The sequence below is a fragment of the Nelumbo nucifera genome, chromosome 4, assembly GCF_055504915.1.
Source record: "Nelumbo nucifera cultivar China Antique chromosome 4, China Antique-T2T, whole genome shotgun sequence".
NCBI lineage: Eukaryota > Viridiplantae > Streptophyta > Magnoliopsida > Proteales > Nelumbonaceae > Nelumbo > Nelumbo nucifera.
In genome coordinates this window covers 35,786,029-35,839,551 of record NC_142652.1, presented here as the reverse complement: position 1 = coordinate 35,839,551, position 53,523 = coordinate 35,786,029, and the positions used below count along the sequence as shown (strand labels likewise).

The 53,523-nt window shown below is 38.3% G+C and overlaps 2 protein-coding genes across 2 annotated transcripts; one reads left to right on the top strand and one right to left on the bottom strand.

The window, feature by feature from the left end:
• Window positions 1-256: 256 nt before the first annotated feature.
• On the bottom strand, window positions 257-7,246 carry LOC104607405 (ankyrin repeat-containing protein At2g01680-like). Its single transcript, XM_010273046.2, has 3 exons — window positions 6,777-7,246; window positions 4,623-5,032; window positions 257-1,399 (listed from the first exon to the last, which is right to left on the bottom strand). The coding sequence occupies exons 1-3, from the start codon at window positions 7,087-7,089 to the stop codon at window positions 524-526; spliced, it is 1,599 nt and encodes a 532-aa protein (XP_010271348.1). The 5' UTR covers window positions 7,090-7,246; the 3' UTR covers window positions 257-523.
• Window positions 7,247-46,226: 38,980 nt separating this feature from the next.
• Window positions 46,227-49,505, top strand: LOC104607404 (glutamine synthetase cytosolic isozyme 1). The gene is made up of 12 exons (XM_010273045.2): window positions 46,227-46,410; window positions 46,863-46,902; window positions 47,007-47,110; window positions 47,239-47,287; window positions 47,418-47,524; window positions 47,648-47,735; window positions 48,051-48,179; window positions 48,296-48,370; window positions 48,469-48,522; window positions 48,619-48,656; window positions 48,778-48,937; window positions 49,049-49,505. The coding sequence occupies exons 1-12, from the start codon at window positions 46,337-46,339 to the stop codon at window positions 49,199-49,201; spliced, it is 1,071 nt and encodes a 356-aa protein (XP_010271347.1). The 5' UTR covers window positions 46,227-46,336; the 3' UTR covers window positions 49,202-49,505.
• The last annotated feature ends 4,018 nt before the right edge of the window (window positions 49,506-53,523 follow it).

Genomic DNA, 53,523 nt, shown 5'->3' with positions numbered 1-53,523 from the left:
CTTGTTTTTGGTAATAGATATTTCCAGAAAACAGAAAACAAGCACCAAACCAAACTCTAATATGCACCCAAGAGATGGGAAAGGGGGCTGAGAAGGAACAACACAGTATTCAATACCAGGTTAATTGAAACTACATCTATCGACTGTTATATCTTACATGCAGTAAAAACTTAAGCGTCGGGAACTGATTTATAAATTTATTGCAGCAAACAATCTATTAGTGGGAAACTGTGTAATATTTACAAGCTGAAGCGCATAAGATCAAGTACTAGAATATTTATTTAAAATTACTTGCATATACAATATCTATACAATGCTACTGTTTATTTGTCTTTCTAGCAAACTGATTGTAGCGCATCCGGCTGACTTACATTATACAACTTCAAACCCAAAATTCGGTATGTGGTTAAGGTAAAAAGCGCTAATTATCAGCCAATGACACTGCCGCTGAGGAACACTAGAGACTACATATTTACAACATCTGAGACCAGCCTTTGACATGCTTGAATCGGCCAAGACAAAGTTACAAAGCATAGATCTTCTCATGGTCAGAATTAAGTGCATCAGGATCTGAAAAGGGAGAGAACGGAGACCACGAGAAAGATTTACTAAAACTTGCCCTCCTAATTCGTCTATGAGAGTCGTCGCCAAATATATTGAAATGTTGTCGTAAAACGAAGTAGCACATGAAAGCAAGAGTTACCAGAAGAATTGGAGCGCCTATCAAGGTTATGGTAATAGCCATCCAAGAGCGTTTCTTCCCCACAACCACAAAAGCCAGAGAGAGAAAAGACCCACAAGTGGTAAGACAGGCTGCCCACATTAGCTTGTTTACTACTGAAACAACTTGCTTCTGAGACCGCGTATCCCAGGCAATCAAAGTAATCTGAACCACAACAACAGCTAGAGAAATGAACAGAGATGTAGCATTCAACAGGCAAAATACACGAAATCCAACAGTGTCAGCTATACGAGCTTTCCCAACATCTGATCCATCCCGAAAATATTGACCAGGCAAATTGAATATAGCCACGAAAGCAATGGAGGCAAAAAGAACAGCAACAACTGTCACAGAATTGGTGGTGTTCTGAACTGCTTCTCTGTGCAGCTTCCGCAGCTCTTTGGCAATTCCAGACATTCTTTTATTGGTCTTTGCATTCTGTATAAATTGTGACTGCACCTCATGCTTTATATCACTTACAGTTCTTTTCAGCTCCATAGTTTCATCAACTCGGCCTACGTTCCTGGCATTTTTAGCCCCTACCTCTACTAGAACCTCCCTAATTGCCAATGAAGGTTCTCCATACTGGAGTTTTTCTGCCAAATCCAGTGCAGTTTCGTTCTGCTTATTAATGGCATTGACCTCAATGGAGTCATAGCTCAAGAGAAGGCTTAATATCTGAAAGAGAACACCTAGTTAGTATAAAGGATAGATCAAAATGAGACCTACAAAATATGTAAGTTCAAATTGAATTTACAACGGCTTCCAGCCCCATTTACAGGAAACATGCACGATAGATAGAATATCATTGGAGAATAACACATGTTATGTAACAGTTAAGTTAAATCATCTAGTTGAAAAACTGCAGCCACCCCTATATTTCAGGCAAGGGTTACATGATGACAATGATCTAGTTGAAAAATTGTATACATAAATAATCAGCATTCCAGTTAATCCACATTGTAAGAGGAAAATTGTTCGGTTCAAGAAAAAGACCAATTTACATAATGCCCATCACCAGTGCTGGGGTATTCATGTCAATCAAATGACTAGTCATTCACGATTTTAGAAGAGGGGTTACCTCAGATTGCTTTTTAAATCAATATAATATAGGATTTGTCAATGAAACTAAGAATCAAAAGCCAGAGTCTCAAAGAAAGAGCCAGAATACAAAGAGAATTAAAAAAATCTCCAAAAAAGGAAGGATAAAAACAAAATTTGGGAAAGACAATATCAATGATAAAAATGAGAAAAATAAGGGAAGGACAATAATGGACCCTATGCTATTAAAGTAGCACGCCATTAAAAAGGTCTCCCCAGACCCTATTTAAGTAGTCAATCAGCAACCCAGTTGGTCAATCTTGGGGCTCAGAAAGATTAGGAGTTCACCTGAAAGATAAGTATTCCATCCTCTTAATAGGTTATGCCTCCGCTTACCCTCAAGGAATACATTAAACACTACTTTCCATAATCAGCCCCCAAAATACCAATGGAAAAAGACAGTCTTAAGGTAGGGATGCAACTTGGACTGGATTAGCCTGAACCCATCCCAAAAAGTCAATCCCAATTCTAAGCAATGAGATTTTTTTTAAGAGCAAAAAGAAGTAAAGAAATTGGGATAACCTGAACCCAACCCAACCCAGTCATCGAATTGGGTAAGGATTAGGATTAAGGGTTCAACAACTAAGGTTGGGTTAGGATTGACCTCAACCCAACCTAACCTGACCCAACTTGCACCCTTAATCTAAGGCCCTATGGTGATAGGGGATTTTCAATGCCCCTAATAACTTGATCTATACAGCATCTGACAAAGTGTATTTCAATCATGCAATTAAAGGGTGATTTATGTAGATAGAAATAAACATGAAATCCTTGAAATAATAGAAAATTTTCACAATATATAGAACCAAAGGTATCCATCTTCAGGGTTGCATTATCAAGTGATTTTAGGTTTCCGAGTAAGGTATAATAAATATAAAATCAGGCATCATTTTGCATGTTGAAAAGGTAATCAACTAACAGGCGTTAATACAAAGTGACAGGATTGCTCAAATGATTACAGAATGGTCTATCTGTTGCACCTTAACCAAAGCCACACAAGTGATTCTTAACATGATACATGAATCAAACATTCATGGAGTTTATAACTGTAATACCTGGGAATCTGATGTCAGATTCCTTCAAAAACTTGACAGGTGCTTAAAATAGGGGACTATTGTAAAAAAGAAATGAAGAAGATGAAGAGAACTAATGAAATGATAGGATTTAAAGCTAGGGTTTGGGGTTAGGAATATGGGGATAGGTCTAAGGAATGGTTTAGAATTGAAAGGTAAGGTTAAGACTTAAAAAAAAAATTTAGAGAGAGAGAGAAACTGACAAAAATCCTACATACACAGAACCAAGTGGGATAGAAAAATATTTTTATATTTTAAAAAATATGATCAGTTAAACAAAATGGCTTGAAGGGAGTGTGTGAATGAGAGAGGGATTTTGATACAAAGAGAGATTTTCATGGTGTTTTCTAAAATTTCTAAGGTGGATGAATTCTAGACTAAAGTTCTAATCTAGGGTTTTCTAGGAACTCAATAGAAGTAAATGAGTAGAAAAAACTTCTAGAGGTTGAAGACAGATCAAATTAAAGAAAATTGGCATCCCTAATAGATAGATCTAAAACTCCAATAAATATTTTTTTGATCAGTAATGGCAGAATTTATTAAGAATAAGAAATTTTAATTACAAGAAAGGGGGAGGTAAACTTTCTTAACCCCCCTATTTTAGCAAAACAAAGGATACAAAATTAGAAATGAGCCCAAAGAAAGATCCCCTATTCACCCCTTGCTTGGTTAACCCATCAGCAAGTGAGATAGCAGTTCTCTTTACCCAACTGTATTTCACCTCAATGTCCCTAGTCAGCCACTTAAATTTTTTCTTTTCATTGCTGTAGTTCCAGATACTAGAGTTATCTTCCTTTAGCCATCTCACCACTACCTCTGAGTCACCTTCAAAAACCACTTTTTAGGTTCAATTCCCTTGCTCTTTGTGCACCTTCCAGAGCCGCAAGGATCTCAGCCCTAAGAGAGTCTCCTCCAATAATAAGCCCTTCTTCATTCCTGAACATTCCCCCTATACCAGAGAGCCCTGGGTTCCTTAATCTATTGCCATCAAAATTCAGCTTCATGAATGTAACAATTTAAGGAAAGAAAACAACACAATCTGAGAAAAATTCCAATTTCTTATTCTATTGTGCCTTAAAGAGTTAAGGTAACATATACATATATAGGTAACTAGTGTGTTTGGGTTACCAGTTCATTATAATTATGAAATTGCCAATGCACACCCAAATAAGGGAAATATAGCAATTTTAACTTTTTACCCATTGACCAATGACTTGAAAATTTTGAAACAACACTACCAATTTCCTAATTAATGACTTACAATTATTCAAATCCACATCAAAATGTAAAATGATGAAATCATCCGTATGACAATTTAAAGGATAAGAAAAAAATAGAAAATTCCCACAGTCAACTTTAGAACCATTTTGATGCCCACATCAAAACCTAAGCAGGCTTATACAACATTGATATTGACACCAAGCACCCCGTGAATTTATAGGGCATTTTTATTCAAAGGACAGTTGCAAAATGATAAACAGAAAAAGAAAACATACTATAAAAAAACTTCACAAAAGCATGTAAAGTTTTACTTGGCCTTAGAAAAAGGACAAAAATCTAAAAGTGAGGTATCATCATAATAGTATGAGACATGTATCCATATCCAAATCTTGGATATCTATAAATCAAGTCATATCCTTGTTTGCAATATCTATCTAAAATATCCATGCATATGCGTCTTAGGTTTGCAATGCATATATCTTTCACAAAAAGAAGCAAAGGGATACCTCAGGACGGCATTTCCTTGTGGCTATATGCACAGCTGTATTTCCCTTCTTGTCACGTGCATTTAGTATTGAAAGATCAGCAAACAATATCTCTTCCACTATAGAAGGATCCTGACCTTTTACAGCCATATGAAGTGCAGTCTGTCCTTTCTTATCTTGAATAGACACAATTCCTGGATCTTTATCTATAAGTGTTTTTACTATTTGGGGAGGACCATAACGTGCAGCATTGTGCAGTGAGGTTTTCCCATTTTTTCTCACAATCCTTATTGAGCCTGCATCTGCATCAAGTATGGCATTCACTACATCCAGGTGGTTCTTTTTGGCAGCTGAATAAAGAGGGCTAGTGTCTGAAGAATCGCATGATCTACAAAGCTCTGGCCACATGCTCAATAGTTCTTTCACAATTGCTGGGGCAAACAATGGTAAACATATGTTTCATTGAGCAATCAAAATTAATAAGCCAATAGAACATAATTAAAAATTACAGAATATTAGCACACTCAGAAAAATGCAATAATTTCATGGAAATACAATGTTAATTTCAAAAGGGAATAACTGAAACTGGTCTAAATTTATAAATGTTGAAAATTCCAAACTTCCCAGAAATTCTAGAAAATTTCAAATTCCCAAAAGTCCCTTAAAATTCTTAAACTACATGAAATTACATGACTTCAGAGTACCAACCAATTAAGTTCCGTAAATTAAAAACAATAAAGTTCCAGTACGCACCTCTATGGCCAGCTCAAACATTGGGTAATAGCTCTTTTTATTAAATGTTTTAACTTATTGATGTGAAATCATGTATGTGTTCTATGATATCTAGATACACTACCTGACAACAATAAGTTTGGTTCTTGAATGGTAAAGTCACCATACAAACTAGGAACCTATTGAAGAAGGCCAGATTCATATTATGGTAGGAGCCTGAACTTGCAGAGAAAGGAATATTTGAATACACAAAAATGAGTAGGTAAGGCATGAACTTGCACCCATGCATGGTTTCTCTAGGAGATGGTTTCCTGTCCAATCCAACCATAGTTTGATGATTGATAAATGTCAAGTCAAAAGGAGAAAATTTTGTTAGAGAAATGGGTCAGATGTCCCAAATGAGTGCTTAGATTTGCATAGTAACAGGATATTTGGTGCATTGCAAGGTTGCACAAAAGTTGTTTTTGTAATCCTTTTCTTTTGATAGTTTTTTTTTAATCCTTTTTATTGTTATGAATCCATGCACATACATACTAGACAATAATTGCAAATAGGATTCAGAGTGATCACTTGGGTCCCATGGGAAGTCCTGTACGGATAACTTCTTTTTTCTTTCTTTTTTTGATATGTAATAGTAAATTTATTCATTAATGAAGATAAAGTACAGTGTAATTTACATAATATACAGAAATTAGGCTAGCATGTGCTACCTAATTCCATTAATCCTGGGTAACTTATGCTGATCACTAATAGATAGACCTCTCAGTCTACTAGGCTTAACCTTAGTAGACTTTATTTCTCTTGGAAAATTATTGAAACAAGACAAACGAACCAACTGCAATTCCTTCTATTCCTTAATCTTTTTGTACTCCAATTAATCCAGAGCACAAGTTAAATACTGAACAGGGAGAATTTCTTAAAGACGAGTATGTACTAACAGCTTGTTGGGAATTGTCACACCCATGTTTTTTTTTCTTTTTTTTTTTTTTTTTGATAAATGAAGAGTCACACCCATGTTTTACTAGGCTGAATATATCATATGCTGTTAGTGTAGTTAGCTGATACATGCATCAAGAACAGGCTTCCTATCGTGAAGCAACAAAGAGGATCCTAATTCCAGGAAACAGGGTACTCTAGGAAATAGCAATCTATCCAAGGATATCCAATTGTAAGATTGGAATTCAGAATCCATAAAACCAATAGATCAGGAGAAGAAAGATATGCGTTAGACAATCTCACATTAAGAAATCAAATACAAAATTTCCGAACAGTCTCACATCAAACATTTAAATTTGGTAATCAAAAAGACAAAAAAAAAAAGGAAAAGCTTGAATTTTCTAAATCTTTGCCGCATTAACCAGAACATCATTAATTGATTAATCGAAGAATTAACATATCCTCAAGTCGTAGCAATTGAACCAAATTTTCAGAAAAGTAAAGTACCCAAGTTCCCGCGCCAAGCAGCAGCATGAAATGCATTCATATCCGACTTTGACCTGATCATCACCATCTGGAGATCACAGAACTTGATCAAGTAATTAAATATATCCACTAAATTATTGTCAGCCGCGATATAAATAGCTGTTTCTCCTGCGTCGTTTCGCAACGCCATTAAAGCGGAAATCCAGGCCGCTCGATTGTCTCCTTCATTTCCACCCGACCCTTCTACTGTTAACTTCAGTGCCTCGAGATCGCCGGAGTTCACGGTGGAGAAGAAGGACTGATGAGAAATCAACCGAAGCAGTTTTGAGTCCATTACAGCAGAAATTCGAGGTCCCAGTAAGGGCTAGGGTTTCCCTTGGGCCTTCTCTCTGGCTTTGTATATCTCCTTCTCTGCCCCGTGCGAAGAGGAGTATTGTCTTCACTCAGAGGACTATGAAAGCAACTCTTTTGGTTAAACTCATAAACAGTACAAACCGTGTTTATGAAAATTTTGGGTTTTTATTGCACAAAATTAACAATAAAAGTGGGAAAATAACGGCAGTTATAACCGGTATTTCGGTTTTCTAACTGTTTCGGCGTCAACCAAAAGCTCAAATGTGGGTCGTCCGTTTAAAGGGCCTCGCATTTGATATCTTCCATATTCAAAGTGATCAGACGGTTAATGGCCATGAATATGAATGGCAGTATGCCACATGGAGGGTGGAGATGAGTCCAGGATAACTTCGTAGTAGCGGCGTGCGGAAATGAATGGATAATAGTGTTAATTTGGTTAAAAAATAATTTTGTATTTTAACAGAAATTTCAAAAATTAAAATTTTTAATAAATTAAGAAAGAAGCCATTGTGTAAGAGAAAGGGCCACACGGAATTGGGGGGGGGGGTAGTGGCGCACAATAGCCCAATAGATTAGAAGCAGTATATAAAAATTGTCAACCATGTCATGATCAACGGGAGCCCACGTGCGCATGTCAGCAGATTCCACTATCTTGCTGGCTGCATGAATTTGTCTTACGTCCATTATTTCTCCTTCTACAACTTTTTTTTTTTTTTTCCTTCTTTACAACTTTTTAAAGGGAGAGGTATATATATATATATATATATACACATTATAGGTCAATAAATAATATATAAAATGGATAAATTTTTGAAATTTGGTAATTTCAATCAATTTTCATGATTTTCAAGACATAGTTATAAGTAGACTCCTTTTGATAGAATCCTTTAAACAATATCTATACAATTACTTTGATTTATTTTCTCTACATATGAATTGTTGCTTAGATCTTTCTAATCTCTTTTTTTGAAATTGATTTATTTTTTAAATTTGTCTTTTATATTAATCATTCAAAGGTAAATCTGCAACTTTAAATTTGTTTTGCTTTTTCTATAGAAATCAGCCTCAATAGTAATTTTATGAGTATTTTGGACATTTTCATGTTTCTAATAGAAGGGGTCTACTTGCAAATGTGTCACAAAGTTCAAGAGAGATGATTGCAATTACCAAACCTTAGGAGAGGTTTTAGCAATGGTCCAAAGCTTTAGGGGAGGTTTCAAAAATTTATCCTATAATATATTCTATAATTGTCATCATTATACTTGAATGTGATGGACAGATGATGGGGTCCTTACTTTATAAAACATATGCCTAGGGTTCAAGTTTCACATGAGTATTAAAGTAGTACATAAAAGGGAGTAGTTTTATAAAATTGGGATTGGTTCACCGGTTCTCTAGTTAAACTGGCAAGTTTTTCACAAGTTGTGGTTTTTAGAGTATGACCAAACTGGCCAAGGGTCTAGGTCACGATTCAATTGCCTCATTGGATATAAGTACTAGCTTGGTTTGGATACATTGGATAAATTCTTACAAAACCCACAAATGCGTTGTTAATACTAAAATCTAAGGTCGAGGCAATTCTGAATAAGGTATAAACATGTAAGAAATGTACACTGTAATAGTTTATATGAAAAGATACATTACAACCAACAATACAATTATTCTACTCTAGAACATGTAGATATTATATACAATAATTTTACTAATAATACATCAAACAACGTTTGAATTGCCAATATTACAAGAACATTAAATTGTTGTAAGATGAATAAGTTTTATAGATCATCAAGAGATCCATATTATAGTTCTTCCTTAACATGAAAGTCATTTAAAATATATAAAATCAAGGATCGAAATTTTGCAATGTATTGATCGATATGTATTGTATTGGTGACCCACCAATATGCCACTTTAAGCTTGGTTTCAGGGGGTATCCCCTTAACAGGTTTGAAAAAAAAACCTAAAAAAAAGGCATCCAATGATAGAGACTGAATGCCCCATCCAACATATCAGCCTGGATTGATATTTAGAACATTGTATCAAATAAATTATTTTTTCAAAAAAAAAAATCATTATTAACATATATTATTCTTAGATCAATGAGTTTAATAGATCCATATTAGAGTTATTTGTTTGCAATGAAAATTATTTAAAACATAAAAAATATTTATTCACAATTTTTTGAAAATTTTCAAGAGAGAAAAAACTATTAAAAGATTCCGAAGAATATTGAATAGCAATTTATTGACCTATGGTGGTGGTAAAGAATGTTAACAGTGAATGCACCATAACTTTTAACTTTTAGTGGTAGGCAAGACAAGTAGTGTAGTGATAGGTCCTCAATGACACAAGGATCATTCGCTATGTCTCGTACGTGTTGTCTTCAAATATCAATATGACATTGATGATGTCATAAATCTGGTTCTGTTAGGAGTCCGGATTAGATAGTCACGTCATTGTAAATACGTAAATGAGAAATTTTAAAATTTTTTTTGACACCTATTCTTTTAAATATTCCCAACCTATCTTGAAAAAGATTAAAACCAACTTTTAATAATTTTCAAAATATAAGGTACTCACTGAAGCATTCGGGATTCGGTAGGTCCTATTAATTAGACAGTAAATGAATTGAAAGCCAACTAGTGGTTGAATCAAGGATTGGCACGTGGTTAGAAGCTCGTCCAAGCTGAGGAGTGATGACATGGTGCCTTGTGAAACCACCGGTTGATGACGTAACCAGCAAGTTAGTGCTAGGAAATGCCTAGATGGAACAGGACATGTGGTGAAGGTGCAACGGCTCTAAACCTCGTCGTTAGGGTGTCAACAGTATTCGAAAATTCGATTTCGAATTCGATATTCGATATAATCGAATTGAATTCAGATAATTCAAATATCTAATGGGTCGAATTCGGATATTTTATTCTTATCGAATAGTTAGTCAGATTTGAATTCGGATATGACTTCATTCAATTTGATAAATATCCGAATCCGATCGATTATTTAATTCTCATATATAATATATAAATTATTTTATATAATATATATAATAATTAAGTTATATAAAAAATTTATATATTTATATACTTTATATCAATAAAATATTTATTTTATATATTTATTAATTATCTAAAATAATTAATTAATCAAATTTGAATCGAATAGAATATTTGAATATTTAATCGGATTCCAATTCGGATATTAATTTTCAATATCCGTCAAATATCGAATCGAATTCGAATATCAGATTTTTTAATCGGTTTCGAATTCGGATATTGCTCGACTGATTCAAATTCGATCCGTTTACACCCCTACTCCTCTTCCTACCTTTGGTGGTTTGTATCATGCATCCACGTTTTGTAATGGCTTGATCTTTGATTGCCATGGAATCTAACACATGTCTGACAAACAAGGAGCACAATGACTTGCGTAAGCATGCCATCCAAGATGAGACTCTCTATACATTTTTGCTACTTTGAATTTTATTAAGGGGTGAGAAGAAATCGAAAAACCAAACCAACCAAAAAAATCGACCGAAATTGAACTGAAAAATTGCTTAATTGAACTGGTTGGTTCATTGTTTTAAAAAACCGATGGTATCGGTTTGGTTTCGGTTAACCAATATAGAAAACCGGTGTTTAACTGAGTCGACCGGTATGCATATATTTCTATATATTTATGTGTATTATATATGTTTTATATATATATTATAAATTAATAAATATGCATTATATATATATATGTGTGTGTGTGTGTGTGTGTATTTATAATTGATGATGCGCGATTTGGTTGCTCCCTCGTGTTTGACAACTTGGCTTGAACGGGGTTCTGATCTGGCAGGGTTAAGCTGTGTAGACGAGTCGATGCTTGTATGTCCGAGATGAAAGCAAGCTGCAATGAGAGAAGGATGAGAGTGCCCAGGTAGGTTTTACCCGGGGAGAACACTCCGATGCTTAAGTTAGAAAGGTGGTATCGAAATCTTTTGAGTGTGAGAGAGCTAGAGTATATTAGTGTGCATACCTTTCTGGGTGGATCTGGACGTCTTATATAGGCTCCTGGACTCAGGGGGCTTAGGGTAACTGTCTTGAGCTCTTTGTGGAGTTGTTTCCCTATTTTTAGGCGCATTAAGGTGTCAATTGAGAGATCTTCGCGGGAGTTATGATTTGTTCGCATAGAATCTAGCGCGCGACACGATGAGCCATTCTAACGGTCGCGCTATCGGCACCTTTGGTAGCGAGCTGCTGGGGACGGTTAGTGAGCTCTTCCTCACAGGTCGCCTTAGGTCCTCTCAGCTTAGCCGGCTCCTAGGACAGCTCGCCTTATTCTTACGGGTCTACCAGCTCGGCCTTGTCAAGCTATATTGGGAACTACAAGGAGTGGTTAGCGAGCTCTCCTTAGTAGGTCACCTTAAGTCTCTACAACTCGACCGACAACTAGGACAGCTTGTCGTAATCCTACAGGGTCAGCTAGTTCGGTCTCGTCGAGGTAGAGGTCGGCCTGGGTGAGATGCTCCGAGCTAATTTTACTGAGCTAGTTTGCTGACTCGGCACTAAGGTGTCATCCGAAAGCTACGTGTCATTGTACGATTGAGAGAACCAAATTACCCCTCATCAATTGCCCCCACTCTTGAGCTAGTGTTAGCTCGGCGAAGAGAGTAACTCTCAGAAAGGGTAATTGGTCCGGTTGGTTCATAGGTCGCTAGCTTTATTAGCTCGGACTGAGGTTGGACGGGCCGTGGTTTCTTCTTCAAACATCAAATTTGGGGAAAGAAGGGAGTGCGTGCTAGCTGGTGTAGGATGTTTGCTTGTTGTTGGCATTTATCACATCTCAAGACCAGCTCGTCCACATTTGTTTTCACGGTGGGCCAGTAGTACATTTGTCATAAGGTTTTCTGAGCTAGGGCTTGGCCTCCTAAGTGTTTTCGACAAATCCCTTCGTGGATCTCGTGTAACACCCGATCTGCCTTTGTTTGGTGCAAGCTTAGTAGCTATGGTAGAGTGAAGGATCTTTTATAGAGTTTCTCGCCTACTATCACATAGCGAGTTGCTTGTCGTTCCATCCTCCGAACTGCATTTCGTTCTTTTGGCAATATGCCTTGTCGAATGTTGGATCTATTTAGCTTGGCTTTGTAGTACATGAAAGATCTTCTATAGAGCTGCTCACCTACTATCACGTAGCGAGCTGCTTGTTGTTCTATGAGCCGAGCTGCATTTCGTTCTTTTGGCAATATGCCTTATCAAAGGTTGGATCTATCCAACTCGGCTCTGTAGTACATGAAAGATCTTTTATAGAGCTGCTCTCCTACTATCACGTAGCGAGTTGCTTGTCGTTCTATGAGCCGGGCTGCATTTCATTCTTTTGGCAATATGCCTTGTCGAAGGTTGGATCTATCCAGCTCGGCTCTGTATTTGTTATGTGGGCGACCTCTTCTGCCCCCTTTTCTATAGATGGACGAGGCAACTCTTCTATCTAAATTGTTCTTTTTGTTGAGTCAACCGTCCTCTCAAGTCTGGAAAGGGCATCAACCTCTGTATTTTCCGATCTTGGAATTTGTTGGAGATACCAAGAGTTGAAATTGGAGAGGAGTTCTCTCACCTTGGCCAAGTAGGTTGCCATGGAGGGTTCTCGTGATTCGTATTCCCCATTCACTTGATTTACGATGAGCTGAGTCACTAAACACTACAAGGTGTTTGGCTCCTACTCCCTTTGCTAGTGCCAAGCCAGCCAGCAATGCTTCATATTCGGCCTCATTGTTAGAAGCTCGGAATTGAAACCGGAGCGTGTACTCAACTTTACTTCGCTAGGTCCATAGAGTATTAGCCCAGCTCCGCTCCCCCTGGTTGGACGAGCCGTCCACATGAAGTATCCAGGGTTCCTCATCCCACTTTGCTATCTCACAAGTTGGGAATGGTGCCACGCTAGATGAAGCTTCCGATTCTGGTTCTGTCATTACAGGAGGTGGCGAGCTGAAGGTGCACTTGACAATGAAGTCTGCCAGGACCTGTGCTTTTATCGCTGGCCGCGGCTTGTACCGAATGTCGTATTCACTGAGCTCTATTGCCCATTTTGTCAGTCTCCCCAAGACCTCAAGTTTCTGAAGGACCTGCTTCAGGGGTCGATCGGTCAAAACTATAATGGTATGGGCCTGGAAATATGGTCTTAGCTTTCGGGCGGCTAGCACCAACGCGAAGGCAAGCTTCTCTATGTCGGGGTCTCGTTTCTGTTGTGTGCAGGACCTTGTTGTCGTAGTAGATAGGTCACTGTGTCTTATCTACTTCTCTTACCAGGGCCGAGCTAACCACCTCATCACTTGCGGAGAGGTAGAGTTTAAGCTCGTCCTCACTCTCAAGTTTGGTTAACAGCGGAGGCGAACTAAGTTCTCTTTTAAGCTCGTGAAAGGAAAGCTGCTGTATAGAGGTGGAGTGGCTTGTCGTTGAGTTGAGCCCCGAGGTGGCAACCTGCTTTTTATTCGTGGCAACCTGTTGTGCCTGCTCTGAGCTGACCTGCTTTTTCTTCGTGGCGAGTTGTTACGTCTGCTTCGAGGTAACCTGCTTTTTCTTCGAGATTTATTTCTCTTTTTGTTCTCACTACTGCTTATCCCTTCCTTGTTGTTCACTTTACCTCCTGATGCTTCCCTGGTCGGAGCGAGCTGGCTTATTTTTTTTTTAACACGGTGAGTACGCCTTCCATGCTTTTTCTTGGTCCCCACGAATGAGCTGGCAAACTCAGTCACGAGAGGAGTTGTAACTTGGCTCACCACCGGTAGTTGGTTGTTATCAGGGGCCGCGTTGTCGATGGGAGGCTGGTTGTTCAGGTCATTTTTCTACTGATTGTTCTGCTGCTATTGGTCGTTCTGTTGCTGGTTGTTCTCCCATGCCTACATCTGATTGTCACAGGGGAGGGTTCTCAAGGTTCATAACAGATATTCTTGCCCCCCAGTGATTGATTCTTCATTCTTGATGTTAGTGTTGCTCAAAAATGTCACTGAGTTAATAGAAATGAAATTAGAAGGTGAAAACTCAGCTTTCTAGAAGGTGTTAATTGATGATGCACGATCTAGTCGCTCCCTCGTGTCTGACAACTTGGCTTGAACGGGGTTCTGATCTGGTAGGGTTAAGCTGTGTAGCCGAGCTGACGCCTGTATGTCCAAGCTGAAAGTGAGCTGCAAGGAGAAAAGGATAAGAGTGCCCAGGTAGGTTTTACCCGGGGAGAACACTCCAATGCTTAAGTCAGAAAGGTGGAATCGAAATCTCTTGAGAGTGTGAGACAGCTAGAGTATATCAGTGTGCATACCTTTTTGGGTGGATCTGGATGTCTTATATAGGCTCCTAGACTCAAGGGGCTTAGGGTAACTATCTTAAGATCTTTGTGGAGTTGTTTCCCTATTTTCAAGCGCATTAAGGTGTCAGTTGAGAGATTTTCGTGGGAGTTACAATTTGTTCACATAGAATCTGATGCGCTACACGATGAGTCGTTCTAACGGTCGCGCTATTGGTGCCTTTGGTAGCGAGTTGCTAGGGATGATTAGCGAGCTCTTCCTCGCAGGTCGCCTTAGGTCCTCTTAGCTCAACCGGCTCCTAGGATAGCTTGTCGTAATCTTACGGGTCTGCCAACTCGGCCTTGCCGATCTGTACTGGGAACTGCAGGGGGTGGTTAGTGAGCTCTCCTTAGCAGGTCGCCTTAAGTCCCTATAGCTCAACCGACTCCTAGGGTAGCTCGTCGTAATCCTATGGGGCTAGCTAGTTCGGTCTCGCTGAGGTAGAGATTGGGTTAGGTGAGATGCTCCGAGCTAATTTTACTAAGCTAATTTGCTAATTCGGCGCTGAGGTGTCATCTGGAAACTACATGTCGTAATACGATTGAAAGGACCAAATTACCCCTCATCAATAATATATGATATATTATTTATTATTTAAAATATATTTATAATTTTTATTATATATTTATAGAATATATATTATAAAAATAAAAAAAAAACCAAAAAACTAACAAATCGAATCGATAATTAACCGAACCGATTAATGGGTTGGTTTCAATTCAGTTTTCATTATCGATTTTCTAAAAACTGATAATACCAATTCGATTAAAAAAAAGACGCACGGTTCGATTAACCGAGCCGTGAGCAGCACCCCTAATCACTTGCTCTCTTCAACGTCCTAAATAGTTAGACGACCCAACTGAACACTTCATTTTTGTATTAAATTAAACGTCCAAGGTGTTCCTTCCCCTAGCCAGTAGCCATTCATACTCACAGGTTGCCGAATCCAACTTAGCTATTCAAATTCATAAGGGCATTTATTTATTTCTCGTCCATCTTAACTCAGATCACTGTAGCTGCATGTTGAATTAGATGAAATGACGTCATAATAGTGGAGCCACAATAATACGTCAAATGCCATAATTCATAATTTTTGCCCAAGGCTAAAACCGCGTCATGGCAAAAGTTTAAAGTCAAGAAGAAGAGACTCCATCAAAATTCCCCCCACCCCACTCCCACAAGAGGCATTATTTTGACGACATGATTGGAGGTCTTACTCTATAATTCATACATGGGGCTAGTTGGCACTCTTTGGGTTGTTTAGTGATCTTCTTAACTAAACGCTGCAGTGCAATTATATTATATTAGGAAATAATGCCTAAGGCTTCATTTGTTTAAATTTTGCACCTGATTCAATTTTGCATTTATTTATTTATTATATATATATATATATATATATATTTGAAACGCATTTGTTTGTTTATAATTATTATAATTAATTTGCATTCTTAATTTAATACAAAATTTGTACAATCTTATTTATACTCATTTGACAGTGCAAATTTTGTATCCCAAAAAATGAGGCAGAATTCACACCACCTTCCTCCTACATAAATCCTCTCACATATAATGTGGAAACCACATCATTTTGCTCATTACTTCACTTTCAAACAAATAACCCTTTAACTTCCATTTTCTTTCATATAAGGTGATCATATTATTTTACTTCTCACAAAGAAATAAGATAAATATGACTAAAAAATAGGCTAGAATTTACATTCAGCCTATTGCACTCTCATGCATTTAATCCAGTGCAAAAGAAATTTGCACTGTAAACAGGGGTGAACAAGAAAAACCGAAAAACCAACTAAAACTGAACCAAACATCTGGTTAACTGAAATGGTTGGTTTGGTATTTTTAAAAAACCAAAGGTACCCGTTTAGTTTCAATTAACCAATATAGAAAACCAGTGGTTAGCTGAACTGACTGGTATACATATATTTCTATATATCTTATGTATATATATATAAACCAAAAACCGAATCAATGGTTAACCAATCGGTTTCGGTTCATTTTCAGCTACAAGTAACCCTAATTCGGTTTCAAAAATAGACCCACGTATAGTTAAATTAACTGAACTGTGAACACCCCTAACTGTAAACAAATTGAACTAAGAATCTTCAAATTTAAATGATCAGTGTTTCTAATTAACGTGAACTGTTTTCTTTATCATAATTTTAAGAAAATAGCTCAAAACAAAAAAACACAAAAAACAAACATATTAATATGTTATTAGTTGTATAACATATACATACACATATACACAAACATTATGTGCTTCAAAAATTGAGACACGGATATTAATTCCCTTTTAATTGTAATTTGTAATTTAGAGTCGCATGTATTTCTATGTGGATTGGTGTGATGTAGATGAGTATGGCATAGTCCACGATACCAACTGAGGTTCAACAAATATCGGGAAAATAAAGAGATGGGAAGCAAAAAAGAAGTGCCGACACCCACACCTTGTGAGCACGACATGCAATTGTGCATAGGGGATGGATGTCGTGTTCTCAGGGTATTTGCATGATTTTGGTTTTCAGAATATCAGTGTTTCAGCATTCTAGATTTTTCTTTTGATAGATTGGTGCAATATCCAAATACATAGAGACTTCAAAAAAGAAAACATCCAAAATGGAGACCTTGAAGAAACCAATTTTATCAGGTTTGTTACTTGTGAGATATTCCCAATATACGGTTAAAATATGCTGTGAAACGCCCATGGGATACACTCTACGGGTGCAGACGCAAATTCAACTTTGTAGATAAGGTTTGCCGAATCTGAGATTATCTTGAGTATCCCATTCAGGAGATAGATGAGGCTAAATCAGCCTAGTAACTATGCCCAAACCCATCCAGGGAAGGATTTATGGGCTTGGACGAGCCCAGAGTATAACTATAGTAATACATAATAGCAAATAATGACATTTGGTATTTGTTAAAACAAATCGACAAGGTATGTAGTGGGTACACATATCCTAGATGGTGTATCGACCTAGGTAGGCTACTTGTTTATTTCTCCACTTAGCGGTGATCATTTTTATCCCAGTCTGAAGAGTTCGGAATTTCTGGGCTTGAGTTTAGGTCCCGTCTGGAACTGCAAATTTTAGGGCCAGTTTGGACCTAATATTTCAAGCTCGGTTTGGGTCTGATCCAGCTCACATATTTATAAGAGAAAATTATATTTATCTATAATTTATAAATAGTTTATGCATATGCATATATTTTATTTTATGTTACAATGTATATTATATATATAAATGTTATAAGATGAGCCCAATAATATATATTATATATAATATTTCATGTTACATAATATATAAAATAAGTTTTATATGCATATTACATAATATATATAAATATTATAAGACCAGGCCAGGGCCCGGGCTCAGGCTATAGCCCTTATCATAGGTGCAAAGCCCAGCCCAGCCCATGATCACCCCTATCAGGCTTTGTTTGTTTTCACTATAAATCTGAATTGGATACAAATTTTGCACTCAGTTCAGTTTTGCATCTATTTGTAATTTTGCAATCCTACCTAATGAAGGATGATTTGACCCGACCTATAAAACGACGACACATGGACGTTGACTCAGCGTAAGCGACAGCTCAACATCGTATTCCGGTACGGTCAAGTGATAGGCTCATAAAGCAGCCCGCTACGCGGTGGCAAGGTAAAGGAGAGGCTCGCTACAACGCGAGCTCCAAGTTCCCCGAGCTACCAATAAGGGAATACTCCAAGAATATTTCGGCTCGCGAGCTAGGGAAACCAGCTCGCTCTAGCACCTGGGCAGAAGACTGCCCCAAAGACCAACCTTGATGAGGGTCACCTCAAAGTACCCCAAAGAGCTTGCTTCAAAGTAGCTCGCGCCAAGGATAGCTCGCTACGAGGTAACTTGCGACTGAGTGATGCGACGCTCTCAGGAAACTTCCATCTGACAAGACCGTACCAAACAGACTGCGCTGCGTCTCTCGACTGGCGGCGCAGTCCTTGTTCTTTCGACAGTCTGTGCCCACGTCTCTCGACAGATGGAGGCGTGCCTGCCCCTTTGGGACGTGTCACTCGACCAAGCGGATAGTACACTGTAACAATCACCTGCGCAGACCTAGCAGGTAACGGCTGCGGTAGGAGCCCGGTGGCGGTTATGCCCGACCTCGCAAGAGCGCCCCTATAAAAGCCCCCAGAGGCAGAGAAGAAACTCTCTTGAGACCTCCAACCTCTCGAATATAGTGATAAGCGCGACCTCCACTCTTAGCTTTCATTTTGCCCTCTTTACTTCCATACACAGTACTAACTTAAGCATCGGAGTATTCCCACCGGGCAAACCCCCGGGAATCCTTCCTTTCGTCTTCTCAGGTGCCTCCCGTTGCCAGCAAGGAGCCAGTCAGCTGCCAGTTAGGAGTGCCCGGATCGCGCCGCATCATTTGGTGCCGTCTGTGGGAAGCGCTTCAAAAAGCCTTTCCCTCCAAACTCTATCAGTTCCTTCTTCTTCCTTGAAACAATCCAACGCTCATGGCTTCTTCTAGCAATGTCGGATGAAGCACGGAAATGGATAACTCCAGGGAACAGCCCTAGTCTCCTACTGTCTGTATCGGATAGTTCACCATTCCCCTCTCTGCGGACGAAATCCCCAGCTTGAACGTGCCTCTCACAATGGCACCTGTCATCGCCCCACTCCCCGCTACAGTCGGAACGATGTTCACTGAACCCTCGGTCGTGCCCCCAACGGCCAGCCCGAACCAGTTGGAAGATCTGATGCAGTGCATGAAGGCCATGCAGGCCCAAATGCAATAGTTCCAACAACTTCAGCTCTATCAACAGCACGTGCTGCACCAGGTCTCCCAGTACCAGTATTAGTAGCAGTTCCCCCAGCTGCCCCAACCCCAGCTTCAACAGCCTCAGCTCCAGCCTCAGCACCCGGCTTCGCAGCAAGCCAAATCTTGCCGCTAGAGCGAGCACTCCAGCCGAGGAGAGGCCCCCCAAAATCTCCCAAAAAACCAGGCCTCCCCTCACGGCAGACGGGAGAAACCGGCTACCCCGATCTCACCGCGGGTGGACAGGTTGGGAGGGCCCCGACCCGGTAGGTCAACGTCGCCTCGACAGTCGAAGTTCGGAACCCCGATCCTTGAAAACTGGTTCGAGATCCTGGCAACAAACTCCAGGCAGGTCCCTTCTGTCCGCAACCATCACCAGTAGACCGGGCTACTCCCGGCCCAAACCATTCTAGACAACGTGGAGGTGAGCAGCACGAACGCCGAGCCCACCAAGAAGCAGAGACGCCGCCGCCGAGCTCGCCGATCTGTCACCCGCGATTTGCTCGAGCCCATGGGCAAAGAAGAGGTAGGCTCGGCCGAAGCTAAGGCTCCCCTCCTCTCAGTTCCATCCCCCCTGTCTTCCGAACTCTTGGCAGTCCCGATGCCCAAGGATTTCAAGCTTCCCCCTCTTGACAAGTATGACAGGTCGTTTGACCCAAATGATCATGTAGATGCCTTTCAGTCACAGATGCACCTGGCGCGAGCTAGTGAGTCATGCATGTGTGTGGACTTCTCCACTACTTTCAGGGGAGCAGCCCGCACGCGGTACCAGAACCTGGCACCCGGGTCGATAAGAAGTAGGGCACAGTTCGCACAAGCCTTCACGTCCCACTTTGTCACCAGTAAGTGGTGCCCGCGGATTGAAGAAAGCATCTTCAATGTAGCCCAAAGAGAGGGAGAGTCCATCCAAAGTTATATCAAGCGGTTCAATGACGCTTGTATGCAGATACCGCGCCTGGACCTCGCCGTACGCCTAGCAGCGGCCAAGAAGGGCATAAAGCACAAAGAGTTCAAGTGGCACATGGTCGTCAACCAACCCGCGACGCCACTGAAAAGGAGATCAACCAGAAGGGTGAGGGCGCACCCGAAAAAAGAAAGAGAGAGGGGGAACCTTCCAGTCAAGAGGACATCCGAAGAAAAAAGGAGGTAGTTCGGGGAGCAAAGCCAGGTCAGTTGTCCCGAGCTCCCGCACCAGACCGAGCTGACTACACCCCACTGAACGCAAAGCGGGCCGAAATCCTTATGGCAATCAAGGACACCCCGTACGTGAAGTGGCCACCCCGTCTGAGGGGGAATCCTAGTGAAAGAAATAAGAGTCTGTATTGCAGTTTTCATCAAGACCACGGGCACAGCACTGAGAGTTGTAAAAACCTCCGCGACGAGATAGAAGAGCTTATCCGTCGCGGATATTTGAGAAACTTTGTACAAAATAATAATAAAATAATAGTAACAAAACAGGTCGGCAAGGGGAGCACGGTAAAGACGCTCCCGAGTCCAGTAGCAGGCCAGCCGAACAACTACAGAGACAGCCTCCAGAGGAGAGGCCAATTCGTGGAACCATCCACATGATAGTGGGAGGTTCAATCGTTGCAGGTGCACCTCAGCGGCAGCTCGGACGTCGGTTCGCGAGGTCTCTCGGGAGGAGCAGAACCCCCCAAAGCGGCCAAGAACAGAAGAGCCAATTTTCTTCATAGAAGACGATGCGCGAGGGGTCCATTACTCCCACGATGACGCGCTCATAATAAAGCTGAGAATCAACGACTTCGAGGTTAGGCGCATACTCGTCGACTCGGGCAGCTCGACCGACATACTCTTCAAAGCCCCATTTGACCAGCTCCAGTTGCAGAAAAGTGACCTGAAGCCCGCAGACACTCCTTTGGTAGGCTTCAGCGGAGGGGAAGTCCGGCCCCTTGGGAAAATAACAGTACCTGTAGAGATCGGCACATGACCTTGTGTAGTCAGATTCGAACACAACTTTCTAGTGGTAGCGACCCCCTCTCCCTACAATGCCATAGTAGGTCGGCCGATCATCCATGTCTTACGGGTGGTGGTCCCCACTTACCACTTGGCTATGAAGTTCCCAACAGACTTCGGTGTGGGAGTGGCGCGGGGCGACCAACTCGAGTCCCGCAAGTGCTATGTTGCCGCCCTAAAGGGGAAAACCAAGGTGACCGATTACCTTGAACTGGAACGACCCACGGAGCAAGGCGAAGAACGAGCCACGCCAACGGAAGAAACCGTCGCGGTCCCGACCTCAACAGTAAACCCAACTCGGACGCTCCAGATCGGCGTCTCCATCCAGAAGCCCCTACGATCCGAACTGGTAAGTTTTTTACTTCAAAATTTAGATATTTTTGCATGGTCCGCGGCAGAAATGCCCGGTATAGACCCCGAACTCATAACTCACAAGCTGAACACTGATCCTGTAGTTAGGCCCGTTAGACAGAAGAAATGCAACCTAGCCCCGGAACGGTGGAAAGCGGTCGATGAGGAAGTCGAGAATCTCCTTGCAGCGGACTTCATAAGAGAAGTCCACTACCCAAGCTAGGTAGCCAACCTCGTCCTAGTAAAGAAGGCCAACGGCAAGTGGCGCATGTGCGTCGACTACACCGACCTGAACTGGGCTTGCCCAAAAGACTGCTTCCCGCTCCCCAGAATCGACCGTTTGGTGGACGCGACCTCAGGGCATGAGTTGCTAAGTTTCTTGGACGCCTACTCAGGCTATAACCAGATCAAGATGGACCCGGCAGACGAAGAAAAGACTGCTTTCATCACTGAATTCGGTCTGTACTGTTACAAGGTTATGCCCTTCAGGTTGAAAAACGCAGGGGCAACCTTTCAAAGGCTTGTAAATAAATTGTTTGCGCTGTTAATCAAAAAAAAAGTAGAATGCTATGTAGATGATATGGTCGTCAAAACCCAATTCTCACATTAATTAATACAAGACTTGCATTATGTTTTTGGAATTTTGTGTAAGTTCAATATGAAATTGAATCCAAACAAGTGTGTATTCGGTGTGACCTCGGGTAAGTTCCTAGGATACATCGTTAACTGACGAGGCATTGAAGCCAACCCGGATAAAGTTAAGGCCATCTTAGACATGAAACCGCCCCGGAAGCCGAAGGAGGTTCAGAGGTTGAATGACCGCATAGCCGCCCTAAGTCATTTCATGTCTAAGTCGGCAGACCGCTGTTTTCCGTTCTTTAAGGCAATAAAGAGCAAAGGGTTCGAATGAACCCAAGATTGCTAGCTCGTGTTCGACGAGCTCAAGGAATACCTTACTAGCGTGCCAACCCTAACCCGACCCAATGATGGCGATGTTTTAGAACTCTACCTCTCGGCAAGCGATGAGGTTGTCAGTTCGGTACTAATAAAGGAAATAGATTGGGTCCAACGACCCATCTATTATGTTAGTAAAGTATTGTAGGGAGCAGAAACGAGATACCCAGAGATGGAAAAGCTGGCATACACATTGATAATTGCAGCTCGGAAGCTCCGCCCGTACTTCCAAGCTCATACTGTTATCGTTCTTATCAACAAACCTCTGAGGCAAGTATTGCTTAAGCCCGAGGTCTCCGGTCGGTTGATGAAGTGGGCCATTGAGCTCAGCGAGTACAACCTCCAATACAAGCCGCGAACTGCCATTAAGGCCCAAGCCCTGACAGATTTCATAACCGAATGCACATTCAGCTCTGAAGTTCCCATGCCGGTTGAGTGCGAGGCTCCCACCTCGGATGAGCCTGAAGCTCCCAGGTCGGTCGAGTCTGAACCCCGTGAAGTAGAAGCCAGTGTAGCACCTCTCCTAGCTCGGCCAGTCACGAGCTGGGATGAGGAGCCCTAGATCCTTCACGTAGATGGCTCCTCGAACCAACAGGGCAGTAGTGCCGGAATAGTTTTGCACGGCCCGAGTGGCATGAAACTGGAATACGCGCTACGCTTTGAGTTTGAGGCGTCTAACAATGAAGCAGAATACGAGGCGTTGATAGCCGGACTAGCCTTAGCCAGAGAAGTAAAAGCCAAGCACATCGTTATCTGCAGCGACTCCTAGCTCGTGGTCAACCAGGTCACGGGCGAGTATGAAGCTCACGAGCCGACCATGGTCGCCTATTTAGCCAAAGTCAAAGAGGCCCTGCTCAACTTCCAGTCACACTTCATCAGACAGATCCCTAGGTCGGAGAACGCCGAGGCCGATGCCTTGTCCAAGTTAGCCAGCACTAGCGACATCACCATGAGAACCGTGTACATAGAGGACCTGTCTCGACCTAGCATTCTCGGGGGGGGGGGGGGCAGAGGAGGTCGCTCCCGTCGTTTAAGCAGAGCCGAGCTGGATTGACCCACTCATGAGCTTCTTGTTACATGGGACCCTCCCTGTAGAGCGCAATGCAGCCAGAAGGGTGCAACGTCAAGCAGCTAAATACGTCATGATAGACGAGCGGCTATACAGAAGATCCTACACACTCTCCTACCTGCGTTGCTTCCGACCTTCCGAAGCCGAACTTGTACTCCGCAACACCCATGAGGGTCTGTGTGGTGGACACTTAGGGGGCAGGGCCCTCGCCCAGAAAGCGCTTCGACAAGGGTACTATTGGCCAACGATGAAGGCAGATGCCATCGAACTCATTAGAAAATGTGATAAATGCTAGAGACATGCCAATGTTTACCACCAACCCGCTACCGACCTCAAATACCTCACCAGTCCATGGCCCTTTGCACAGTGGGGCATTGATCTACTTGGACCATTCCCACCAGCAATGGGTGGAAGGAAGTTCTTAGTGGTGGCAGTGGACTATTTTACCAAGTGGGTAGAAGTCGGACCCCTCGTAACAATAACAGCTCGAAATGTCCAAAACTTCTTTTGGAAGAACATCATATGCCGCTTCGGATTACCTCGAGTATTAATCTCCGACAACGGCAAACAGTTCGAGGACATCAAATTTCAAGACTGGTGCCGAGACATGGGGATCCAACAGAAACTTTACTTCAGTCGCACACCCTCAGGCAAATGGCTAGGCAGAAGTCACGAACAAAGCCATCCTCTGCGATAAAGGCACGGCTGGATCGAGCTAAAGGATTGTGGGCAGATGAACTACCCAGTGTCCTATGGGCCTACCGGACCACGGAGAAAACCGCTACGGGAGAAATACCCTTCGATCTCACCTACGGCACCGAAGCAGTGATCCCCGCAGAGATCGAAGTACCTACATTGCGCCTAGAAGCATACAATGATCAAACAAACGAGGATGAGCTACGCACCAACCTCGACCTACTCGACGAAGTAAGGGATCTTGCGTACATTAGGACCGCAGCCTACCAGCAGAGAGTAGCTCGGTACTACAATGCCAGGGTCAAGAAGTGGAACCTCCGCGTTGGCGACCTGGCCCTTCGTAAAGTTATGGTACCTGAACCCGGCACTAGAAAACTCGGGTCCAATTGGGAAGGTCCTTACCGAGTGAAACAAGTGCTCAAGGAAGGAACATACGAGCTCGAGACCCTCGAAGGGAAACAAGTACCTCGAGCATGGAATATTGTCAATTTGAGGCAATATTATTTGTAAGAAGCGAAGTAGGCCATGTGCTACTCCCAAAGCCTAAGGGCCAGAATACCGAGCTAACATGACCTCGGCGCAAGAAGACCCCAATCGCCACTTCGGCTTGGGAGAATCCAAGAGCGGACTACGGGTCCCTCTCTAAGCCTAAGGGCCAAAACACCGAGCTAACGAAGACCCCGGCTTGAAGAAAGATAGCTACCTCAATAACGAAGGCAAAGTATGAAATATTAAAGGCGTAAGCAGCTCGGGTTTAAACCCCACGAAGCATAGCTCGTCTTGATACGTCGGTCGACCTAAGGGATAATCAACCAATGCTTAGCTCGGGCATACGTAGTAATCACTTCGTGGTATGCCGCGGAGGCCTTAAACGTGACCAATAGGGAGAACGCCTACCGAAGAGTAGGTAACCTCAATAACCCAAATGATGAGATCGCTTTAGCAAAATAAAAGGAGTTCATCATACTCAGAAGAGGGTTTACGGCACCCGGAAGCCACAGAAGCCTAGAGAAACGCCATCTCAAGGATCTGCCTCCTCGTCCTCCGGAGAGTCAGGCTCCTCTTCATCCGCTTGGTCTGCTGTCTCGGGGGACAGGCCCTTCATAGTAATGCCGTCAAGGTTAAGCTCGGAGAACTTCTTCCGAACCAGCCACCAGCAAAGCTTGAACCCAGAGCGGTACAAACCAAAGCCATATTCCGCCTGGAGGTCATGAAATTCCTGGGAATCCTTAAAATCCCAGACTGCTCTCTCTCGCTCAGCCTCCACCATCTGGTCAAAGTTTCAGATCCGGTTCAGAAGAGTGGACTCCAGGTCCCGCACCTATTGCCTGAGGAGCTCCCTCTCCCCCGCCATCCTCGACGATTCCTCCCTATAGCGTGCGCTCTCTTCAGTAAGCCGAGCGATTTGAGCCTCCTGGTCGTGGACGAGCAGCTCCTGAGACTCGCTCCCCTTGCGGGTGTGATGGAGCTCGCCCCGGATCCGGTCGAGCTCGACCTGGAGCTTCTGGTTGGCAGAACGCTGGTCGAGGGCGTCAATGCGATGGATGCACGTCTGGAGAGCCATGGCATGGATGGCAGAATTTACCTATCGACAAAAAAGAAAGATCAGAAGACAGCGGAAATGGGAAAAACAAGAGAGGAAGAGGGAAAAAGGTCACTCACCACCATGTAGTGGGCAGAAGCGAACGCAGAGATCCCCGGGCTCCATGTTTTCCCACTGAGCTATCTCGTCATTACTAATCACCTTCCGACTCCTCCGGTGAGCTACCAGATAATTGTTTACCCCTTCCCAGTTTTCCACTAGGAACCGGGGGTAAGGATGGGGCTGAAGGGGGTTAAAGGAGGCCTCCCCCAGTAGAGAGGGCTCGCTTCCCCCAGAGTTGACCCCGCTAGTCCCCTCAGGAGGGGGTATCGAAACCTCAGGTGGAGGAGGGGGCATCGGAATCTCGGGCGGAGGAGAGGGCAGGACTGACTCGGCAGACCCGAACTCAGTGCTTCCCGAAGGAGGGGTCCGGTCGGGGTGCGTCCTCTTAACCTGGCGTCTCTGGCTGCCCGAGAGAAGGCGGCGCGAATCGGCACTAGACATGATGGCGGCCAAAAGACCACAAGATATCAGTCCAACAGGAAGCAAAATGCATGTGTACACAAGTCACAAGACGCTATGCGACCTAAAAGGCCAACCTACCCGGGCTCAAGCCTACCTACACGAGCTTCTCCTCGGCCAAGTAGTCCGAGCAAAGGAAGCCTACTGACGCCCAAGACAACATCGTTTTCCGAGTCTCAGGGTCCAGCTCGGCCCCGGGGTCCTGGATGGCGCCCCTCCAAGCAGTGGAAAATGGCCACCCCTCAAGGTTACAGACCACAAAGTAGTCCCGCTTCTAGGCGGGGATCCTATTCGGCAGCTCGTACAAGAGCTTGTAGCCACAACGGGGAGAGAGGTAGTAAAAGCGCCTCTCTGAAGGAACCTCAGGAGCAGCTTTCTTTATACAAAGGATAGAGGCGAAAATGTCAAGGTTTAAAGGGAGGCAGTACTCGTGACATAAGGATATAGTCCCAATCATGTTTCGAACAGCGTTGGGGTGAAGTTGGTCTATAGTAATGTTGAAGTGGTTCAGCACCTCCACTATCAAGGGGTGCAGGGAAAGACGCAGGCCAGCCTCGAGCTGTTCCTGAAAGATCACTATCTCATTGGGAACATGCTCCCAAGAGAAGTTGCCAGTGGGGAGGCTGTAAACCAGGTCCCCGGGAAGGCGAAAGTAGCGGATTAGAGACCTGAGCCTCTCCGTTGTCATCAAGGAAGGGCCAAAGGTATCAGGCTCCCTCCCCCTAGAAGTAGACGCCATGTCACCAGAGGCCTCCCGAGCCTCCGAGATATGCTCCCAGGCTCCCCCCGAACTCGAGGGAGCATCATCATCATCTTGACCATCACCCCTGTGGTAGGTATGGCGTGGGTACCCAGACATGGCTGACGGCGATTGGGACTCACCAGAGTAGACGGAACGGGGCGGACTGAGAAACTCGAGTAGACCAGGCGAAGTACGCAACCTCAGAATCCAAAGCAAGATGGCATGGATGGAGGTAGGGTCGAGGGGGCTCCCCATTTATAGCCCTCGCCCTCTCAAACTGACAACCCAGATCGAAACAGATCCAGCGGCCCGCGGGCGCCCTGATCGCACGCCTTCTGAAATTCGAAGGCGATTGGCGGCACATCTTCCACGATTAAGGTAGTCGCAGCCGCACGACATTCGGAATTAAAGGCCACCTCAGCACATTTTCGGAATCCGAGAAGTCGGAGGAGTCAGAAGATCTCTTGATTCCCGCCAATGCATTTATTACGGTCAATCAAGTTTGAATTTCGGTCAAATCAGTCCATCGCGCTTCATAAACTCCCCGTGCTAAGGCGGCACTCTTAGCCCGAGGAGTGGGGGGCAATTGATGAAGGATGATTTGACCGGACCTATGAAACGGCGACACGTGGATGCTGACTCAGCGTAAGCGACAGTTCAACATCGTATTCCGGTACGGCCAAGTGATAGGCTCATAAAGCAGCCTGCTACGCGGTGGCAAGGTAAAGGAGAGGCTCGCTACAACGCGAGCTCCAAGTTCCCCGAGCTACCAATAAGGGAATACTCCAAGAATATTTCGGCTCGCGAGCTAGGGAAACCAGCTCGCTCTAGCACCTGGGCAGAAGACTGCCCCAAAGACCAACCTTGATGAGGGTCACCTCGAAGTACCCCAAAGAACTTGCTGCAAAGTAGCTCGCGCCAAGGATAGCTCGCTACGAGGTAACTTGCGACTAAGTGATGCGACGCTCTCAGGAAGCTTCCATCTGACAAGACCGTACCGAACAGACTGCGCTGCGTCTCTCGACTGGCGGCGCAGTCCTTGTTCTTTCGACAGTCTGTGCCCACGTCTCTCGACAGATGGAGGCGTGCTTGCCCCTTTGGGACGTGTCACTCGACCAAGCGGATAGTACACTGTAACAATCACCTGCGCAGACCTGGCAGGTAACGGCTGCGGTAGGAGCCCGGTGGCGGTTATGCCCGATCTCGCAAGAGCGCCCCTATAAAAACCCCCAGAGGCAGAGAAAAAACTCTCTTGAGACCTCCAACCTCTCGAATATAGTGATAAGCGCGACCTCCACTCTTAGCTTTCATTTTGCCCTCTTTACTTCCATACACAGTACTAACTTAAGCATCGGAGTATTCCCACCGGGCAAACCCTCGGGAATCCTTCCTTTCGTCTTCTCAGGTGCCGCCCGTTGCCAGCAAGGAGCCAGTCAGCCGCCAGCTAGGAGTGCCCGGATCGCGCCGCATCACTACCTAATACAAGATTTATACCTTTTGTTTAATTGCATTTTTTGGCAGTGTAAATTTTGTATCCCAAAAACTGATGTATCTGCACCACCTTCCTCCTAGCTCGATTCTCTCTCATATGAAGTGGGGATCACATCATTTTACTTCCAGCCTCATTCTCAAATAAACAACCCTCATCTTATCTCCATTTTTTTTAAGTCTCCTCTTAGCTGCATTTTCTTTCATATAAGGTGGGAACATCATTTTACTTCTCACAAACAAACCAGACAAAGTGACATCTGAAGCAAAAGCAAATCAAAATTTGCATTCAGTACTCATGTATTTACATTAATACCAATGAAATTCACAATGGAAACAAACTGAGCAAGTTAGTGAAAAGAAGCCCTCAGAGTGAGTTGAGATCTCCCAACAGAAACTGTCCCAACACTCTTCCAACCATAAGATTGGATTCACCATATAAGACTAGAAGCCATCACGTTTCACGTATGAGATGTGAGATCATGTAAGAATTTTTTTTTTTTTTTTTGTTGAGAGGAAATCCAGACTTGCTCAAAAGTTTGCCACGTAGATGTCCTGAGTTATCTTATATATATATATATATATTAAAAGGAAATGGGTGCTCTCTATATCCAAGAAATGGAATCTACTTGTGCGACCACCCATTTCCTATAGAAAATAATAATCTTAATTACTGTAATAATAAATACTGATTATAATATTAATTTAATAAATATATAATTAGTGATTATAATTAATAATTACTACTATATATTGTTAATAACTAGATATTTACTTCAATTTTATTTTAAATTAAAATTATAAATATTGTTATTAAAAAATACTGTTAATAAACTTATTAACCCAGTTTTAATAATTACTGATTATTATAGATATTTAATAAATATATAATTAGTGATTATAATTAATAATTACTGTTATTATAAATATTGTTAATAAAATGATATTTAATTTACTTTTACTTTAAATTAAAATTATAAATACTGTTATTAATAAATACTGTTAATAAAATTAGTAATTATTGTTAAATATTAAAAATAATTAAAAATTTTATTAAAAATATTGTTATTGATTATTTAATAAAATATTATAATTACTGACTATTACTGATAAATACTGTTAATTTAATTTAATTTTGGCAATTACTAATTTAATGAATATTGTTAATAAATCATATTCATAAATTTAATAATTACTGTTATATTAAAAATAACTAAATAATATTATTAAAACTATCATTAATGATTATTTAATTAAATATTATAATTAGTTGCTATTATTGATAAATGTTGTTAATAACGTTCTAACAACCGATGGTTCGACCGTTCGGTTCGAACGAATGTTCCGTTCTAACAACAAAAATTACAATAAAAAAATTACGAAACCATTCTGGCCACCGGTTTGATCATCCATTAAGTAGTATCATACGTGTTATGTCATTTGAGCGTGTGACTCATACGACCCGAAAACGGAACCATTCTAGCCACCAGTTTTTGGATCGACGGTTTGACCATTCGGTTCGAATGGGCGGCCCGTTCTGACAACAAAAATGTATAAGCAAAAATTTATGGAACCGTTTTGGCCACTGTTTTTAGGTCGACGGTTCGATCATCCAGTTTGAACGGACAACCCATTTTGACAATAAAAATTACACGCAAAATATTGAGTGTGTGAGGTCCATTGAGCAATATTATACATGTTATGTCATTTGAGCGTGTGACTCATACGACCCGAAAATGGAATCGGTCTGTGTGGTCCATTAAACAGTACCATACGTGTTATGTCATTCGAGCATGTGACTCATACAACCTGAAAACGGAACCGGTCACTTTGAATGGATGGCCCGTTCTAACAATAAAAATTAAAAAATAAAAAATGACCAAAAACCATTGAACGAGTCAATGGTTCGATAGCCCGAGTCAATGGGTCATTGACCGATTCAATGATTTTTGGCTAGGGACCGAGATTAAGATAAAACAAAACCGGTTGCTTAGATGATTCTCGAATAAAAAATAAAAAACGGCCAAAAACCATTGAACGGGTCAACAAGTCAATGGTTCAACTGCTCAGATCAATGGATCATTGACCAATTCAACAATTTTTAACCAAAGACCAAATCAACAGATCAATAGGTCAACGATTCCATTCCAGCCCCTGCGAAATAGGGCTCCTCCTTTAGTTTAAGAAAGACTACAGAATGATATAACTACCAAACTGGGCTAGGCTGGACTGGATCAGACTCAATCTGAGGGAATAACATTGGGCCCAGAAACATTTCAATGAAAACCCGTGTTAGAGAGGGCCTACTTTGGAACTGGGTTGGGTTCAAGCTGCCCAGTCCAAAATGCAGCCGAGGAAAGGAAGACAACAGACACACGAGGCCCAGTGGCCATTTCATAGAAGACCAATAAAACCTGTTTCTCTTCAATGGTAGGGATAAATAATGGCCCAAACAACAAAAATATATAGTAGTAGTCGTACGACACTATGACCACAGGTAACAAAACAATGAGAAGGCCAATGCAGCTTCATGGACATTGCAATAGGCCTGGCTGACAAGCGTGATAAAGTGGGTTCGAGTCGAATACGGGTTACTTTGTGCTGGAGGCTAGACCCGTATCCAATCTACTCCTTTCAAGAACCCAGATTGGCCGAGCACATGACATAATTTGCTAGCTGCAAAAATCATATTAATATGCTGACAGTATGGCAACCAGCCATACATCAGGAATATTTCTCCTTAAATGTAACATACAAGTAGTTAACATATTAACATGATTGTATCTAAGAGGCATAGGGGCATCTAATTTATTAAGGGGCGTTCTTTTTTTTTTTTTTTGGATTTTGAGAAGGGAAAATTCTCATTGATTAAGAGATTTATTTTATTTTTTCAGATTCATTTTCAGGAATAGGGAAAGTTTATTATTTTAGGTATCACTTTTCCAAGTAAGTGATACTCATCTCCTAGGTGGATAAATAATTTTCCCACCTAGAAGGAAAGTTGTCAAAACTTGAATGGGACAAAAATACCGATTTTAATAATAGATTTTTATGGCTAAAATGATCATTGCCTTATTTACATGAGAAATAAAAGAAAATGAATAAATGCACTTATCAGGGTAAGTCTTTTCTGTGAGATACTTACCCCGGTAAGTAACTTATCAAAAAACGAATGGAGCCTAAGAGAAATCTTTAAAATTATTGTTTGTACTTGATAGATAGAAGTTGCATGGTGCTGACTTAGTTTGTGAGGACTAAAAACAATGTTTTCAACGTGCCATAGATTCGATCAGTTGAACCCCTTGAATGTTACCTGTCACCAATTTTGATTCAAATCTCAAACCCGGACTTTGGTAAGGAATTGTTGAATTGGTCAGAACCTATCTAATCTGTTCATGAGGAAATATGCTAAAATTTATAATGTATATAAAAATTTTCGGAGGCCATAAATTTGCAGTTGATGGTCGTATTGGGATAATTTGCACTCGTGCTATGCATTATTGAAGCCTACTTGGATGGAATCATGGAAACGCCTCCCAACTGAACTGGTGAATTGGATTTGCGTTTTAGTGCAATATCAGTATAGTCTTATCTTGACATAGAATAGAAAGAAACAAAAGCAAATGTACATTATTTCTTTGTTTCCATATCTTTATTTATTTCTAGTAAAGTTGATTTGAAAATCATCCTTTTCTATCCATAAGCACAAGGTACGAGGACACCGGACGAAATTTAGACAAGGAATATGTCTTCATGTGATTCCCAGCCTATGAGCCTTCACAAGCGTTATGCATAGGGCAAGCATATGCCACGTGGACATGCATGGTAATAACTTAGGTGTGACTTGTCCAAGTTGAACTCAACTGACTCAAGCATCAATCGAAATTGACCCCACAGCTATTTGAGTTCTAGTGTTCTATTGGCTTTCTCCTTTTACCCATCCTATGAAAGATTGGGAATCAATACTCTCTTCTTTATGGAATTGAAATGACTATCCCTGATAGATTTTGAAATCTATTAGACAATAAATGTAGGAAATCTTTGCCTTCAATCTGTTTTCATATTATTTTTGAAATTATGCATGAATGAGCTTGTGGATTTTTTTTAAACTAAAATGTACCTAGTTTTGAATTTAATACCTCTATAATTATGAAGACAAAAAATGTAATCTCAACTACTATTTTTTCATCTCATTCAATTCATTCTCATTAAATCTTACTAGTAATTAAGTAATTTGTGAAAATAAGAGGTCTTAAGTTTAAATGTTGTTAACAATATTTTAAAATTTCACTTATGTATGGATTCAAGCGGTTTCATGAAACCGGGACTGGTTCACTAGTTTTCCGATTCAACCGGTCGGTTAGTTGGTTTTTAGCAAGTCCAGCAATTGGGATATGACCAAACTGGTCAGGGCCCTGGGTCACAGTTCAACCAGCCAGTCCGGTCTGGTTTTCTAAACATTGGTTTTTGTACTTGCGTTCTCTCTATCAATTTCTCTCACTCTCTTTATCTCTCTCTACCTATTTCTCTTCCTCAATCTCTCACATTCTCTTTTTTGGTTGATCTTTGCTTCTCCCTTAATTTCTATCATTCTCCCCCAGTTTCTCTCTTACTCCCTCTCTTGTTCTTTTTTATTTTCTTACACACTTATATGGTATTAATCAAACTATATAAAAGAACACAAGATCAACTTGGTATGGTTCAAAAATCATTACACTAATTTGATAAAAATTCACAAGAAACTCTTTTCTATAAAATTTATACCAACTTGATAGAAATTTATAACTTAAGTTTACAAGTGATTGATCCCTTTTGTTCTTGTATATGATTTGATAAACATTGTATAAGTTTGTAAGCAAAATAAAAAAAAAAAAGAAAAAGAACAAGAGAGGGAGTGGGAGAAAGACTGAGGGAGAATGATAGAGATTGAGGGAGAAGGAGATATTGACTGAGAGAGAGAGTGAGGGAGAAGAACGAGAGAGAGAGAGAGGGAGAAGAATGAGAATAGGAGTTTGATTTGGCTACAGACCGAAACTGAGAGAGTGGGAGATCGAGAGATGACTATGAGAGTGAAAGAGAAGGGAGGGAGAGTGGGAGATCGAGAGATGACTATGAGAGTGACAGAATGAGCATGAGAGAAACTGCAAACCTATTTTTAGTATAGGCTTTTTATTGTGTCCAACATGGATTAAGAGTCCCATGTTGGCAACAATTACATAAGCCTTCGATGACATGGTGAGGGTTTTTATAATTTGAAATGTAAAGCCAGTTGTAAGAGTTTTGCTGGTTTCTGGACCAACCTGCAACCTAATTTTAATTGTACAATCGGCTTTTACTATAATTTTTTCTTTTAATTATATATTTCATTTACATTGTCACTATATAAATAATTTTTACTTATCACACTTAATTTTTGTTTGTCTATGATATCATTTGACCCAAAACACTAACCCACCACCCAAAACGAAAAATAGTTTGACTTGTAGGTTGACATTAAATTTTGTATTACATTTTCATCATTGACAAAATTATTTCTTATGTATAATACTTATTTTTGTTCAATATAATGAATGCATGATATTAGAGATGTACCCAATATTTTATTTTTTTATAAATATATAACATTAGATATGTGTCTAAAATTTTTTTATCTTTTTTTATACTTATTATTCAATTATGACATCATGAGTTTATTTGAAAAGTTAGATCATTGACCCACCATCTAGATAAGAAAATACCTTTGTTTTAATATCAGTTTTAAATTGTATATTTCATCTATATTATATAAAGAATTTTACTTATCAAACTTAATTTTTATTTGATATAATTAATATATAATTTCTATGTATTCTTTTGATTATTTGAACTTTTTTATTTTTTAAATATTTCTTATTAACTATGATATCATCGATTAATCCATTTGCCTCAAACCACTAATTAATCAACTATCCAAAAAGGAAAATAGTTTGATTTCTAGGTTGACATTAAATTTTGTATAGCATTGCCATCAATGATAAAATTATTTCTTATGTATAATACTTATTTTTTTCAATATAATGAATGCATGATATTAGAGATGTACACATTATTTTATTTTTATAAATATATAACATTACATATGTGCCCAAATTTTTCTCTATCTTTTTGTTTATGTGATTCTTTGTATTTTCTGTTTATAAAATTTTATTAGTTGACTATGACATCATTTCATTTCTAGGTTGATTTTAATTTTGACATTCAATTTTTATCATTAATAAAAATGCTTCTTAAATTTCATACTTATTTTTGTTTAGTATAGTAAATATACAATATTAGAGATATGCCCAACTATTTCTTTATTTTTTAGTATTATATATTTTATTTATTTTAATTTTTATTAATTAATTATGGCATTATTTATTAACCCCTTTTACTCCAAATAGTTGAATTGCTTACCCACTACCGGGAGGGAAGAAAATGGTTTTGTTTTCAACTTATTTTTCAAAATATTTATTTTTATAGTGTGAAAATTAATTTTGTAGATTTAATTAGTAAAATTTAATGATGAGAAAAATATATCTTAAATATAGGATTTAATGAGAGAGAATATGAAAATAGTTTTATTTCCAATTGATTTTAAATTTTACATTCCTATTTACCTCATTAATAAAAACATTTATTATTTATCATACTTATTATTGTTTAATATATCAAATAATATGAGGTTAAAAATGTTCCCCATTTTTTGATTTCCATATTTTTTTAATTTTATCTATTTTTGAATTTTATTATTTAATTGTGGTAATATGGATTAGCCCATTTTACCCCAAATGGTTTAATTTCTTACCACCACCTGAATGAAAACACTACTTTTTCCAATAGGTTTTAAAAGTATAAGTTTTTATGTTATTGGAATTATTAATTTATTATGACGGATTTAATTAATAGAATTTAATAGTAAGAAGGAATAAAAATGCCTTAAATATATAATTCAATGAAGGTGAGTGCAAGTTAATACTTTAAGTGTTGGATTTAATTAGAAGAGATTGAATGCACTGAATATCTTAAAATTACCTCTTTTCATTGTATTTTCTATTTTTAAAATTTTATTATTTGACTATGACATCATTTCATTTCTAGGTAGATTTTAAATTTGGCATTCCATTGTCATCACTAATAAAAATACTTCTTAAATTTCATACTTATTTCTTTTAATTTTTTATTATTTAATTATGGCATTATTCATTAATCCATTTTACCCTAAATGGTCGAATTGCTTGCCCAACACCAGGAGGTAAGAAAATGTTTTTTTTTTTAAATTACTTTTCAAAATATTTATTTTTATACCATTAAAATTAATATTATGGATTTAATTACAAGAATTTAATGATGAGAAAAATATATCTTAAATATAGGATTTAATGAGAGAGAATAGGAAATTTTTTTTATTTCCAATTGGTTTTAAATTTTACATTCCATTTTCATCATTAATAAAAACAATTCTTATTTATCACACTTATTATTATTTAATATGTATGTTAAAAATGTTTCAAGTTTTTTTAATATCTAATTTTTTCATTTTATTATTTAATCGTGGTAACATGAATTGACTCATTTGACCCAAAATGTTTTAATTTATTACCACCACCTACATGAAAACAATATTTTTTCTAGGTAGATTTTAAAAGTATAAGCTTTTATGTTATTGGAATTATCAACTTAATAAGTATGGATTTAATTAATAAAACTTAATGATGAGAAGAAACAAATATGATTTAAACATATGATTCAATTAATGAACATGAATGCAAGTTAATAATTTAAATGTTGGATTTAATGAGAGTGACATGAATGCAATCAATGCATTGAATATCTCAAAATTATCTCTTTTCAATTCATTTAATATTAATAACCGATTACCCTATTTGCCCTCATTTTTATCAATAAATTTAAATATAGAGGGGTAAATTTTGTCCTCGAAAAATTCAAGAAATATTCTTGAGGCCATTCATGCTTTTTAGAGTAGTATAGATATTCAACGTATTAACTTCCATTCTCTCTAATTATATCATATATTTATGATATTTATTTCACTAATAAATTCTATTATATATATATATATATATATTCAATACTTTTAATAATATAAATACCATATTTAAAAAAAAAACTAATCAAAAAGGAAATTGTTCTTCTATTGAGGTGGCAGTTAAGCAATTCGACCATCTGGATCATGATGTCATAATTAAATGATAAAAATTACAAAAAAACATAAAAGAACATTTGGGTCAAATGGGCAAATAATTTTTGTTAAAAATATTTAGGTCAAATGGGCAAATAATTTTTGTTAAAAACATTTAGGTCAAATGGGCAAATAATTTTTGTTAAAAACATTTAGGTCAAATGGGCAAGCAATTCAACCATCTATGTCAAAAGGGATCAATCCATGATGTCATAGTTAAATAATAAAAATTAAAAGAAGACAAAAGCATAAAAAAATACAAATTCTGTTAAAAACATTTAGGAACATCTTTAATATTATATATTCATCTTATTAAACAAAAATAAATATTGATAAATAAAAATTATTTCATACATATACACATAGAAATATGAAAAATATTATAAAAAAAATTGGATAAATTTTTATAATCATCATTATTAAAAATTTCCATGCACAAACATATGTACATTTGATAATTGTCCAAAATATCTAAATTCAAAATGAGGTTGCCTTTGGAGCCAAATGACAGAATCTAGAAACCAACAGAATTGAAACATTTCACCCTAATCCAAGCACAGCCTTTTATTGAATTGGGCTTGGATATAGATACATTGTTTGTGAATATGTACTTGGGAATATTGGAGCTGATAAGTGTATGGTGTCCCAGTTCCCTGCTTATTCTGTAACCATCATCCAGCAAGTTGGCATAAGATGCTCTCTGTATGTGTAGCCTACCAGATGTTGAGAGATGAGTAATGGGTATGTGACAATTAGCTAATCTTGGAAGGGTATAAATGTGTCAGATAGGACAAGTTCTCCGGATAAGCAACCAAAGAGGTCCAGAACAACTTGGACTTCAACAGGGTAAAACTGTGTAAGTTGTCATGTTTTGGTGAAAAGCCTCCACAGCATCTGTATTTTAAGCTTAGTAGAAATTTCCTACCATCCAAATATTGGGAGCAAAAGCACAAATTTGGAATCATATTCTAACTTAATCTCTTGTGTGAGCCCCACCAAATGGCTGGTCCTGGTCCTTTGGTGTTGGACAAGTGACAAGTTGGTGGAGCCCTAGATCCATCCACAGATGATGGTTCACTTGATTTTTCTGGAGGACAAAGCTTGTATTAGGTCCACCCAACCAAATCAATTGGAGAGAACGAAGAAAATAAAGATGGAGAGCTACCTTGCTCTCTCCTGTTATTGTTGACAATCACATGATGAGGAATTTCCACCACAAAACTGAAGGTGGGGCATATGTGGGTATTAGTAGATTCCTATCTATTGTCCAAAATGTTCTCCCCATCTGTGGGGCCCTTATTGCATCTCCATCCTTTTGAAAAATGCATTAGATAACAAAGGGGTTTAAGATAATCTCACGATGCTTTATCCTATCTTATGGTTGGTGGATATAGCATTTTTATTATAGCACTCCACAGCATAAAAAAAGAAAAGAAAAGTAAATGCTTCCCCAAGTCAATAGTTATGGCATCAATCAATTAAACAGTGACAAATCAACCATGCTTATTGTCAAACAATAACAACAAAGTGAGGTCAAGTTTCCTTTGGGTGAATATACTATGGGACCCATATTCTGCTCTCGCCCCATGTATGTATGGCCTGAAGTGATCCAGCAACTCATCAATGAATCCAAGGCCTGAAGTTAACTACTTCTCAATGTTTGTCTCTGGGTTGAGAGAGAGAGATCCCTGGGTCAATAGCTGCTTGAGTCATCAATCCTGCTTGATTTTAACCATTATTTGATCTGTAACCAGGTCGCTGTATTAATTAAACCCTAAAAAGAACTACTTTGAATATTCAATTTCTACATGGAATCTTGGTTTGTAGAATATATAACTAAAAATAAAAATTATATTATATATATAGATATATCAACAATTTAGACCCTTTTTTTGTGAAAAACAATTTCGACCCCTCTTTTGATGAACGGCAAGGGGCACTTTCATGTGAGGCAAGATTCCTTTGTTGGCCTCTCACTCTCTGTCTCTATCTTTGATGTAATTCATCCTCAGCTTCCCTTCATCAAACAAATATATATTATGGTCACCACAACGACAACAATAAACAAAGGATTTTTGTGGGTATTATTAGTGTTGATGATGTAACTAGTTTTAGTCAGCTAACATTAAAATAACAGGACAAACCCATAAAATAGGTTAGAAATGGGATTGCTAGACGGGCCGTGTAGGAGTGTAGCCAAAAGACTCCTAAACTGGGCCCACGTGTTCTTTACATCACCTCCTACCTCATGTGCCAAGTTTCAAATGGAGAGCCCAAAAAGAGAAGATAGCCCCCTTTGTGGGCATTTTTTTATTGCTTAATTCAGAGTCTGCAGTGCTGTAATTGGAAGCATTTGAGCTTCATCAGATTATTTAATTAATTAGTCTTTGATTGAAGAACAGTACAAGAAACATATATATGATTAAAGGGGTTGCTTAATTAGAGCAAAAAAAAAATAAAAATAAAAATAATCAGGCCCGGCCCATAGATCGTATGGTTGTTAGAAGATTGCGTGTCACATGGAATGGTTTGGATTGGCCACGTCATCTCCTTTGGTAGCGGATCAATGAAGATACACCAACGAGGCCTTGATAATTTCTTAAGAAGACTTTCTTAATTAAATAAAATAAAATAATACTAATGTTATTAGTACTAGCTATATAAAGTGCTTATAGGGAATGGAGGCCGAGGGATTTGAAAGTTGTGTTGAGAATGATGGATAGCTGCCCGAGGCAATTTGAAGCAAAAGAAAGAATCGAAACCGTGCTATTGACACAGAGAATATGAATCAATAAAAAGAGCAATTTGACCTCTAATATCTTCTAATAAATTAATTCAATGCATGCGTCCATCTTCTCATTAAATGGGTATTGACCAATTGGGGCTTAATCATCTCACCATGTCTGTGATTTCATCTATAATATAATTCAAATACAAACCCACAAGTCACAACCAAAGAAAAACAACTAAACAAAGCTCAGAGTCAGAGCACCCTTTCTTGATAGAAGAGAGTCACTTGGGGCGTTTGTTTATTCTGAATTTGCAACCCAGAAAACGACCTGTATGAAACATAAGAAAGCAGTTAAGCAAGCAATGGTTTTGTTATATTTTCCTTTCTTGCTTTCCCAATGCACATGCTCGGTAATGGGGATATATTATACGTTGATTACTCTAAGCCATGAGAGGAAATTGATAAACAAAGTGAGACTGTTTGGGCTTGTACGAGATGGCGTGATGTCTTATGCACTTATGCTTGTAAGGGTGTAATTCCGAGCTTAATCAAGCGAATTGAGAGATTATTTTAATTCGGTCGTTCCAAGGTCTATACATGGAGCGTCGTCGAATCCACATCTGGTTTTATCAACTTGATTAACGAGATTTATTTCACTGGGTTTAGGTATTAATTATTCCACATTACAGCTGATGTGAGCTGATTGGGATTCTTGCTTGATTATAAAATGAAAAATTAATTAGTTTTATTTATCTATTTAATATAATCAGATTTCAATAGAAAAATATAATAAAAAAATGTAAAGTCTAGATTCTACATTTGGTTCACCCTTAACTCACTCTCTAATTAGGCTGAATGTGGAAAGAATACAAATGCAAATATGTAACGTGCAAATACATACAAAATAATGAAAAGCATAAGATTGTACACTCTACATATTTACATTTATACTCCTTCCAAACTGAACCTAAGGCTAAGTTTGGAAGGAGTACAAATACAAATATGTAGAGTGCAAAACCTTATATTTTTTATTATTTTGTATGTATTAAGGTTGTACATATTTGCATTTGTACTCTTTTCAAAATGAGCCCAAGGGCCATTTGTTTGCATTGGCTGGAGTCTTGAATACTGAAAACATAGAGATGTCAGATATTCTAAACCATTAGGAGCCGCTTGGGATCTGATGGCCCACTCTTTATGCTACTTATACATGGGACCCACACTTGTGTACGGAACATTAGCTTGTTTATTTGAGATTGATTAGGTAATAGGGGCGAGAAAAAATAAAATCGAAAAACTGAACTGACCAAAAAAACCAATTGAAACCAAACCAAAAAATTGGTTAACCGAATCAACCGGTTCAGTTTCGGTTTGATGTTTTAAAAAAACCAAAAGTAGCGGTTTGGTTTCGGTTAACTAAATTAGAAAACTAGTGGTCAATCGAACCAATCAGTGTATATATATTTATGTATATTATATATATATTTAATATTTTTTTGTATATTATAAATTAATAAATATGCATTATATATAAATATATATATATATATATATATATATATATTTATAATATATGATATATTATTTAGTATTTAAAATATAATATTTTATATATATTTATAATTTTTGTTATATATTTAAATATATTTTTATAATATATTGTAAAAATAAAAACCGAAAAAATGACGAACTGACGAACCGAAACGATAGTTAACCAAACCGGTCAATCGCTTAACCGATTGGTTTTGGTTCAATTTCGGTTACAAGTTTTCCAAAAACCGGTAGTACCGATTTAGTTACAAAAAAAGGCACATGGTTTGATTAACCAAACCGTGGGCACCCCTATTAGGTAATGATTGACAAACAATGGGAGGAACAGTGGATCCAAACTTGAACATTTGAATATTGGTTCCAATGTTTTAAAAACCGATATAAAACCGGAACTGCCTTGGCCATCAGTTTTTAGGTCAGTGGTTCAACCGTTCGATTCAAATGAATGACCTGTTTCAAATTAAAAACATAAAAATAAAAATAAAAATGACCAAAACCTATTATTTGGATCAAATGGATCAATGGTTCGACTGCCAGATTAATGGGTCACTGATCAAGTCAACGGATTTTGATCAAAAAACAGATTAGAGTAAAATGGAATTAATTGCCTAAACGATTCCCAGGTCAGACTGTTCAATTGTCCGAGTCAACAATATTTTGAAAACACTGATTAGTTCTTATTTTTAAAAATTTCTCTTAGTGGTCTTGATAAACTAAGAGGTGTTTTATAACTTTCTGTTCAAAATATAACCTCACTCCATGACAGAAATACTCATACTTTTTTACCTAAAATCTTATAATTTTTCTCTCATATCGGTCCCTGTTTTATTTCTTTTTTATTTGGGGGAGTCAGCCGGTGCTACTAATAAACCATTTTTCTCATATTTTCCTTTTTTTTTCTTCATCCAGCAAAAAGAACTCATAAATTCATAAGGTTGAATATGTAAATAATCTCTTTTTAGGTATAATGACATTTAGATATTCAATTTCAAACAGTTCAATTACATTTAGGTCACGAACAAAAAAATAAATAAAAGGAAGAATTGACTAATTAGTGTTTGTAAGTACACTTGTAGTTTTCTTAGCAAAAAACCAAGCTTCATTAAATTTAACCGATTGGATTGCTAAAATTTGTAACCAAGCCATTTCTGGTGTTAATGGTTTGATTGAAAGATAAAAGCTCATGGACTCGTGGGTTGGGGATTTCACGGTTAAGCTAATCGAACCGTGGGCTTTTTTAAATCGAACCAATCTTTCGGTTTTTAGAAAACTGGGAATCAAAATTAATTGATTAATGGATTGATTGATTGTTTTGGTTTTTGACTAATATGATTCTTTGATATTTTTAAATTTATAATATTTTATAAATGACTATATCCTTATTTAATATAATATTAAAAATATATGTAATTGAACTAATTGATTTGATTAACCGCCGATTTTTCATATTAATTAACTGAAACTAAATTGATTAAGTTTGATTTTTCAGTTTTTGATGAATACGCTTACTTGTAAGAAAACTCTTTCCCGTGTGGAAAGCATTCCTTCCTTTATAACAAAAAAGAAACAAAAAAAAAAAAAAGTCTATAACCACACTTTGATTTCAATTACTTTTTCAATATCAAAATAATTTTACCAAATGGAGTTTGGAACTGTTATGCATAGGGCAGCATGTTCCAGCGGCACATCCAAAATACTTATAAATTATTATCCATGAAAGATATTCCTAATGCACGGTGGAATGGGAATGTTAGGCTAGTGTGAGAAGCAAATCCCATCTCATATATTATTATTTCCAATGCATCGCTGATTTGTTTTACGAGGTCGGTGTGAGGAGCGATCTGTGAATAGCAGATCCGAATTCTACCAAATGCCGCCTGAACCCATAATTAGGACTGACCATTGGATGGGTATTAAAGAGAGTGCCTAACTAAACATCAGCATGATCAGATGATGAAACTTTTCTAAAAATTGCAAGAGGACAGTTCTCTAAAACGGAAAGGTGGGTAAATTCAAGGCCAGAATGAGCCAATTCCCAATTTCCGAACGTCCCAACGTGTCATGAGTTGGGAGAAGCCCTAAAAGTAAAGATAGTCAAAGTCTACACAATCAATGGCCTCGGTATTAGGATCAGTTATTGGTGTCAGAGATCTTGATATGAGTGTAAGACCAATTATAGGTAGGTCCCATTGACCATCATACCCTAGAAGGACCAACGAGTACGGAATCTAGTGTCCTCCGGACCAAAGAATGACGTAGGTGGATTGGTAAACTTTTTATTACCATTACATCATTATCATTATTATTATTATTATTATTATTATTAAAATCTTTCTTAACAATCATAATAATCTTTCTTGAGGTTTCACTTTAATAAAATCATCTTCTATATTTTTATAGAAATATACAATTACCTCCCTACAATTATTGTTTCATTATAACTTGAAAGTTATGAAAAAATTACCCTTACAACTTATAAGGGCATATTTCAATATAATTCAAAATGTCAGATTTATCCTTCTAGATCTCACTAGACATATGGTTTTTATAGAGTAAAATTACTTTATTCTTTTTAATCTTATTTAACGATTTTTTTAATTAAAAGTGACCAGTTTTTTATGTGTTTTTTAACAAATTTCCGTATGAATTGATTGATATAAGAGTAAAATAGGTACTTTTGAAAAACTAATGCATTTGGCCAATGTTTTTGGTTCAAGACAATAATAATTAATAAAAGGGAGGTAACTATAGTTTTTTTCAATACTATAGTGGAGGCTTTTATGAAAATGAAACCTTAGAGAAAATTTTTATATTTTACCCTTATTATTATTACTATTAATATTATCATCATCATTATTATTATTATTATTATTTATTATTATTATTATTAACCCTTAATTTGTATTTTATTAAAACACCCTTATAATTTGTAACCAACTTGCTTAATCGACCTTCTATTATGAATTGCTTATGTTGCCATTTAGAAACGATTACACAATCAATTTGAATTGAGTGAAAATGTTTAAGACCATGGACCCATAATTATTTATTCCAAAAATACCCCTAAAATTTCAAGTAGACATAAAAATTGACAAAATAGGATGGTTGATGATTTAATAGAAACAAGAATAATATTTTTATTTTTATTTTTTAATTAAATTTATTTGAGAAAAACATTGAAGTCAAAAATTTTTCATTTCCATCTAAAAAAAATTAATTAAGTAAATAGATTACAAAATATAAGGAATGTTTTAATAAAAAGCAAATTATAGAATAGGTTTGAATGAATATGTAAAATACAAGGACTAATTTAATAAAAGAACCCTTATCATTATTGAAGATAAAATTCAGGAATCAGGAAAGAAAATAAAAATAGAAAAAAAGCTCACTGGTAAGCAAAATCCTAATACATGTCTGTGTGTGAGAACATCTGTGAGAACAGTGAACAGATAATAATCAGACTCAGGCTGATATTTTGCAGAGGAAGAGTACAATGTACAATCTGTGATGTGCGGTGTAAGATTATGTTAGTAGAAGGTTGGAACGTGTTTTATTGACAGTGACCCGAAATCGTTTCCTATCCGGTCTCTTCTCTCTCAGCCTCGCTAATTGAAGTGTTGGGAGGTTGCAAATGTCAATGTGTCCCAACTCCACTGGGACCCGCAAAAACCGCTTCAACCGTTTTCGCAGTTGTTTGAAACGCGTGTCACTGAACCTGACAAAACCAGCTCCCCTATTTTGTTCGTACAATCAGGTCCTTTCCTCACCCACCTAACAAGTTTCCCTTTACCACAACCGATTTTTCATGCTCAACTATACAATCTTGTTGCCATAAACACCCCCTACTTTTTTATTAATCGACTAAATTCACCCTTTTACGGGTCAGGTAATTTAGTTAGCAAAATTTGGAAAACGGCAATAAAATAGTTTTCCCCAACTTCGGGTATTATTAGAAAGATCATTTTGGATCTAAAAATACATAGGTCTTAGAATATTTGGCAGCATCTAAATTCAAAAAAAAAAAAAAAATAATTACAACAATGTGAGCTTTGTTTTGTACCACGAGTCCCAAGCTTGAATAAAAGAAGACGAGTTATACAAGGTTTTGTCAAATTCTTATGGTCATGGTCAGGGTGCTAAATTCGAAATGGGATTCGTGTGGTCCTTTCTGTTGTATTCAAAAGAAATCAGAAAACTAAAATAGAAATTAGACCAAACCGTAATAGAATGGTTTTGATCGGGTTTTTGGTTTAGTTTCTACACTAAAATTGTTGGGTGTAGTATAAAAATTTCTCAAACCATAATTTCTTGGTTTGGTTTAAGATTTTCGAACTGGATTATGAACAACCTTACAAAATATGACAGAAAAAAAGAATTAATATATATTTCTAAATCAGATATTTTGCTGATTATACTAATAATCTCTTTTAATTTTCACACATGCTTACAAGAATGGATTTTTATTAGCACTCTATAATCCCTAATAAGGACCACTGCTTCCTGCAATGGTAAAATTTCGATTTGCCAAGCATGAGAATGTGGGTTCAAGTCTAAGATGGCTCACTTTGTGCGAAAAATGCCAAAAGGTTAAATTTATATTCAGTCCACCTTTCTCAAGACTTCACATAGTTGGGACCAGTATTAGGTCCCCCACCCTCGATAAAAAGGGGACAAAAGAAAAATTAAAAAAGAAAGGCCTTAGTGTCCAAAAAACATAAAGCATAAGCATGTGCTTCCCATTAGTTTAGTTTAGTTGTAAACTTGCAAGGATTCTTAACAGAAGAATCAAGAAGGAAAAAATTAAAAAAAAAAACAAAACAAAAAAAAAAAAAGTCAGTTACAATGGTAATGTCGTAAAGGGTGTTTTCGTCAATCAATTAATTTGTAATTATTAAATAATAAAAGCTGTAAATTGGGAATAGCGGTAATAGGAGGTAGCCGGTGAGACGAACAAACAGGATATTAAAAACCGTTGTTGTCAGAGACGACTTTCACGTAAATTTAGATTAATGAATAAAATTCAATATTTAATTGTGGTTTTGGAATATTTATTTATTATTTATTTTTCCATTTTAATACTTCTTTTATGATTTCAACCGCAGAACTCACTATAAAAGCTACTCACTCCCTACGCCTTTCTTCACACGTCTAATTTAGAGCTAGCACAGAGAGAGATCCAAGGAGAAGTCTCGCTGTGCTATTGCTTTGTTTTCGATATGTCGCTGCTCTCAGACCTTATCAACTTGAACCTCTCCGACACGACGGAGAAGATCATTGCCGAGTACATATGGTGGGTCTAGTTTTCCTCTGTTTTGCGTTTCTGAGTTTATGGGAGCTCTGTTTTTACTATTCCGCTTTTGATTTAAATGTGTGTTTGTGGGTCGTCTTTTTCTGGGTTTCTGATTGTTTTTCTCTACTGTTGATGGAAGTTTGGTGGGTTTGTTTCGTTTTGTTGCTTTTATTACGATAGCCATGGATTTGTTTTCTTAGTATTGCTTTTGTCTGGGATTTTTATTGATATTTATCACTTCTTTTTCTCTAAATTCTGGACTTCTTTCTATCTTTTTGATGGGTATGCTTTTTTTGTGACAAGTTCTTCACAAATCCATGATTCTGCTATTCTTTTGTTGGTAATTTTATTTAATAGGTGTTCCGTATTTTCTTAGTTCTTTACCCAAAAGTAACGATCCTTTGTTCCAGAAGTTTGACTTCTTTCAAATGTTCGTTTTAATTTTTCTACAGGGTTGGCGGATCTGGAATGGACATGAGAAGTAAAGCAAAGGTAATCACTTCTTTCTCCGCTATTTTCTTTTTGTTGTTGCTTTTGATTATTCATAATCTTTGGTCTGATGTATTTGGCTTTCTGTCATTTGTGTCATGAATTAGACGCTATCCGGGCCAGTTAGCGATCCCAGCAAGCTTCCCAAATGGAACTATGATGGTTCTAGCACTGGTCAGGCCCCTGGTGAAGACAGTGAAGTGATCTTATAGTACGTTTTCTTGCCTTTTGTTTGCTTGTTTTCTTCATCTTTCTTTTAATTATGCTATTATATGAGATATTTTGCTTTTTGATTCATTTTCTTACGAAGAATTCTTGTTTCGGTGATGTTTGAAACAGTCCTCAGGCTATCTTCAGGGACCCATTCAGAAGAGGCAACAATATTCTTGTAAGTGCTTCTTGATGGTATTTCTTGTTTTGCAATTAAACTGTAGTCCTTTTTTGTTAAATTGCTCAATCTGTTTCAGTCAATTGATGTTCTGCTATACCTTTTTGTATCTGTTTTACAACTTATTTAGGTTATGTGTGATACTTACACTCCTGCTGGAGAACCAATTCCAACAAATAAGAGATGCAATGCTGCAAAGATATTCAGCCATCCTGATGTTCTTGCTGAAGAACCCTGGTATTTTCTAATTTACACCATCCATAGTTCTTTTCTAACTGTTTCTTATCCTGTTATGTTTGATTGTTATGCTTCTTAGTTTCTGTTTTCTCCTATTTCCCTGACTCTTTGATTCCAAAACAGGTATGGTATAGAGCAAGAGTACACCCTGTTGCAAAAAGATGTTAAATGGCCTCTTGGGTGGCCTGTTGGAGGTTTCCCTGGCCCACAGGTAATGAAATTTGCATTAACTCAAGCTTCATTTTCATGGGTTTTCTTTATTATTCTTGTCAAATTAGGAATTTTCTTTTTTCAGGCCCGCGATTTGGTTTAGTTTTTTTTTCCTGATTTTTGGTTTTCGTGTGGTATTTTCTGCATAATTTTGATCAACATTTAGAGAACTCAATAAAGAAATATTAGATTAATTATTTATGTTTGATTTCTAGCAGAGTTTTGCAACACTTCCACATTTACATTTTCCTCTTACTTGATTGAGTCTGGGGTCTTGCCATATTTTGAGTTTGATCTCTTATCTATTGAACAACAGGGACCATACTACTGTGGTGTTGGTGCTGACAAAGCTTGGGGTCGTGACATCGTTGATTCTCATTACAAGGCATGCCTTTATGCAGGCGTCAACATCAGTGGAATCAATGGAGAAGTGATGCCAGGGCAGGTAAGAACAAGTTTCTCCTCTTGCTTATTTCCTTTATTTTATTTCCTTTGATTGAATTGGCTTATCAATTTTCTTTGTTAGTTTCCTTACATTTGCTTTTGCTTAATTTTGTTCAGTGGGAATTTCAAGTTGGTCCATCTATTGGTATCTCTGCCGGAGATGAATTATGGATTGCTCGTTACATTCTGGAGGTAATCATTACAACCATCTGCGAGTCTTCTCTTTTGCTAATGAGGAACTTCTTTGGAAGAAGGATGAGTAAATGGTGTTTGCTTTTCAATGTTAACAGAGGATTACAGAGATTGCTGGTGTTGTACTCTCCTTCGACCCCAAGCCCATCCAGGTTAGATTTAACTCTCAACTTTCATATCCACCTCCACCAAATTCTCTAGCATCTGTATTTATATATAACTTTGTTTGTGGTATGTTTTATCGTTAGGGTGACTGGAATGGAGCTGGTGCTCACACAAACTTCAGGTAATACTTCTCATATATTCTTCAATTTATTGAGTGAAAGCCATCCGTTTTTGTGGGACTATAACATGCAGAATTCTCTGTTTTTCACCATATCTGATGAACCATGTTATGTGGATTTCAGCACAAAGTCCACGAGAAATGAGGGAGGCTATGAGGTTATCAAAAAGGCTATTAAAAAGTTGGGGTTGAGGCACAAGGAACACATAGCTGCCTATGGAGAAGGCAATGAACGCCGCCTCACCGGACGACATGAAACAGCTGATATCAATACCTTCGCTTGGGTATGGACTTGCTCACATCTCTGGATTGGACTTTGGAATTGATAATTTTACAGAAATTAATTTAATTCTTGGGAGCACTGTTCTTATCTTTTCTTCACATGATTTTGACAGGGAGTTGCAAACCGTGGGGCTTCCATTCGAGTGGGCCGAGACACAGAAAGAGCTGGCAAGGGTTACTTCGAGGACAGGAGGCCTGCCTCCAACATGGATCCCTACGTGGTTACTTCCATGATTGCAGAGACCACCATCCTGTGGAAACCATAAGAGCTCAAGCAAAGCAAAGTCACCAGTCATCTACTAGTTGGTGTTCGGTCTGGGATCTCTTCTCATTGTTATTCTTCTGATAAACAAGCCTCAGAAAAGAATGTGTATTGGAGTAGGGCCTCTCCCATCTCTCTTCCCTTGGAATCAAAGTTGCTGTCCAGTTACTTTGTGGTCTTTTTTTCCTTCTGTTTTGTCTTTGAGGTCGGCAGTTGAATGCGTTGTTTTCTGCCTTTTGATTTTTCCTTGGTTTTCGGTGACAGTAGAAAATAATATAGAAGGACCGATTCCCATTGATATCTACAAAGGAGATGTTCATGCACTCTGTTTCTTTAAAATGGATGCAATCTTATGTCGGTTTTGTTCATGAGGGAACAACTTGTAAGTTGTATCCCAAACCATTTTACTTTGCAACAAGCTCAAAATCACAAAATTACATAGCCCCAATTCTCTAGACTTTGTTCTTTGGGGCTTAAAAGTATATTGGCTTCATATTCTTATACTTTTAAAAGCAATTCTTACTGAATGCTCAAAATATTTTTTGGCTCATTTTTGTTTTTTATAACACAAAGCTCAGGGGAAATTTATAGATAAGTACCCTGTACTTTGGGGTAATAACACTTAAAAAAGGCCTCAAATTTCAAGTGAACTTACAAAAATCAATACTCAAGTCCATCCGTTAGCACTCCACCAGTTACATGTAGGCGAAGTCGCCTTTGAGACATTTCAGACTCTCAAAAGTCAAAACTACCATTTACATATTTTATGAACAGTTTCACAAGGGGCTTTTTGGAGTTTTACTGAACTGAACTGATGTTAAGTTTTTAAAGTTCAAGATGCTTGATTGTGGCAATTGAAAGTTGTGTAAGTATTACTGCGTAAGTACAAGGATAACTAACTATTTGCAATTTTACTTTCATAAAACAAAAGGATTATAAACTCAAATCGTAAAATCGGAATCTAATAACCCAACCTACCCACAGGACACGGAGACCAGATGTGCTACTTCCCTCTCCGTTGTAACAGGCGGGAGTTATATTTCTGTAAAAGAACTTTGAACTCTCTTACCGAGTTTAAGTGATACGTTATTACACTAACTCCTATAATTTTGTACTTCTCTTATAACTTAAATCTTAGGCTCGTTACTTAAAGCTTCAACTTGTAGAAATACAAACGAATTAGTATGTACAGTAACAAACAAACTCATACGGTATCAATTAGACTGTATTTCTCAATGTAAAACCAAGTTACAGAAGTTATTACACCAACTCGATATAATTTTGTAATCCACTTATAACTTAAATCTCAGGTTCGTTACCTAAATTTTGTAATCCACTTATAACTTAAATCCACTTCTCTTATAATGGAATTGGTTTCAAAATTGGATTTGAAATGGTCTATTCTATGGTCTGTTTAGACCTGTCAAATGGGATGTGCTAGGCCACACGACATGATTTGCATGCTGATTGTGCAAAGTGTGGGCCATGCCGTGTCAGCCCATGGGTCATCTTGGGCTGTGCCTCTCTCCCTTGCGATAATTTGGAGGGTCGGCCCGGCACGGCTCGCAGCTTGAACTTGCATGGGCCTATACCGTGTTGTTGGTCGAGCTGGTCATGGGCCAAGCCAGGCCATAGACCAGGCCAAGCTATGAGAGGTCCATTTTAAAAAAGTTGAAAAAATGTTTAAATTTTTATTTTATATGATTTTTGACATATACAATTGTTTATATATACAGTAGTTAAATAAAAGAGTATAATAAAATTGAAAAACACAATTATATATATATATATATATATAATCATCTATATATAAATATATTTATATATATAGGTCGTGTTGGGCCGTGCCGGCATGTGGGCCGCGGGTGGCACGGCCTGCTCAGTCGTGTTGTGTCATGCTGGCCCATGGACCTAAAACCCCAGGCATGGCATGACCCATTCCATCATGCCATGCCCGGCACGGCCTGCGTATTGTTGTGTCGGGTCGCAAGCAGCACAAACCAATTTACAACTCTAGGTCCATTTGGTTTAGATAGGAATTGGAATCCCGCGTGTCAACACAACCCATTCCATCATGTCGTGCCCTACATGACTTGCATATTGTCGTGTCGAGTCGTAGGCAACACAACCCAATTTACAGCTCTAAGTCCATTTGGTTTAGATAGGAATTGGAATCCTGCGTGCTAACACGACCCACTCAATCGTGTCGTCCCATGGACCTAAAACCCTAGGCCCGACTTAGCCCATTCTATCATGTCGTGCCCATCACGGCCTATATATTGTCGTACCGGGTTGCAAGCAGCATGGCCCGATTTATAGCTCTAGATCCTTCTGATTTAGATAAGAATTGGAATCAACTAGGATGGGATTTCATTCCCAGGGGAAGAGGGAAATTGCCATTCCCTTATATGAAAACGAGAAAGGGTTGACAATCCGTTGAAGTCGCTATAGATATAGAATACTATAAAATGTCAAAAGAAAAGAAAAACATTAGATTAAAGACATGAAATGCAATGTGTATAAGTTTTTTTACCAAATAGAATTTTGGCTCTTCAATCTCTTACCTTAGTTTTCGTCCCTTCTAAAAATGTAAAAGTTTTTTTGGAAAAGAACATTGCAACCCATTGTAGAATTCTAAATTCCATTGCAAATCCAATGTTCAAAGTATCGAAATGTATCAGTCGATATGTATCGTGTCGGTAACTTCTCGATACGCCCCTACAGGGGTTGTATCGGGTAAGACCATGGTTTAGAGGGTAGTTGGGACCTAAACCGACCCCTCTGAACCGGTTTTGAAAAAAAAAATAAAACATAAAAAGGCACCAACACATTTAAAACCTTGTGTAGACTTACAACAATTCAAAATGTCAAGCACCCCACCCTAAATACCAATACTCGCCCTTGTATTGACATCAATTCTTACAATGGGCTGAACAGTCATTCTCCTAAGGTTTTTACTTATGCGTTTTTAGAGCAGCTCGTCAATGAAAAAGTTTGGTGGATAAGCTTAAAGTTTTTCTTTTATTTTTCGGATTGAAAATATGTAGAGAAAATTAGTAATGGGAGTTAACACTCCCATCCTTTACTTTTTTTACATCACCTAAACCATCTAGTGTTACAATACGGATGGAAGTGTGGCATTGTAACAACACTACATCTGCACATTGGGAACACCTTCCATATATACATGTTATCATTTATGGGAAGATGTCCACTATAGTGTCGTATGAATAGGATCTGATAGAATTATAATATATTCAAACATTGTGATCAAATGATAAAATACAGTTAATTAATTCTTTATTTTTTAATTCTAAAAATATAAAAATAAAAAAATAATTATTAAAGAAGAAATTTTAATTGGTTTGTGGATATGATAGATCATCCATAGAATTATAATATATTCAATTATTTTGATCAAATGATAAAATATAATTAATGATTATTTATTTTTTAATTCTAAAAATAAAAAAATAAAAAAATATATATATTAAAGAAGAAATTTCAATTGTTCTATGGATATGATAGATAAATCGATGGATCTTAAACATATTTAGTCTTTATAGATAGAGAAAAATTACATTTTCAAATTTTTTGTTAATTTATATTTTCCCCAAATATCTTCATGAAATTTCCATAAATCACTCTAGAAATGAAGTTTGAAGTTTTAAAGTCATTTGGGGGTGAAAAAAGGCTTATTTCGGGGAAAAGAGCTTGATTTCCCCCTTTAAACTTTTTTTTAGTTTTTGGTTGTATCTTTTTTGTCAATACGCTACCAATATGCCCCGATACACAAATCGATACGCCCCCGATACGCATGAAAAAAGATGAAACATCTGATTTCCATGCATATCCCGTATCTATTTTTCAAAGATACGATACGATACGCCTCACATCGGGCATATCTTATCAAAATTTTAAACCTCTGTTATTATTTATGGGAAGATGTTCACTGTAGCGTCATGTGAATAGGATCTACACTTGTACATTGGGAACACCTTCCATATTTACATGTTATCATTTATGGGAAAGTGTTCATTGTAGCATTGTGTGAATAGGATCCCTGTGGGTAGGAGACAAACTCCAAATTATGAGTCCGGATCTCCTGCCCACGAAAATTCTGCCTATATTTATCGCAACCACATATAGAAAATATCTCATCCTTTGCATAATATTATGCAGAGAGAGATATTTCGAATTCACAGGTGATAGTGTATTGTGGGTAGATGTAGATAGAATTCTTGTGGACAGAAGATCCAAAGTCCCAAATTATGACATTAGACAACCTTCTCACTAAATAAATGCGGTGGCATGAAGTGCTCATGA

What these genes read in the sequence shown, in the direction of transcription:
- LOC104607405 (XM_010273046.2), bottom strand. Translation starts at nt 7,089, where the DNA reads ATGGACTCAAAACTGCTTCGGTTGATTTCTCATCAGTCCTTCTTCTCC. An exon ending in TGCTTGGCGCGGGAACTTGG is followed by an intron (nt 5,033 to 6,776) that starts GTACTTTACTTT and finishes TGTTTGCCCCAG; the next exon opens with CAATTGTGAAAGAACTATTG. An exon ending in CAAGGAAATGCCGTCCTGAG is followed by an intron (nt 1,400 to 4,622) that starts GTATCCCTTTGC and finishes GTTCTCTTTCAG; the next exon opens with ATATTAAGCCTTCTCTTGAG.
- LOC104607404 (XM_010273045.2), top strand. Translation starts at nt 46,337, where the DNA reads ATGTCGCTGCTCTCAGACCTTATCAACTTGAACCTCTCCGACACGACG. An exon ending in ATCATTGCCGAGTACATATG is followed by an intron (nt 46,411 to 46,862) that starts GTGGGTCTAGTT and finishes ATTTTTCTACAG; the next exon opens with GGTTGGCGGATCTGGAATGG. An exon ending in GGTGCTCACACAAACTTCAG is followed by an intron (nt 48,657 to 48,777) that starts GTAATACTTCTC and finishes TGTGGATTTCAG; the next exon opens with CACAAAGTCCACGAGAAATG.